The sequence below is a fragment of the Metopolophium dirhodum genome, chromosome 1, assembly GCF_019925205.1.
Source record: "Metopolophium dirhodum isolate CAU chromosome 1, ASM1992520v1, whole genome shotgun sequence".
In the NCBI taxonomy this organism is placed as follows: domain Eukaryota; kingdom Metazoa; phylum Arthropoda; class Insecta; order Hemiptera; family Aphididae; genus Metopolophium; species Metopolophium dirhodum.
In genome coordinates this window covers 34,007,469-34,079,557 of record NC_083560.1, presented here as the reverse complement: position 1 = coordinate 34,079,557, position 72,089 = coordinate 34,007,469, and the positions used below count along the sequence as shown (strand labels likewise).

At 27.7% G+C, this 72,089-nt stretch overlaps 1 protein-coding gene, 1 long non-coding RNA gene and 1 pseudogene across 2 annotated transcripts; 2 read left to right on the top strand and 1 right to left on the bottom strand.

Moving 5' to 3' along the window:
- Positions 1-29,026: 29,026 nt before the first annotated feature.
- LOC132937509 (uncharacterized) lies at positions 29,027-30,061 on the top strand. Its single transcript, XR_009663686.1, has 3 exons — positions 29,027-29,632; positions 29,753-29,965; positions 30,032-30,061. It is a non-coding gene; the product is annotated as an uncharacterized LOC132937509 (long non-coding RNA).
- Positions 30,062-52,733: 22,672 nt separating this feature from the next.
- LOC132935956 (uncharacterized) lies at positions 52,734-58,515 on the top strand. The gene is made up of 3 exons (XM_061002600.1): positions 52,734-52,966; positions 57,710-57,975; positions 58,043-58,515. The coding sequence occupies exons 2-3, from the start codon at positions 57,728-57,730 to the stop codon at positions 58,239-58,241; spliced, it is 447 nt and encodes a 148-aa protein (XP_060858583.1). The 5' UTR covers positions 52,734-52,966; positions 57,710-57,727; the 3' UTR covers positions 58,242-58,515.
- Positions 58,516-65,809: 7,294 nt separating this feature from the next.
- LOC132936948 (zinc finger BED domain-containing protein 5-like) overlaps positions 65,810-72,089 on the bottom strand; it is a 9,200-nt pseudogene continuing 2,920 nt past the window's right edge.

Here is a 72,089-nt window from a genome sequence, read left to right as displayed (position 1 = left end):
CATATTATTATGTGTATAGTCTATCAGTGTTTGGGTAAAATTTCACTTAAGTTTCCTCCATTTTTTTTTTTTGAAAGTTAAGTTAATTGACGTTTTGAAAACTATCATAACAAAAAAATTCAAAAGAAATTATTAAATTATTAAATATTCAAACTGGTACAGTTTTAATAAATAAAAAATAAATATGAACAAAGGCTAAAAAATATGTGTTTAGAAGCAACGAAAGAATCAGTAATCGAATGTTTTTTACAAAATGTATCATTTTTATGTCAGAATTTATAGCCATTTTTATTGACTACTAATTATATTTTATTTTATACTTATTTTTTTAAAATTTGTATTGTTTCAATTAGTTCAGTTGATCAAACATATTCATTTATAGGTAATCTATTATATTTATGAAAATAAAAAAAATGTTTATATATTTTATATTTTATTTAAAAAAAAAATAATTTCATATTAAATAATAAATAATATTGTATTATTAAATTATATTAGTTATAATAATAAACTTTTTAAAAAAATGGGGGGAAAAGTCCGTATAAAAAATTTATCGGTGGGGGGGGGGGGGGGAATGTCCTACTAGACCGAAAACAGTCGGCTGGAAAATGTCCATTTATTATTCGTATATACTATATGTACAATACTACTACATATAATATATTATGTACTAACATTCGATAGTACAAACTATTCGGTAGTGCCCATCACTATAAAATGGTACTTAATTGGAAAAAAAATCCCCGACCATAGGAAAAAAAATCCCCATATTACCCACAACTACATGCAAATGGTTGAACAAATATTTTTAGACGTTTATTAGTATCTCTAGTTAATATTTAATTACAAATACGTATATTATATTATATTGTTAAAATAAATTATGTATCATAAATTTTGTTTTCAATTACGATAATATATTATGTGTAATTCAACTTAACTAACTTAACAACTTCACAAATAGGTATAGTATATAAAAATATTTCGAATGATCGATACGTCAAATAATACAGTTAAAAACATAGTATATAAAAATATTATACAAAATATAGGTAATAATAATAATTATTATCAAATAATAATTTATTGAATGTAGGCACGAGGCACCTACTTACAGTAAAAACACTTATTTAATTGGTCAACACGAATGTTTTAATTTTTTTTTATATGTTAATATATACTCACCAGGTACAACATGTATTTGTTAAATTCAGACAATTGTCTAGTATTTTTTAAAATTAGTTCAAGTAATAGATAAAATAGGTTTTTCATAAAAACCTATTAAAAATCAGAAAAATCTTAGAAGGAATAATATAATATAATATGCGTATCTGTAATTAAATATTAATTATAGATACTAATTACTCTGTGTGCATAAAGTTGATTTCGATATCTCAGAGACTGTATTTTTAAGTCTCAAATGGGACATCGCATAACTACTACTATGTAATTTTAAATAGATGTTATAAGAAGTGTTTATAATTATATTCTCTGAGATGTCACAAAGTGATTTCTATGCGATTTAAATTTGAAATAACAAATAACAATTACTATTCGACTACTATGGGTGTTATTGTATGCGGAGTCATATCGGTCTATCAACTAGATATAATGCAATTGTCGAATGCGATATCCCAGAGATATAAAAATAGAAACTATAAAAAAAACACAACCTATTAGGGAGCTCGTTGTGTAATCATCGAGACATCCCAAAATTTAATATAAATAAAAATACATAAATATAAATACATCTTATTGTAACTCCATTAAATTATTGTATTATGTATCAAGATCCCATTCCATCTTGCTTAATTAAATAATTTTAAATTAACAATAATAATCATATTTCTTCAAAATTAATTGACTTGGACTGTTTAAAAAATAAATGTTTATATAATATACCAACAGGTAGCAAATCCATTGCTATTACTCTACTTCATGAATTATAAAAAAAGATACGAGTACCTGCCTTATATCTATAATTACCTAACTTACTATTCTTATGTTAGCACTTAAGTTATACCTACTAAGGTATAACTACTAAATAATAAATAATCTGGTTTCTTAATGCTTATAATAATTAATCATTTCTGTAATTTTTAAGTTTTAATAATACCTAAATATTAATAAAGAATTTCATTTTGTTAAAAATTGAAATTAATACTTGTTTTATTTTGTTTATGTATGATTGTATGAACTTGCATGAATTTAGTTTTATAAGTGATAACCAAATAATTATAACAACATAACGAACTAACAAATTAAGTTGATTGGATTAATTACTTACTGCATGTTACTTGGTAATAATTAGTACTTAGTAGGTAGGACTTAGGTGGCAGATAAGTTTTATAAGTTAATACCTATCTACTTTATTGAGCAATGTATAAACTAGAAGTCTATAAATCATAAGTATACCTATACCAATATTGTTGTTTGTAATACTTATATATTTCATTATAATACTTATACCACTTACCAAACACCCGACTATTACCTAATACCTATACGAGTCTAAATACACTATGTTATTTCTATTGAGTTATCTTATTAGTGTGTCCCTGTATGTAAGGGGTAGGTAATTTAAGTTAGGGGTGAGGGTTCGATCCCGACTCACAGGTCATTGGTATGATTTGATAAGACTTGAATATTTTTTTCCTATTTTTCCGGACACCACTTTGTGTACTCTCAGCGAAGTCGGTGCGCTTAAATAGGGAAGTCTCGTGTTACACTATATGATTGTTATGAAAGTTACAATGTGACGAAACATACAACATTATTTTGGGATATCGCATTCAGTAACTTCACAGGTAGTGGCGCCGAACTCAACATTTTTTTGTGAAGTGAAATCTAGAATTGTTTACCCAACCCAACATTTTCAGCCATCTAATATAATATAAAAATACACACTACACACAATTTTAGATTCTGAGCGGAGCGACGAATGTATTGATTTTACAATGATGTGTGTTTTTTATTTTTTTTTATTTATGTGTCTGTGTACACGATTAGTAGTCGAAAGAATGCTTCGATTTTCAACTTCAGTATCTTGTTCGACGGGAAAGTGAATCTAGTTGGTACTTTTGGGAGGTCAAAATTTTAAATTCCCAATAGTTTTCAAAAGCGACTGGAAAAACAAAATGAAAATTAAGAAAAAACGGGAATTTTTACGCAAAATCGGGTTTTGACAAAATCGAATTTTAGTTTTTGGTATAACTTTAAAACATATGTACGTATACAAGTTGTCGCCCTAGGCTCGAGCCTCACTGGTATTGCGTGTATTGCATGTATATACGACTCAACGAGTGCGATTGTTTAGTGCATTTCGTGTATCCAGCGCGACGGTATTATAATATTATTATGCTAAAAACTCGGAACAATTTTAATAAGAAAATAAACAATCTGGTGATTAATTCATTACCCGTGGCAACAATTTATTAAGGTCGATGGTAAATCATATGCTCTTAATTCTGTGATTTGCCATCATGGTCCATCTATGACTCAAGTCGCAAGCCATCAACTATTAAACATGAATACATGATAATAAAATATGGGTTAGATGTAACGATATGTCTATAAGTATGGAACGCTGGCCTCGTGGTGGAAAAGATGTTTACGCGTTATAGTTTTAGAAAAAAAGATATAACACCAGGAGGCCAACGATGCATGCTATATGGATTATTATTATTATTATTATTATATACAGTCAAATAACATCGCGACTAATTTCATAAAAAAATAGCTTATACCACACCAAAAACACTTCGTTATAACTCTGTGTCAAATAAATCTAAATAAAAAAAAATAATAATATTAGTAACGATTAAATCTTTACAAGACATGATATAATATGGAAACTAAGTAAAATGCCATTTTATAATATTACAAATACCTATTATGACGAATAGGATCAATTTTTTAACTATTTGGCAGGACGTAGAAGTATAATACACTTGAATAAATACAATTAAGTAACCACTATAGTATTTTTTGTAATTAATAATGTATAAACAATATGTTGACTAAGTATTTAACATTAACATAATTGATCCTATTCGTCATCATAGGTATATAATATTCCACCAGGGAAAGGCCACAAGAAAAAAACAAGAAAACACAATCTTTTTTTCCGCCCCGGTACCAGGATGTCATACTGCGGTATGCGGTGGCTAGTATACGCAGTACCATCGTCGGTCGACCGTTGTTGTTTCCATTATTTATAATATTATTATAGTGAAGTTTCTCCGTTTCTCCTGCAATTTTACGATTTGAATATTAGTTAGAAACATTTTATTTTAATTTGTAATTTTATGGAAATATGTTCGTTTTTTTAATTTATCTTAGTCGTGATTTGTGTTTCAAGCAAAATATCCTAACGACTTATTTTTTGATTATTTTGTGCACGAATAACCGTATTAGGGTATTTGTATTTGTCATTTAGTATTTTCGATTTTTAAAAAAAAATTGTTTATATAAATGTCAATAAATACGTACCGGTAAGTATAAACGCTGGGATATTCGCGTTTATACCATAATAATATTTTTATTATTTATTATATTTATCATACTAAAAATTATTACAATATTATCGATAGGCAGGTAAGTACTAAAGTTCTATAAGTAGTAGTGTAGTTCCCACGTATTATATTTGAATTTTGACATATACACTAAAAAGTATTGGTAAAAATAAATCAGTATAATATAATTAATAACTTTATAACAAAATTATTTTAGTTTTTCTGACTTATATTTGTCATATACCCTTTGCAGTTGGCGGATATCATGCTTTTGCTTCTAATATAATACAAATTATTAGATAAACAGATACATATTATATTAATAATAATAATATTTATAGAAGACAATGTTTTTAAGTGTATCAACGTGTTTAGAAAACGTCTACTAGAAAAGTTGAGAAGTTGAAGTTATACAAACGTTTTCAAATATAACTCACCTAAACGTCTGAAATTATTAGATTGGACAAAATAAATTGGATAAATTATTTTCCCCCCACCAATAAAAATGTGGCTATCGAACAATTGTGAACGTTATACCTTGAAATATTCATGCCCGTAAATATTCTTGAAAAAAGTCATATATTAATAATTATAACCTAATACCAATATATGTGCACCTAATAATATGTAATACAAATATATGAATAAAAAACGTAAAATAATATGTATAACTTATAAAAATACGTAATAGGTACATAGAACAATTTTTTAAACATGCTCAACTCCATTTATCCCTTTAATAATACTTTTATTAAAATTCTGATTTTAAAAGACCATATTTTCAAATTCCTGATCATTTTGTACTACTCAAGGAATTTTCTGTGGCGATAAAAACTTAAATTTTTCAAATGAAAATCTTCCTTTTTTACTGTAAATTTTTTTGTGGGTGATTCTCTTGAAAATGTTGAAGTATCTAAATCAAAATTCTAATAAGTTGTTTCTGAGTTATTAAAATATTCATACCAAGGATAATAATCCTTAAATATGGTTTTACAAAAATATAAACTATATGTAATATTATATGTAGGTAGTATTTGTTATACTTCAATTATTTATATTGGTAGATCGTTAGTAATTAATAGGCTTAAGGAATTCTAGCTCTAAAAAACACCAAAATATGCACCAAAATATGGCCAAATATGCACTTAAAAATAACCGTATATGCACGAAGATATGCCCAAAAAAATTTAATTTAACAATTATGTGGTAAAATTAAATATTTGTTTTATTAAAATGTATATTATATATTACTATATTAGAATATTATATTATTTTTAATTATATTATATTATTATATTTAAAATGATTTAATAAATTGAATTTTTAAAAGGTAATTGGTTTACATTTTAGTTTTCTTCCGTATCTACCGATCCTAAAGTAAAAACTAAACAATGTTTAAATATTTAAATGTTTTAATTCTTATTTTTTTTCTTAATTTCTTTACGTTAAAAATAACACTGCGCAAAGAGATATTTCCTGATGTTTTTAACGTGAATCTACGACGATTACTTGACAATAAATTTGTATACACGGAAATACTTCTTTCGACATCTACAGACGACATTTGAGCATATACATAAAATAAACCAAATCATTATACTTATGAAATCCTCAGGCAATCCTTCTATATCTTATACTTTGCCGCTCAAAATTTTTGAAAATTTTCATAAAGCTTTGTAACCATGGTTTTTGTTTAAAACATCGTTTAACTTCTGTCCAACTGCTTTGCATTTTGTACATTTTAAGTCAATGATTTTATTTTTCACATCTTCGACAGTTTTTAATGAATCAGATAATTTTATTTCTTTCTTTTCCAAATATGTTATGGATTTAGGTAAAAATCCGAAATTTGATTTAATAAATGCAAAGTTACACATTTTTAGATCATCTAAGCCACCAAACTTGCCTAAACCTATGACATACAAATACAAATTATTCTTAGTACCTGGACTCTAACTTTCGTAGTAATTTTCAATATAGTTTCTGATCGAGTTTCAATTTGAATTTTAATAACAACATAGTATATTTCTGGATTATTTCAATAGGTATACCAACCAATTATGGTGCTCAAATTATAATTCGATTAAATTTGGCAACGTTGGAAAAAAAATGAAATATCGAGCGCTCTCAATCGTGTTACCAAAAATGCCGTTCTCAATCGTTATATACCGAAAAATGTTGCGTATGCCACTGTCAACGTGTATAAATAGGTGGGTACTAATAATTAATAAAACAATTTTTAGACGTATAGATACTTACGAGATACATTTGTTCCAGTCATTTCGCTATATAATATATAAAGCATTTAATTATAATTTAATACGGGTAATATAATAATTATTATATCATAATGTTCATGGCTACATCTCCGATGCTAAGGACCAAGTTAATTTTTTCTTGGTATTTAGGGAAGCGGATCACTTACAAAGCCCCCTTTAGACGTAAGCGATTTCGGGCGCGCTTGGAATGGACACGTCCAAGACCGCGTGATAAAACCTTGCGTTTAAAAATAAAATCGTGTGCCGACTTAGCACTAGTCCAGCCCAGCACAAACTTGTCGCCCGTACCAAAACCGTCGTGTCATCTTTACGACACACCTGCTTGACCACGCGCGCTTAACCTGCACGAAATTTTTAATTACGGTTTGTCGAGTACCTGTTGGTGAATAAATTATTTTCCACCTAGGTAAAATGTTGATCTCCTCGGTATTAAACAAAAGCAACAGTTTTACATTTTTCCAAAATATTAAAGTTTAAGGTATTTGGTTTCAGAAGATTGATGAACCAAAAATTATGTAATACAATTTAGAATTTCGTCTTTTTGTAAACAAAAGTTTGATTTTAAATTAGGTTTTTATAGTATATTAGGTTTATATTATGTTTTGTACGAAACATAATATAATCACATAGAATAATCATAAAATTCTGTTATAGCTTTTGTATTTTTAGGTTTGTCTGCCATGAAATATTCTGTACAGCATTCTGCCACATCCTCTGGATTGAAAAAAGTCTTAAAATATGTACCAACCATTTTCCTACATCGTCATTTGCAGAATTAAATTGTGGTGCGTAAACTAAAATTTTGAATTTTTGCGATGCCAAGCTTGGCCCAAATGAAAACGACAATCAAACACCTCTGTTACCGGAAAAATTTCAATAAGATATTTTATCTTTCACCCTACGTCAAGTCGGGATACTATTATCAGCTTGTAGCTTGTAGTATTTTCCCGTAATTTCGTGGGTATATGTTTGGCTTTAAATGAAGTATATTTGAGTGTATATTATAGCTAGCTACAGCTGGACCGAGTATTATTAAAACGATACGCCTGTTGGTGCTGTGGCTTAAATGAAAAAAATGCAGACTATATAACAAACAAAATGAATCAAATACGATTATGTTAAATTTTTAAGTTATAGAAATAAACCTTATAAAATATAAAATTTTGCAATATGCAATTTTTATTATATTTTTTAATCATCATATTATATTTATTTTTATTAATTCGTAGGTATATATACATATTTAACCTTTTCCGCCGTGTAGGAACTTACATATATGTACCTTTTCCCGTCGTGTAGGAACTAACGTATGTAATTGTTTACCTGCTACTCTCGTGCAGGAACTTACTATTCCCCGCCTTTCCACATCTAATAAATGCAGTTATGTTTTTAAAAGCATCTCGTTCCGTTCCCTGTTCATTTGTTAAAATATGAACTCGTTCCAAATATAGTTCCTCTAAAAAATGAACTCGTTCCCATGTTCGTTCCATTGTTAACCTAGTGTCCTGGTTTTCTCTCGGCTTTAAAGTCATACCTTGTTATTTATAATGCAAAAACTTTCTTAACGGCACGGAACTTGAACGAGTTTCCTCCATTAAGGACTTTGGTATAATTTACTCGCCTAATCTATGTTTTAGCACTCACATAAATTCGATGGTTAATAGAGCACTTAAAGTCCTCGGGTTCATCATACGTAATACTAAATTATTTAAGTCGGTTGGATGCCTTTGTACTTTATACTATGCCCTTGTCCGCTCTCTTCTTGAATTTGGATCTGTGATCTAGCAACCGTATTTAGTCAAAGACCAGCTACGACTTGAACGCGTCCAAAATAAATTTCTTAACTTTATTGCCTTCAAAATGAACATTTATCACGAAAATCATGATTATTCCAACATAAGGCAAGTTTTGAACATCCCAACTCTTACCTCTCGCCGTGCAAAAGCAGACTTAGACTTTCTAAATTCAATTCTAAGTGGTTCTTTGGACGTTCCTGATCTCCTTGCAGCCATACCATTCAGAGTTCCTTCTCATTCTTCCAGAAACCAATCACAATTTTATGTCCCAACCCACAAGACCTCGTATGGGCACAACCACACTCTACACCGCATGCTCAGAGCTGCGAACAACCAATAATCCTTAGGCCACTAATTATACTTCTACCTTTATAACTATACTATTTATCTATATTATAACATGTATACTCTGAAATATTTATACTTTTATCTAAATTATTTATGTATTCTACCTTACTGTACTTATACCATACCTATTTGTAATAATATGTAAAATTGCCGTTTCGGCGTTTAGAAAAAAAAAAAAAAAACAACAATGATCATTGAATTAGAACTTAAAAGATGAAACTAAACAGGAGCTGAATAGTCAATAGGTACCTACTGAACAATTTAATCAATAGGTATACAAAAAATTAAAAATGTAAAATAATTAATAATATAGATTCAGCTTGTATTTTTCTTATACTTTTTTTTTCCTATAAGTACTTTCAACTTTTAAGTATAATATATTATATAAATAAAAAAATAAATATAAATATAATATAAATAACATATTAGTATATAATTATTAATAAGTATAAAGTATACTAAATAATATGAAATATTAAGAAAAATAAATGAACTGTGTTTTTCGTTCACGTTCCTCAAAATAAAGAATTCGTTCATTTTCTTTTTCCTTTATTTTTAAAGGAAGCAGTGCCAAGCTTCGTTCCTACAAACAGAACTCGTCCCAGGAATCCGTACTTTTTGGAACGAGTTCCTTCCCAACACTGAATAAATGTATTATTTATATTATTGACTATTGTATATTTCATTAATTCTAGTACCTTCTATCTATACAAATATATGACATTAGACGTTTCTGAATATTCCAAGAACTCGTATCCAGAAACCGGATTGATAATAATTTTAACAATAATATTATATGTTTAATTATACTATCTGCACGGGTTTTCAACAACACTGTGGTTATGACCACGACTAAAGATATTATGGTTGTGAATTATTACAATATTTGATAAAACTGTTTGATTACAATTTACATTACGATATTCTAAGGTAAGACTATTTTGTTCGCGCCGCTACACACACACACCGACCGACGAACACACGCACACGATCTTAACAATTATATCGTTTTTATATTTTATTTAATTGTTATGTAGGTAATAAACATAAAATATGTAGTCAATGTTGCCCGCCGGTGTCGCAGCCAGTTTGGTCGTGAATGTCAAGGCGAAAAATAACTATTAATTACGTGCCGCGGCGTCGCTGTGTAGTTAGGTTATTGTAATATTATTACTGTGGGTGCTAATCGCCGAGTTTTTTTTTTTGTAGATAGTAAGCCCCGGGGGCCCGAAGTGTAATTTATTACTAAATAATATTATGATTCGTGTGAGGCGCAAATCACCATGTTATATTATTTGTCGATTTTAGAATTATTTTATACGGACACAGGTAGCGGCTGGCCGGCAGAGCACCGACAATCTGTGAATTTTTTTTTTATTACTATTATATTTTCCACCCATTAGGCATGTTATTATACTTATACGAGTTACAGCTCAAAGAGCTACCTATAAATTATTATTCTGTCGGGCCAAAAGTGCCGCTCATTATCATTTATCAACTATCACTATTGACACCATTGTGTTGCTGTAAATAATCATATTTTGTGCTATTATTATTTAAATTGTGTATTAAAACAGCAACTCAATAAACTAAATCTTCTTGGTATACCATTTATGCTAGAGTTACATACCTAGTTTCATTCATTCCTAAGTACACATACACACCTACGCACCCACCGCATACTAGCACTCGGGAGTCTTGATCGGCGAAGCCGTCCACTTCTCCTGAGTCGCTGTACCTGACCCACAATTCGGTCAGTGTGTGAGTATCACGCATAAATATATGCTGACCGGGCGCACGGTCTATTATTGTACCGTACCCGACGCGAACACTATATTGTTATCTATTATTTTTGGTCGTGCGATACTGTGATAAATCTAACCTAACCGGAAAGTAACATGAAGTTATGTTTAGTATGTCGATTATTATATTTTAGACTAACACTGATAAAGACATACACAAACGTTCTGTGGAAGATGGCGAAGATGTAACCACTAAAATTGCTAAAACTGTAAGTAATTATTATTTAATTACATTTAATTTAAAAAATGACCTATTTGCATAACAGTTAGCAAAAACTGCAAAATCATTAAGTCATATTATATTATATTAGTTGAATTAATGATTTTATTAGTGCAATTAAAAGCTCGTATAGCAATGGGACTATATGGGACTAACAAATGTTTTTTTGTCCTAAACTTGAAAAATACTGAAAACAGCCATGACACTGATATTACTGATTCTATGGATATTGGATTCAGTAGTTAGAAAAGGTTTGCATGAAAAATTATTTAAATATGTTTTGATGTGGTTCTAAATTATTTAATGTATAAAAACCAGAAGAATATGTTTGATATAGATAAATAGTAAATATTATACCTAGTTATGTTCATAATATTATTAGGATTTGATTTGTTATGCATAATTTTATAACCTGTACAAATAAAAATGTATTAATTTTCATATTGAGGTGTTTACAATATATAATTATAAAACATTGTACATTCACAAGTTCACAGCTGAACTTTGATTTTGAATAGTTCAATATTGGTCAACAAATATAACGAAAACTGTAAAAAACTAAGTTTAATTTATACTTAACCCACTCCCCCCATTGAAAAATCATGGCTACGCCACTGCGTCCAGTCCTTTTAAACGTCGTCGATAATGAAACCCATTCATAAGGTCGTAGCTTGAACAAATTTTCGGTAGTGGTTTAAAACCAAATTATTGTGGAAAAAATTTAGAATTTAAATGTGAATTGTTATATTAATCGTTATAAACGTTATACCTAAGGACGCGTGTACATTGGCGAGCGTCGAGCGGCAGCGTCGGTGGTGGCGACGCTCGGCTAGCGGTGAGCGCCAATGTGTGTACATTGAGGAGCGTTTTTTTTCAGCAGCATGCTGTTTTACATTCAACCACAAATAGACATTTGTCCAATTTTTTCAGTTGCAGTTCATCTGTTCAGTGAGGATGTCGTTCATCACAGTGGAACGTCTCTCTTTAATCTTAGACAATCCGTTTTTACGAAATAAAATATTAAAAAAAAGAGTTAGCGTTCACCCAATTAATCGCACCAGGAAAGTGTACGGAGAGTTCCATCATTTATATGCTGATTTAAAAAAATCACCAACTAGATTTTTCGAATACCTCCGAATGTCGATTGGGACTTACGACTTTATTTTAAAGAGAATCGGTACCTAAACGAGTTCAAAAAAAAAATGACTAATTTTAAGAAGCCAATTTCAGCTGCTAAAAGGTTGTACGTAACTTTAAGGTAAGTTACACTATAATTAATTTCGTAATTTATTATTATTTTTTTAAATATATTAATAGTTTAAACTAACAATTAAACTGTAGTTTTTTTAACAACAAAATAAATACGTTTTAAATAAAAGATTTATAAAAAAAAATACTCACCTATAACTCAGGTGATTATAAAAAAATTAAACATAATGTTCTCCTTTTATATGTTAAAATTAATAATACATTATATTATACAATATATTTATACAATTTAAAATAGTAAATACTCCATTGCCTATGAATATAATCTATGATAAAATATTTGTATAGTTATGTTTTTTTATACACAATTGAAAACTATAACGTTTTATTAATAACAATTATAATATCATTAAATTTACTTTATAATAAATAATAAATGTCATAATTTTTATGTTGGTAATGTTATTTATTAGTACACAGAAAACTTGATGTCTAACTGAATCTCGTATTCAATTTATTCCTAATATATTTTTAACACGAAATTTGATGTGTTTGAATAATATATTATTGGACGTATTCAAATAATTGTGCATGAGATTAACTAAATTTTGTTTGTCTGTATCATTTAAAACGAATCTATATTAGTGTCTTTACTGAAAAAAAAAAATCACTACCAAAAATCTCTTCGTAAAATCTGAATTTATACTATGTTTGTTTTGTTTAGATAATTATTTAATTTTTGTAAACTACAAAACATCAAAAATATGGTGAAGAACGTGATTTTGTAAAAATCATCAAAACCGTACGTGCTAAAATATTCCTAAAATATCTTATAAAATATTTACATTATATTATTTCATTAGAAATTTAAAAAATTGCAACAACAATCAATATATTATTATGCTTTAATATGTAATTTTTTAAATTTTTTTTTTAAACCTCTAATTAATTAGTGTGGACGTGAGGTATATACGCTTCCGTTTTTAAAATTAACTGATTGGACGCAATCGATATTAAATGCTTAATATTGCTGTGATCGTGATTGCCGTTGAGTGAGTGGCTACAGGCTCCTGATATATCGTTCTAATGGCAGATGAAAAATATTAATAATACATAGGCACAATTTTTTGTATAAGCATTTAAAGTCCAAATGTTGACAAAATTTATCAAATTTAAAATTTAATAATTATTTTGTAGTTAAAAATTTATAAAATGTTCAACTTTTATAGCTAAGGATTGAAAATTGAAAACAAGGCTCTTAGGCTCCACATATATAGGTTATATATAGATTACTTTTTTTGTAATTTTTAATAATTTTTTTTGTACAACATATTAAAAACCTCTAATTAATTAGTGAGGACGTGAGGTATATACACTTCCGTTTTTAAAATTAACTGGTTCATTCATTTTGTTAATTGAAAAAAATTAAAAATCACGCAATCGTTATTAAATGCTTAATGCTGGGATCGTTATTACCGTTGAGTGGGTCGCAACAGTCGCTGAGTCACCGCCGCTGCTGCCGAAACTGAAGAAAAGAACGATTAGACCATGAGTCCCTGATACTTCAACTCCCTATTTTTCGATTTAGTTCGTACGTTTTAGTAGCGTTTTGATCAACCTCACAAACCAACCATAATTATTATTATTATATTTGTGGTGCGAGCTAAGTAAAAAAAAAAATAACTGAATGTGTTTCGTATATCGAAGCAGGAGTTGCCTATATAAACTGTGTAAAATACAAATACGTAAATTTGTTATACGTCACAACTGATTTTCTAATGCATCAATCAACTTTAAGTAAACTCCAAAACAACAGAAATATTGTGAAGAACGTAGTTTTGTAAAAATCATCAAAACCGTACGTTTAGAAATTAAGATATAAATGAAAAAGTGCGAACTTTTTAATGGAAATTTATACTAAATTCAGAATCGCGGTAGTCGTCGTCGTCGTCGCACCAGCGTTGCCAATGTTTGATATCTAGTCATCGGGGAAAATATGACAAAATTACCATACAATTACCGTTATAACAACATTACCGTTCTTATAGATTATTGTGTAAATACTCAATATTTACTCAGTATTTATACAAACAATTGTATGTCCGTACTTTATACAATGTATACAATGTACCATCTTTATATAAACAATTCTATTGTACTTGTGTATGTCACTGAACTCCTCCTAAACGTCTGGACCGATTTTAATGAAATTTGTTGTGTGTGCTTGAGTGGGTCCTTGAATGTTTTAGATTCACAATTGGACTCATTAAGCCTGACCCGGAGATGTGCTCAAACAGGGATTTTGAGATTTACGATGGTAATTGTTCTTTATATATAGTTGCTATATTGGTTATAGGAGAAATAATTAGTAGAAATTACTAATTAGTATTTATTTATTGTTGGTGGCCATAAGTTATTCGGACAAGGACGTATCAAATCGAATTTTATATCGAATTGTCTACCAAGGTGGTTGCACTTATATCGGGTTGATTGCCTACTTGATATGTTGTCGCAAATCGTCCGCGATTATAATGTACGACTTTGTTTTATTATGCCGATATTCTCATTAACAATACCATGCCACGATCAAATACTTCACGTCAAAGCCGTAATGCAACTAGGATTCGAAACATTACGAATGAAAGGACTGATATATATATATAAATTAATTTTCGTGTGTAAATTAGACCTCTGGGAAGAATATAGGCTATAATTTAAAATTTGTTTTTTTTTATTCATCAGATTTTATTACGGTTTTTAGGTTAGGTTAGGATTTTGTATTAATTGATTATATTAATCCATCTTAGGTGGAATTAAGTAAAAACGACAAACTTGGTATCACTTTTATTTAAATAATACACTTACTCGTACAAACAGCATTGGGTAATTTTTTTTTAGCAGTTCCCGGTAGTTTTAACATATATTTTTATTTTTTTTTTATCAAAAATAATAATCATATATTAAAAATGCATCATTATTTAATGTTTTTTTTGATTTCCCTCATTCAAACATACAAATGTTTAGAAGCTTTTAAAATTATGCAAACCAACACCATCATATTGATAACAAGTCTAGAAAAAGTTCGAAAACTATAATGAGAAAGAATACTATTTATAGAAAATTAATAAAACAGCTAAATCGTATTTAAATCACAATAATTATACTATTGTTGAAGAAAACAAATTAGCTAATAAAATATGTTTATAAATACAGAATAAATTAAAATTTTGTATAGTTAACTTTTTACAATAATATGATTTATGCTTGATATTATTATGTTTCTACGATTACAATTTTTTTTTTATAAATATTTGACTATGATTTATGAGTTATATAATGATATTATATTTTTCCTAACCCACCTATATTATTATGGCAGTATCACATTAGGAACTTTGTTTAAAAAGGTTCGTTTACCTGACATGTTACGCAATTCGTGTGCGCCGACATAAACACATAAATAGGGCAGTGAAGTTGTTGCATTTGCATGTTTTTTGTAAATGATTATATTTATTGCTGAGTGAGATTAAAATATGTTTCGTAAAGAGGATGTCAGCGCACTATTTGGTTTCTCTCTCTCTGACCCACCCGCAACATAGACAATACGCATTTGCGCAGATTCGTTTTTTCCATATTCTTAAGATATTTCAGAGTAAAACCACCCATTACAAAGAAGATAGAGAATAATATTTTAGAGGGAATGACTTATCGATTTTATATTTTATTTTTATTTGACTTTCGACATAAACAAAAAAATGTTGTTAATTTAAATTATGTTTAAATTGTTTTGAAACAATATTTAGAGATATGTCATTCCCTTAAAAATATTATTTTCTATCTTTTTTGTAATGAGTGATTTTACTCTAAGATTACTTCAAAACATAGAAAAAACGATTCTGCACAAATGTATTTTGTCTATGTTGCGCGTGGGCTGGAGAGAGAAAACAAATAGTCCGCTTGACATCCTCTTAAACTCTTAATTTCAACAAAAAATAATAATATTGCAATAAATGCAATTTTAGTGACTTTTTTAATTTTACTGCAATTTCAACTACTTTTCATGATTTTCGTTTACATTTAAGATTATATAACTTAATATATTAAATAAAAGCAAGTAGCAGTACACAAATTTCTATTTTTGTTGGAATACTTATTATTTTATTAATATTTCTATAAAGCGATTACCGCATTAGGGTCGCTAAGAAAACTTAAAAAAATCATTTGTTATGTAATGCAATAATGTAAGCAATATTCATATTTAATTTTTATTATCATTATTTATTAATATGTTTGATTTTATTGATTATAATTAAATTTTTCGATGTAATTTTTAAATTATTCAGTGCAATTTTTAATATATTTTAATGCAATAATGCAATCAATTTAGTGAGTTTTTTAATGTAATAAATTCACTGCCCTACACATAAGTATTGGCATTGATTATGAATATTAGTAATCTAAAGTACTCTAATACTAGTATCAGTGGTATTAGGTGTATAATATATTATATAATTACCTAATGGCTAGCTTATAGGCACGGTGTCTAGTCTATGACATAGGTACGGAGATGTTTTGGTGATGATTTAAATTTTTGTCCTTGTCTGGCCTGTTTTATTTCAAAGATGGATACCATGGATATTACTGTTTAATGTTTAGTATTAGTGAACCAGACACGTATGGATGGACCGTGACTCAGACAGACCTAATTTTCCACTTTCTACTGATCTTACCATGACATTTTGTAAAAGGTCGATTCAATCTAAATGTTTGTTGATTTGTATTCTTATTTTTCGTCAATATATATATGAATTTTCATGGGTAGATTAGACCTCTGGGAAGAAGATAGGCTAATTTAAAAAGAGTTAAATTTGGTTTTTTTATTCATCGGATTTTAGTACGGTTATTATATTAGGTTAGGATTTTGTATTTATTCATCATATTAATCCACCGTAGGTGGAATTAAGTAAAAATGACAAACTTGGTATAACTTTGATACTTAAGAGTTTAATCAACTTACGTACAAATAGCATGGGGTCCGCGATTTACCGCAGGTAGATCGCCTACCTGATAATATACTGCTCCGAATAAGAATTTTTATTCCAAGCAAAAAAAAGTTAAGATAAATCTAGAACATCACACACCGAATATTAAATAAGGCATTGATCAAAGTTTGAGTCATATTATAGAGTTTGTACATTTGATGGGTAACGAAAGTTACAAAGGTGACTTACGCCCGGGCAACGCCGGGTGGGATAGCTATTACATATATATAATTATATATTATATTATATAGATAATATACTCTAAATATTCTTATAGTTTAATTATCACTGGTCATTGAAGACAGCTGGTCTCACACACACATACCACCTTATTTGTATTGTTTTATTTTCGTATTGAATGTGTCTTGTGAGTTATATAATATGTAGATTAAACGTTATCGCACGCCGCCGCGCCGTCTATGCGAATATTATTTAGCACGGCCGCCGTGAATCTGTCCTGTTTAGTACGTCTTACCGAGAACACCGACGTATGTCAACTATTTTTTATTGTATACTACTCTAAAGGTAAAGGGTCAGTATTATAATTAACGTGACAGTGACCAGGCTCGAGCCTATATGCGTATTAATTGTATTATTTTTTTTCTTTATCATTGTGAGCCATAAGGGCAATACTCATTTATTATTTTTACTGAGTGTGTGTTAATCGTCGAGTATATGTCGCCGTATCGGCACAACCGCATCCTTTATTATTGTGAGCCATAAAGGCATTATTATTATATTTGTCCAGATCTTACGTGTGTGAATCGTCACCTTTTATCATTATATTATTGTTAATTTATTGTAGCATTGCCTTGTATTATTTTATATAATCTTTCAGCACAGGACCAGCTAGCTAGACTGCGCTCCACAAACTGTGAGTTTTATTATTATATTATTATTTATTTATAATATATTGAATCTGTTGAACCATAAGGGCCGCAGATATCTTCTAATTATTATAGTATCGTGTGCCAGAAGGGCCACGTGTTCTTTTTATACTTCATACTTACCTCTACACGAGCTAACAGCTTAAATAGCTGGTCAATTTATATATATTCTGTTAGGCCATAAGGGTCGTGCATTATTATTTTGTTAATTATTATATTATTTATGCTGCTGCGGCTTTAAGAGCCGTGCGTTAATTATTATATTATTTATGCTGCTGGCTATAAGAGCCGTGCGCTAATTATTATATTATTTATGCTGCTGGCTATAAGAGCCGTGCACTAATTATTTATTACTATCATATTTTTATACAATTGTGTTGCTGTGATTTTATTATATATCTGTGTCATTATTATTATTATTGTGAATTATACAACAACAGCAACTTATTACCAGAAACCGTGTTACCATTTTATTATTATTTGTTTTATTGTACACACACCCACATACATACACAAATACACATAATCCACAACAAGCGCTACATAGCCGACAGTATTTGCTAGGCGATCCCGACCACTACTGTTCGAGCCATTACAACACTACACACCAGCTAGTCCTCCATTTTATATTTTTTAGACCTAGGTGTTAGTGTCGTAAAAAAAAGGAGTTTGGTGTCCGGACTCGTATATTATTATTATTTACTCCAGCCCGTACAATACTGATACATTATCATTATCAAAAACCCTTCGTAAACTACGTGTAAAAATGGCTAAGTAAAAAAATATATAATATTTTTAAGCACTATTAAGTTGCAGGTGGTGACATTTAGACATTAAGAGCCCTGGGCAACATTTTACTAACTTCCCTCAACCCAAAAAGAAATATACATTTAATATTGAAATTTTCTGTAAACAGCTCAAAACAAATCGAAATATTTTGAAAGTTTAATCAAGTATAGGAATAGATAAAATAAACATATGATATAAATCTCAATTGTCTGAGGTTATTCCTTTTTGAATTACAACAAAATAAGAAAATCACTACATGAGAAATCGGGGAATATCCAATGTTGCACAAATTTGAACTTCAAACGCTCATTAAAATGTAATTTAACTTTTTTATAAAGATAGAGAACATTATAAGGAATTTTGTATTACGTTTTAAAATCTTAGATTAGAAAATAGTTTGCACATTTTCATGATTTTGAATCTTTTGGTCAAAATTCTAACTTTAAAAGCTTATGAACAAAATTGTGCGTATGAATTTTTAATATTTTTCAAATATCATTGTAAAAATATTTTAAGAGTCTAGTATTAAATTTGGAAGCCCAACAAATAAAATTATATTGACATTGATAGAAAAAAAACTAAAAAAAATTAAAATTGAGAATGTTCGTAAACAGTTCAAAACATGTCAAAATATTTTGAATATTTTATGGTGTACTTATACCAAATGTTAATATAAATGTTCAGGGAAAATTGCATATACGGTCATTTGTTTTAGAGTTACGCAAAAATCAAAATCGATTTTGTCAAAAACCAATTTTGCGTAAAAATTCCTATTTTTCCTTAATTTTGATGTCGTTTTTGAAAACTATTGAGAATTTTAAATATTGACCTCCCAAATCGAAGAAAATCGAAGAAGTTTTTCTGCCTCAACCCATAATGACAGATATAAAAATAAAGAAAAAACATTATTGTAAAATCAATACATTCATCGCTCCGCTCAGATTCTAAAAACCGTATGAGGTTCACTACTTCACTAGACAATAATCTTAATTCTAAATTTTATAAGTAGTAAATGCACTCTAATTTTTAAACTAAAAGAGCTAAATGTGATCTGTTGGACGTACCTGCAATTTGCTATGTTATGCATTTGTAAGACGTAGAGATCGTATGCTGGTGTACCTCCCAAGTTAACCTCTTAAGTTAAAATATTGTTTTTTCTTATAAACACTAACATGCCTTGTATACTTAGAGGAGAATTGGAAATGGTTTTTAAATAACATCCAAAATGACTACTTTCATTGATAGGCGTGCGCAGCCTTCTTGTTCAGGGTATGCAGAAGCAGTGGCAGATCCAGGAGGGGGGAGGGTCAAAAGGGGCATTCCCCTCCCCTCATTTGCCTTAGTTTCCCATTGTCTACTCTGTGTTTAGCTAATTTTGTACTTTTGCCTTCCCCCCCCCCCAAATTAAGCACTGGATTACCACAGGCACCCCCTGAAAGTTATTTTAAGAACGTAAAATTCTGATAAAATATATACACAATACACAGATATTCAAATGTCTTACTTTTTAATTCAAAAAAATTTACTTAAAACTCAAATTCAAATAAAAATAAAAGTGATAAAACTTAAAATATTTATGTCATACAACTTGTACGATTAAAAAACAAACAAAAAAACATTATCATATTAATCCAAGTCTTCTTTTATACTTGGGTTTGTGGAAACCGCATTATTCTATCAATATGATGTAATATTAAATATAATTGAAACACTTATATTTTATGTTATAAAATAGTATCCAATTCTAAATTCTATTATAACCTACCTGTTTAGAAAAGTATGAATATAAAGTTCTTTTCTTTTAACTAGGTTATTGACTGATTGATCAACTATGAAATCCGAAATCAACGCACAGATATATAAAAAATGTATTTTTAACTATGGTTTAACGGGCAAACGTCAAATTATTTTTAAAAAAACTATTATAAAATAAACGTAAATTTTGTACGCTAATCAAACGTTATCACTGCCGTAACGTTGACCTGACTTGCATAATTATATACTATTACTATATACTATTTTTTACTGAGTGTGTGTTAATCGTCGAGTATATGTCGCCGTATCGGCACAACCGCATCCTTTATTATTGTGAGCCATAAAGGCATTATTATTATATTTGTCCAGATTTTACGTGTGTGAATCGTCACCTTTTATCATTATATTATTGTTAATTTATTGTAGCATTGCCTTGTATTATTTTATATCATCTTTCAGCACAGGACCAGCTAGCTAGACTGCGCTCCACAAACTGTGAGTTTTATTATTATATTATTATGTATTTATAATATATTGAATCTGTTGAACCATAAGGGCCGCAGATATCTTCTAATTATTATAGTATCGTGTGCTAGAAGGGTCACGTGTTCTTTTTATATTTCATACTTACCTCTACAAGAGCTTACAGCTTAAATAGCTGGTCAATTTATATATTATATTCTGTTAGGCCATAAGGGTCGTGCATTATTATTTTGTTAATTATTATATTATTTATGCTGCTGGCTTTAAGAGCCGTGCACTAATTATTATATTATTTATGCTGCTGGCTATAAGAGCCGTGCACTAATTATTTATTACTATCATATTTTTATACAATTGTGTTGCTGTGATTTTATTATATATCTGTGTCATTATTATTATTATTGTAAATTATACAACAACAGCAACTTATTACCAGAAACCGTGTTACCATTTTATTATTATTTGTTTTATTGTACACACACCCACATACATACACAAATACACATAATCCACAACAAGCACTACATAGCCGACAGTATTGGCTAGGCGATCCCGACCACTACTGTTCGAGCCATTACAACACTACACACCAGCTAGTCCTCCATTTTATATTTTTAGACCTAGGTGTTAGTGTCGTAAAAAAAAGGAGTTTGGTGTCCGGACTCGTATATTATTATTATTTACTCCGGCCCGTACAATACTGATACATTATCATTATCAAAAACCCTTCGTAAACTACGTGTAAAAATGGCTAAGTAAAAAATATATAATATTTTTAAGCACTATTAAGTTGCAGGTGGTGACATTTAGACATTAAGAGCCCTGGGCAACATTTTACTAACGCCCTCAACCCACCTAGAAATATACATTTAATATTGAAATTTTCTGTAAACAGCTCAAAACAAATCGAAATATTTTGAAAATTTAATCAAGTATAGGAATTAATAAAATAAACATATGATATAAATCTCAAGTGTCTACGGTCATTCCTTTTTGAATTACAACAAAATAAGAAAATCACTACATGAGAAATCGGGGAATATCAGATGTTGCACAAATTTGAACTTCAAACGCTCATTAAAATGTAATTTAACTTTTTTATAGGAAGATATTTTTTTTTATAAAGATAGAGAACATTATAAGGAATTTTGTATTACGTTTTAAAATCTTAGATTAGAAAATAATTTGCACATTTTCGTGATTTTGAATCTTTTGGTCAAAATTCTAACTTTAAATGCGTATGAACAAAATTGTGCGTATGAATTTTTAATATTTTTCAAATATCATTGTAAAAATATTTTAAGAGTCTAGCATTAAATTTGGAAGCCCAACAAATAAAATTATATTGACATTGATAGAAAAAAAACTAAAAAAAATTGAAATTGAGAATGTTCGTAAACAGTTCAAAACATGTCAAAATATTTTGAATATATTATGGTTTATTTCTATTGAGAATTTTAAATATTAACCTCCCAAATTGAAGAAAATCGAAGATGTTTTTCTGCCTCATCCCATAATGACAGATATAAAAATAAAGAAAAAACATTATTGTAAAATCAATACATTCATCGCTCCGCTCATATTCTAAAAACCGTATGAGATTCACTACTTCACTAGATAATAGTCTTAATTCTAAATTTTATAAGTAGTCAATTCACTCTAATTTTTAAACTAATAGAGCTAAATGTAATCTGCTGGACGTACCTGCAATTTGCTATGTTATGCATTTGTAAGACGTGGAGATCGTATGCTGGTGTACCTCCCAAGTTAACCTCTTAATTTAAGATATTATTTTTTCTTATAAACACTAACATGCCTTGTATACTTGGAGGAGAATTGGAAATGGTTTTTAAATAACATCCAAAATGACTACTTTCATTCATAGGCGTGCGCAGCCTTCTTGTTCAGGGTATGCAGAAGCAGTGGCGGATCAAGGAGGGGGGTGGGTCAAAAGGGGCATTCCCCCTCCCCTCATTCACCTTAGTTTCCCGTTGTCTTGTTTAGCTAATTTTGTACTTTTGCCTCCCCCAAAATTAAGCACTGGATTACCACAGGCACCCCTTGAAAGTTATTTTAAGAATGTAAAATTCTGATAAACTAGAAAAGTATGAATATAAAGTTATTTTCTTTTAACTAGGTTCCATATTGACTGATCGATTAACTATGAAATCCGAAATCAACGCACAGATATATAAAAAATGTATTTTTAACTATGGTTTAACTGGCAAACGTCAAAATATTTTAAAAAAATTATTATAAAATAAACGTAAATTTTATACGCTAATCAAACGTTATCACTGCCGTAACGTTGACCTTACTTGCATAATTATTTATTGAAAAAAAAAATATAAACTATCCAAGATGAAAATGTTGAATGACAATGAAAACAATATGGTAATTTTTTTAAATCTTTCTAATTTAAAATTTTGGGGGGCTATAATAATCCGGAAAGTATATGTCCGGACCGTATAATTCCGGAACGTATTTATCCGGACCGTATTTCGACGGAATCCAATAAGTATAAACCGTATTCTTCCGGAACGTATATGACCGGAACGTATTTGCCCGGACTCTTAAAAGGTAAAAACCGTATTCATCCGGACCGTATTTGCCCGGAACGTATTTGTCCGGAAAGTGTTGTAAATTGCCTATATTAAACCCCTTGCATAACACCAGATTACAATTAATAATCAGTTGGTGTATTTTTATGTTAAAAAAATTGTTTGTTTTGAACTGTTTTTTTCTGTTCAAAATGGTTTTTTAAACAAAAAAAATTGTTTGAGTTTCGAGCAGTTCAAACAGTATATATTTTTAAACGGTTCAAAACAAAAAAAACTCAATATTACTTGGAGTTACACTGTTTTAAACATATTACGTTTTATTCGTTTTAAACAATTAACGAAATATTCAAAATAAATGTTTTGAATTTATGTTTTAAACATGTTTAAAACAAGTTGTTTAAAACTTGTTTTGTAAACATATTTGTAATTACGTAATTAAGTATTGTCGTATACTCCGATTGCTTTCGACGTACATAATAATTAAACTCACACCATGTCACACACGAATCGCGGACATTCTCCCCCCCCCCCCCCCCCCCGGTACTGTTTCGGTGTAGTAGGACATTCCCCCCTTTTTTAAAAGTTTACTATTTAAAAATATAATATTATTATTTAGTATAAATATATTTATGCCTAATTTCAAATATTTTCATAAATATAATAAATTATTAATTAATAAATTACTTATTATTTTTTAAATTTTTATTGTTTCAAGTAAGTAGTTCAGTTAATCAAACATATATATTTATAATCTATTACATTTATGAAAATAAAAACTATTTTATATATTTTATATTTTATTTAAAAAAAAAATTTCATATTAAATAATAAATAATATTATATTGTTAAATTCAATATTATTAGTCAATAATTAATTAAAAAAAATTGGAGAAAAATGTCCGCATCAAAAATATAGGGGGGGATGTCCTACTAAACCGAAAACAGTCGGGGGGGGGGGGGGAAATGTCCATTTACCGTCACACACACCGCGGCCCAATGTATTGATTTTACAACGATTTGTGCTTTTATATTTTATTTTTATTTTGTGTCTACCATCACCTATTAGGACAGCAAAAATTATGTGATTGTATACTTCAGCATTTTTTCTAATAGGAAAGTGAATCTAGTCATTACTTTGTTGGCTCAAAACTCAAAAGTAAAAAATTCCCAGTAGTTTCCAAGCGCCATGAAAACGAAAAAAAATTAAGAAAAAAAGGTAGTTTCTACACAAAACCAGTTATCGACAAAATCATTTTTCTGTCGTACTCAAAAATGAATAACCGCTCCACCGTAGAAACTTTTAATTTTAACAACATTTTTATATGATATAATATGTGCATTAACACAACAAGAAAACCAACTGAACATAGATAGGTACTTAAAATTGTCACCAAATAATTAAAATAAAATATTATAATTTATAATCGTCTGTACCCAGTGTCGGCTGGCTAATATTGGACTCCCACGACAATAATTTTCAATAGGCCCCCTTTACACAAAAAAAAAAAAAATTAAAAAATGTTTTTTACATAATATGTAGTTTTACTTTTCGTGTAAGTGCGAATAAAATTAATTCATAACTATAACAATACTAGAATCCAAAGTCAAACTTATGAACATGGTGTTATAATTATGAGATAAATAAATAAATAAATAAATAAATGGTTTGACAATGGTTTTGGTAAAAAATATATTGGTACTTTTTATGTTTAAATAGATACAAAATAAAAATAAAAATAGTTAGGTATACAATTATTATACATCTACGGTATATTTAATAATTGGAAAGTCAGTTACTCTAATTCGATAATATATAGATATTCTAGTACAGTTTTTTTTGTATGTGTATCGTATGAATAATAGCCTCCTTTTCCCAATGTCTAAAAAAAATATATTTTTAAAACGTTTAAAATCTGTTATGTAGATTTAAATATGGATAACACACAATTTTAAAATCGGTTTAATTTTGATCGAACTAAAGCAACTTATATTTTCAAAAATACTATATAATAATATAACTAGTATTGTAAGATTGTATATGGTTTAGACACTTTTATAAGTAATGCTAATCAAATAGGTAAATATTAATAAAGAACACATACAACTTGAATTCAATGATATAATATTATCATTGTATAAGAAAAAACGATTCTGAGCGGAGATGATTTGTCAGTCTGGATATTTTATATTGAAATATATTTATTTTTTTATTCGTTTTTATGGTGATAAACAAAGCGTTAGAAATTAAAATCCCAATTTTAGCGGTTTTTTGTAATTTGTCGGTGGTTTTTCCGTGTCATTAAATAACTATTGAGAAAATCAAAAAATGACGTCCCTAAAGTACCGCCTTGATCCAATTTGCTAAAAGATAAGATACTACATATTGAAATCAAAGCACTCCTTCTAGTAGAAATTTTGTATACAGGATAAAAAAAATAAAATAAATAAACATCATTGTAAAACCACTAGCTTCATAGCTCCGCTCAGAGAATTTGATATAGTTATGTTATAACTTATAACTTTTATAAAAATATTTCCTAAAATACATTACTTCATTCATTGTTGATCTTAGATAACTTTTCAACTTTTAACTTTTTAAGGTTGAAAAAAATCGCCCTGGCAATGTACAAAACTACAAAATATTTGATTTAAAAAAATAAACTCGGTATTTTTCAACCATTTTCGGTACCAAACTGATAACGGGCCGGGAGAGGCTGTCTATACCTACTACCTACATGATAAAATGTTCATAATAGGCAATTTAAATGTTGAAAACTTTTTTTTCTTATTATTGATCAATGAAATCTAAAATCTTGAACAATTAATACAAGGTTCTTCATAATAGTTGTTATGAAGATAAACAATGAAGATTTTAAGTTCAGATTTCTACAAAATTAGTCAATCTCAATATCACGAACATTTGCAAATCATTTTTCGGTTCAAAATGTATAAGATGTTTAATTTTTAATGCTTGGAAATTTAAAACGAGATATCTCATAAGTGGGTAATATTGTAACTAAAAAATCTAAAAAAATATATAAGCACAGATTTTTTTATAGTTATTTTAAGTTGAAACTTGGAGAAAATTAGATGTTTAAATGAATATTAATGATATTTTTTATTTCATTATAACTCAAAAACATTATTTTTGGTGACTATTATAACTTTTACCTATAATATTATATTTTATACACACAATGAAATTGTATAATGCAATGTTTTCTGCAAAATGTAATGGCACATGGCGTGTACCCTACAAACTCCTGTTTTTTTATGAATGTACATATAATCATACATAAATCATGCATGAATCATGATATTACCATTGTATGTAGGTACACAGACCTGCTCAGGACGTGTTAACGTTGGAACAATATTCTAGTTTACAGCCTTTGCTTGTAAGTTAACGGCGAAAAATTTCAAAAAATATTGTTTTCCCAAAACGCGATTTTGTTAAAAGAGCACTTAGAATTAAATTTGAGATGAATTTGAACTAAAAATGAGATGCAAGTACTTATTGCCTATAAGAAAAAAAATTGTCTTGTTTCAGGTCTAATAACACCCTAAGATCCCAAAGTAACGTAACTTTTTGTTATATATTATTATATAAATGTTTTATGATCTTCATTCTTAAATTTATTTTATTTAGTTAAAATACATATATTATGTCAACTAAAAAAATAACAAGAAGTACATATAGTAAAGTAAATGTGTTTAAAAAATTAAATAAATTAAAACAGATAATTATTTTTAGGTTCTATTTAATACTTGACGATACCAGTTACATTGGTAAAAAAAAAAACTTTTATACTGTAGGTACCATGGTCGTTTATTTTTATTAAAAACTATAATTTAGAACAATGCAAATATGTAGCATAAATTATAAATTTTTTTGTCGATCGCAACGTAGTGTTGTCGAAATAAACCAAGAAGACAAGATCGTGATAGCGCAAGGCAAAACGTATTAGGTACCTTTAGACAAGGTAAAAATTAAAACTAATAATTTGTGTTAAGTTATATTATTTTATTTTATTTATTATTATTAATTAGTCTAGACACATTTAATGTAACAGTTACCTAGAATGGGTATCATTTATTAATTTGAAATAGCGGATCCTTGGAAATAATAATATAATATTTAATTCCACGTAACCCGTACAATTGTAGGTCTATAAAGGTAAGTAAGCATAATGTCTAGACTCTTTTGTTTTGTTTTTATAACAATTTTAAATCAGTTATAATATTTACTTATACCTCTTATATATATAATTAATTTATATATATCAATACGGGTATATAGTTATTTATTATATTTCTTATTTTTGAGTTTTGAAATTTGTCATTCTTCAACAAGACTTCAAGGAGGATTAATGTTGGTAGTTTAAAATTTTGAATATTATAAATTATAATATTCAAAATTTATAATATTATATTTATTATATCTGCTCAAATATATACACACTTTTACAATGAACCATGATGGATACCGATATGACAATAATGGTAAAAAAAATGGAATCACGTAAGTACCTAATCACACATCATATTATAATAAAAATATACTATATATATAATATATACCGATTTTTTTTTAACCATAGTTCATTAAGCTAATACACATTATAACTATTACATTTTTTTATAAATAATTTTATGTATACATTATATATTATTTTATATTAGATTCTGAGCGGATGTGTTTTTTTTATAAAATTTGTTTCCGTGTACACGATAAGTAGGTAGTTGAAATAATGCTTCGTTTTCCAACTTTGAAAGTTTTACACTAGAGTGAATCTATATTGTATAAATCAAAAAAAAAACCCTTCGTAAACTTCTTGTAAAAATGGCTAAGAAAAAAAATATTAGATCATTAAGCACTATAAAGATGTGATATAATGAATTAATGCTAAGTATATTGAATTTAAGTAAACGTATTTTGTTTCAATAATTTATTTACTTGGCGAGGAATTAACAAAGTGTGATGAACAAAATAATTAAATGGCCAGTGCCGTATTTCCCAGTAAACACTTTAAGCTAGTGCTTTGGGCGGTAAATTATTTTTAATATTACATTTTTATTATTATATGTTACTAGAACTGAAAGCAATGCAACTAATTATAAAATGTTTTTAGAGCAACGAGATTGTGGTAATTTTTATTGTAAGGTGATTTTTAATTTCAAATTTGTAGAGTTTATCACCTTATAATAGCATTGCTGCGTTAGATATTTATGATTATTTTAATAATATTATTATTAATATTTATATTAATCAAAATTTTTTTTTAAGAAATAATTCCTCGCCAAGTAAATAAATTATTGAAACAAAATACGTTTACTTAAATTCAATATACTTAGCATTAATTGATATCACATCTTTATAGTGCTTAATGATCTAATATTTTTTTTTTACTTAGCCATTTTTGCACGAAGTTTACGAAGGGTTTTTGTTGTGATTTATACAATATAGATGGTTATGACCCGCCGACCGCAGACACTCGTCGTCATTTGCTCCCACCTAGGCCTCGAGCTGCATACACGAAATTGAGTGGGGGAACCGGCCGATGCGACGACGACGGCTAGCGTGATTCTGAATTTAATATAAATTTCCTTTAAAAATGCCGCACTTTTTCATGAATAACGTAAGCGCCGCCCCTAATCGAATCTATTTTTCTACTACAGATTATCCAAACAAACACAAAAAAATTAAATAAATATCACTCCATTGTAAAATCAATACATTCATTGTTCCGCTTAGAATCTAAAATCTAATTATTATATAATTAAATAATTTTAAATATAACAAAATATATTGTGTATAATATGATATTATAAAATTGATATTTTAAATTAAATTATCCTTTGGTGTGCTTAAATGTGTGTGGATTGACTGTTAATACTTTTATTTTTTAACTCTCGATCCTTTTTATTATTTTGAAATACATAATAGGTACCTAATACTATATTATATTTTACAAATTTTTTTTTTGCTTTAAATTTTTAATTATTAGAAAATATAGCTTATATGAATTCTTGTAGTTCATAAATATTGTATATTGTTATTCAATAGTTATTACAAATGTAGCAAAAGTACCATGCACTTTAGTCCTGGAACCATGAAAAAGATGGCCGACGGAACAATTATAGTGATGAGGTCTCACTCTAATCATGAGCGTGAAGATGATACCCCTCAGTTAATAGATGCTTTAAAAGCAGTACTAAAAAGAAGAGCTGCTGCTGAAAATATTTTATTAAAAGAAATTTACGACGAAGAGTGCTTAAGGTAAATTTTAGAAGTTTTATTATTGAAAAATTAATTATAATTGCTTATACTTATTTATTGATTTAGGCATCCAATAGCAGCTAGCTTATATCCATAGCCTACAGCTGAATCTTTAATGTGTTTGGCCCGTAGGTCAGTAATGCCTAGATTGCCTGGGAACCTTCAGGAACTAGCATCCTTATTTGATAATGGGCATCTTCAAAGATTCAATTGTTATGACATTACGATATTTAGGAGCTGTATTCGTGACCTTGATGGTAAAACTAGCCTGATATTTGCATGTCCAGTTTTGTCACAAAGTTTTTGTGGTACTGGAATTGAGGAGCTTCATGTAGACGCTACTTTTAAAGTGGTTCCAGTAAACATGGGCTATCAATTATTGAGCGTACATGCTATGATACAAAATTATGTAAGTATATTATACCTAAAACAAAAATTTAACTTACAATTGTTTTTATTATATTGATGTTCATTCATTTATTTATTTATCTATAGTCAATACCAATTATATTCGCACTAATGGAATCAAAGTCTAGGAATTCATATGACAGTGTATTTCGATATGTTAAAGATAATCTTTTAGCAAACATTTCTCATAACATAAAATGTTTATAACATTATAACACCTTTATTCGTGCAATAAAATGCATTTTTGGAAAAATGTCAGTTAACACCTTTGTCCATTGACCCCTTCAATTAAGAATAGTTTATCACCTATAATATTATTTTTTTTCATATTTTTATTCAAGTTGCAGTACACAATAATAATATGACATGTCTGTGTTGCAATCAGTATTTTCGATCAGTTATTATCGGGCATATACTTTCCGGAACTATACGTTTCGTTAAAAAACGCGCGTTGTTGTCCTGTTAATTAGGTATTTAGGAATAGTGGAAAATTAAAATATAATGTATTAATTGTTATTATACGAATATTAACATGATAAGACGTTATAATAATAATAATATGTACCTAAGTATTAGCCATTAAGGCTTTAAAAATTTAAAGTCCCAAGCTAATAATACATAGTTAGCTATTATACATGTTTAATATTTTAAAATATATTACAATTTTCTACTATTTTTTGAACCATCAAAATAACTAAACTGGATTGTTTTTATTTAATGCAATACCTATCAATAAGAATTTATTTATACCTATTTAAGATACAATTAAAATGAATATAAAACCCTTTTGGTTATTAATAAATAATAATATAAATATACAATTGTTGTAGGTACTTATGATACTATGCATTTTTTGACTACATCATCCTATTTTATTATAACATCATATAATATATTATATATTATATTATATCAATGTAATGGTTAATGGTTATGATGATTTAATAAATAAATAATATATATTGTTGGAAAAATTAACTGCATGTGCCAATTAAACAGGAACTTCATAAATTAATGAATTAAACAGATTGCCTGTTTAAACTATTTGAAAAAATATCCATCGAGCTCTCATAATATGGTATGTAATATGGTAATTTGTTAATGTATCTGCATCTTATTTTTAAGCTCCAAATTATATAGTTCTGAAGCGTACTGAATGGTCCACAATGTTCGAAAGTTTACTTTCTTAAAAACAAATTACGCGTTCATCCTGGAGTGATCATACGACATACGTTTTAATTATTATTTAATTCAACTCTGTGAAGGTACTAAATGTTTTAAAAAAAGTTGTTTTTTTAAATATCCAATGATTATAAAAATTCGTCAAGTATTTAACAGCTTTACTGTAATGGATGTGTTAAATTTAAAGCACACGACAAGAAATTATTCTGAGTGAAGACTGTCTAACTTTTTGGTAGATACCTAACCTAAGTTACAGAGAAATAATTTTAATTACAAACAGATTTAAATAAAAAACTGACATTTTTGTAAAGTAAATTCATATTCATCGCTCCATTGACCACTAATAGAATAATAAAAAATATATTGTATTATGGGTATTATTTATTTTTATTTATACAAAATTTATTATAATATAATATGACCAAATTATGATCACATATTATCTTTGTAATAAATAAAAATGAACACTGGCAATAAAGATCTAGCAATAAAGTTCTCAACTTTCTTTTTCAGGGGTTTCAAATAGGCAATTTACAATACTTTCCGTAAATATACGGTCCGGATAAATACGTTCCGGTTAAATACGGTTTATTAGATTTTTTTAATTCCGGAGGTATACGTTCCGGCCAAATACGGTTTTTAACTTTTGGATTCCGGCGATATAAGTTCCGGATTTATACGGTCCGGAGTTTATACGTTCCGCCCATTTATTTTCCGGATTAATACGGCCTCCCAAAATTTTTAGTGAAGTTGATTCCATATTAATTGTTGACAGAACTTATAAAAGTTGTCCAAAACTGTTTTTACGTAACACAATTTTTTACAATCTATGGCTTGAAAAATAAAAATTATATACCTGGCACCTCTGTTATTTTTTCTATTTCCTAGTTTATGCTCAAGTCAAAATATTATTTTTGGTAATCTCCACCGCACATTCAAGTTAAATTATTTGAATTTATCTGATAAATTAACCGATCCCGCATCAGTTATAAGTTATAACACATACAATGTGAATCAATAAGATGCACATTAAAATTAAATTGATTGATGAGTAAAATACATATGATAAAGTTTAAATCAGGGCTTGCATTTGAAAAAATATTTCGTTTTATGTTTTTTACAATTAAAACGTTATCCAAGTTTTGCGTTTATCGTTATTTAGAACTAAAACGTTATACAAGTTTTGCGTTAATAGTTATTTATAATAGTGTTGGTACCTATTAAAATTAAAAATAATAACTAATGCAGGCAGTTATTTCCGGATACGGAATATTATAATATAATCAATTCTTAGATTTTTTGCATGAAATAAATGTTTCTACGAAACCAATAGACCTTTTAAATAAATCAATTTTAAAATATTTCGTTCGCGTTATTTTTCGGTCAATGATATTTTTATAAATTATGTTTGCGTTATTTTTCGTTTAATGATAATCTATAAATTACGTTTGGCAGTATGTTTTGTTTAATAATATATAATATATTTTGTTTTGTGGTATTTAATTATTATTTTTGATTATCGCTTTCCGGCCGTTAATATTACATTTAAAAATTTCAATCGTTTTTTGTAAAATATAAAGTTATAATCATAACGTTATTATAACGTTTTCAAGCCCTGGTTTAAATACAACTATTATAATGAATTATTTTAAATTGGCACAAATTACAACGTTTATTGATACAAGATTGCGCATATCTCATAATGGCCTAATATACTTTTTAAAAAAAAACTAAAAAAAATTAAAATTGAGAATGTTCGTAAACAGTTCAAAACATGTCAAAATATTTTGAATATTTTATGGTGTACTTATACCAAATGTTAATATAAATGTTCAGAGAAAATTGCATATACGGTCATTTGTTTTAGAGTTACGCAAAAATCAAAATCGATTTTGTCAAAAACCAATTTTGCGTAAAAATTCCTATTTTTCCTTAATTTTGATGTCGTTTTTGAAAACTATTGAGAATTTTAAATATTGACCTCCCAAATCGAAGAAAATCGAAGAAGTTTTTCTGCCTCAACCCATAATGACAGATATAAAAATAAAGAAAAAACATTATTGTAAAATCAATACATTCATCGCTCCGCTCAGATTCTAAAAACCGTATGAGGTTCACTACTTCACTAGACAATAATCTTAATTCTAAATTTTATAAGTAGTAAATGCACTCTAATTTTTAAACTAAAAGAGCTAAATGTGATCTGTTGGACGTACCTGCAATTTGCTATGTTATGCATTTGTAAGACGTAGAGATCGTATGCTGGTGTACCTCCCAAGTTAACCTCTTAAGTTAAAATATTGTTTTTTCTTATAAACACTAACATGCCTTGTATACTTAGAGGAGAATTGGAAATGGTTTTTAAATAACATCCAAAATGACTACTTTCATTGATAGGCGTGCGCAGCCTTCTTGTTCAGGGTATGCAGAAGCAGTGGCAGATCCAGGAGGGGGGAGGATCAAAAGGGGCATTCCCCTCCCCTCATTTGCCTTAGTTTCCCATTGTCTACTCTGTGTTTAGCTAATTTTGTACTTTTGCCTTCCCCCCCCCCCCAAATTAAGCACTGGATTACCACAGGCACCCCCTGAAAGTTATTTTAAGAATGTAAAATTCTGATAAAATATATACACAATACACAAATATTCAAATGTCTTACTTTTTAATTCAAAAAAATTTACTTAAAACTCAAATTCAAATAAAAATAAAAGTGATAAAACTTAAAATATTTATGTCATACAACTTGTACGATTAAAAAACAAACAAAAAAACATTATCATATTAATCCAAGTCTTCTTTTATACTTGGGTTTGTGGAAACCGCATTATTCTATCAATATGATGTAATATTAAATATAATTGAAACACTTATATTTTATGTTATAAAATAGTATCCAATTCTAAATTCTATTATAACCTACCTGTTTAGAAAAGTATGAATATAAAGTTCTTTTCTTTTAACTAGGTTCCATATTGACTGATTGATCAACTATGAAATCCGAAATCAACGCACAGATATATAAAAAATGTATTTTTAACTATGGTTTAACGGGCAAACGTCAAATTATTTTTAAAAAATTATTATAAAATAAACGTAAATTTTGTACGCTAATCAAACGTTATCACTGCCGTAACGTTGACCTGACTTGCATAATTATTTATTGAAAAAAAAAATATAAACTATGCAAGATGAAAATGTTGAATGACAATGAAAACAATATGGTAATTTTTTTAAATCTTTCTAATTGGCACCTCTGTTATTTTTTCTATTTCCTAGTTTATGCTCAAGTCAAAATATTATTTTTGGTAATCTCCACCGCACATTCAAGTTAAATTATTTGAATTTATCTGATAAATTAACCGATCCCGCATCAGTTATAAGTTATAACACATACAATGTGAATCAATAAGATGCACATTAAAATTAAATTGATTGATGAGTAAAATACATATGATAAAGTTTAAATCAGGGCTTGCATTTGAAAAAATATTTCGTTTTATGTTTTTTACAATTAAAACGTTATCCAAGTTTTGCGTTTATCGTTATTTAGAACTAAAACGTTATACAAGTTTTGCGTTAATAGTTATTTATAATAGTGTTGGTACCTATTAAAATTAAAAATAATAACTAATGCAGGCAGTTATTTCCGGATACGGAATATTATAATATAATCAATTCTTAGATTTTTTGCATGAAATAAATGTTTCTACGAAACCAATAGACCTTTTAAATAAATCAATTTTAAAATATTTCGTTCGCGTTATTTTTCGGTCAATGATATTTTTATAAATTATGTTTGCGTTATTTTTCGTTTAATGATAATCTATAAATTACGTTTGGCAGTATGTTTTGTTTAATAATATATAATATATTTTGTTTTGTGGTATTTAATTATTATTTTTGATTATCGCTTTCCGTTAATATTACATTTAAAAATTTCAATCGTTTTTTGTAAAATATAAAGTTATAATCATAACGTTATTATAACGTTTTCAAGCCCTGGTTTAAATACAACTATTATAATGAATTATTTTAAATTGGCACAAATTACAACGTTTATTGATACAAGATTGCGCATATCTCATAATGGCCTAATATACTTTTTTCCAGGGTTTTGTTGTGCAAATTACAACCATTAAAAAAGCCGCTCGATTTTGTTTTTTGTTTTTGATGCAAATTACACGGGACGCCCCTTAATAGTATTAAAGTAAATTAAATCTATTTTATAACTTCTATTGTATATTATCAATATATTATGTAGCCGCACGTAGGTTTCGCTGTTACTGATTCATACTCCATATATGTCCATTCATTCTACCATCGAGTCAAACGTCTAAAAGATTAAAAAGGGCCCCACGGTGAAGGCCAACCGGAAAATTCCCAGTTTTTCTGTAGGTCTATCCACCCGTGGATCTACAGTAGGCTTTTGCAAATGTCATCACGTGTATAAAATATAACAATTTACTATAAAAGTTTCAAATACCAACAAATAATATTTTTAATTACAAAAAAATAACTAAAATATTGTTATTCATTGTTTAAATATCTAATTTTACAAAATTTTAAATTAAAAGTCTGTACACAACACCGTTTATATTTTTCGGTACTCGTACGCGGTACTGATTTGATCCATGGTATCGATTAGCTCACTAGGTGCCTACTCGATTTGTCGACATCTTATATAGTTCCAAATAAATTATACTTATTGACCATTAGTCTTTACTTTTAAGTTATTTAGATGATACAAAATGTTATGAATATCAGAAATATCAGAACATATTTTAAGTAAATCGGGTACTAACTTAAAATCACGAAAATTATTCAAGTCATATTTCAATAGTATATAAATTGTTATTATCTTCTGTCGAACTACTGCTACCTATCAAGATTGATCTGGTTTTACAAAAGAAATCTTTGTTATTGTTAATAATACAATTTTGAATACAAATAGTTTATAATTTCTAAGGTTTTGTGGAAATTGGTAACACGGCGATTTGAATAGGCAATTAAGCTGCATTTCTGTAACGTATGAGGCAATCTAATCATCACGAAAAAACCATTCCACATTTTATTGGATCATATTGACATTACAGATGGACGAACCGATGTTTGATTATTCAAAACTTTCTATTCCGATATTGCAAATCCAATAGGTACATAAATTGAATTACCTATGTGATAGTTTTAAATGTTTGTTAATTATTATTCTTTACAATTTATTATTATTATATATTTTAATATTTTACTTTGTTTATTTGTATTAGTTATGACTACATTTTCCGCTGGAGTTTCCACATTCAACAGGGGTGTAATGCAATATTTTTTGAGATGATATCTATTATCTGCCATGAGAATATTATCCCTAAATTCCCCATTCTCAAAACAAGAGTATATTTTTGAATGTTGAAAAATTCGGGAATCATGGACTGACCCCTTCCACCGTGAAACTGTGTCAATAAATTTTAAATTTGAATCACAAATTGCCTGAAGATTTAATGAAAAAAACTGCTTCTTTCTGTTTCTATATACCTCTGCATTTGATCCACCTGTTATACAAACTTATTTTTCATAATTTTAGAAAGTCTAATTATTATTCATTCAAATGATACCAGGTGATTGGATCTTTACACGTGCACAATCCAATGGTAATGTACCAACAACTTTTATAAATTTCAACAATAGAATACATTTTTTTTAATACCTCTAGGTTAGTCGTACTAACCTAAATATAGACTACTATAACCTAACCTAGCCTAATCTAACCTACTTTGAAGAACTACTAGATCATTATAAAATATAAAGAACTTTTTTTTCAATTGAGCTATTGCTTGTAATACTTTCCATATATATTTTCCTGCAAAATCTCCTGCAGTGATGAACCAGTCGAAAAATTCTTGGTTTTCTTGTCCATCCAAGTCTACTTACAAATTAAAGTTTGCCCCAGTTGCCCCCCCCCCCCTAAATGACGCCACTGAGTTGGGCTAAAGAGAATACGTTTATGAGTATATTATCATAGATATGGCTAATATAATAATTAAAATTATTAATATTACTTTTTGATGTATCCGATAATGATCAGATTTAGCGAAAGATATTATATAGATTATAGAACATTCAAAATTGCATCTATAGAATATAATAATTATAATGTATATAATATAATATATATATATATATATATATATATCAGTGTTTAGAAGGGACTAGTTACAAAAGGAACGGATTCCTGAAACGAATTCCTTTTTATAAAAAAAACAACGAGGAAATGAACTAGTTCTTTTTTTCAAGGAAAAATAACAAAATTGTTCGTTCCTTTCTAGTTCCAATAATTTACACAGATAATTATGTAAATAATTGAAATAAAGATTTTTTTTAATGTGTATTGCTAATTAGTGATTGTTATCAAGTATCGACGTTAAGACAATCGACATACGTTGGCCAATAATTTAATTTTGAAGAAAATCTCAAAATAGAATTATAAAATGTGTACCTATACTTGTAGTCATATATTATAATTAAAAATTAAATAAGTATGCATATAAAAAAAAAACATAAATGATTAAACGATTCTCTTATTATGTTGTATTGAAAAAAGAACAATCGTAGATACTTAACATTTAGACCAAATGTTAATTTTATAATTTTCTATACTTGATTGATTTCATTTTCAATTTCACGTGTCTAAGGTCCTTTAAAATTAAAATTTTTTTGTTCGGCCAAAAAGCGCCAAAATGTAATACAAGTCTCCTGAAATATTGTTAAAATATCAGTTGAAAATATTAAAAATACATAGTCACAATTTTTTGTGTAAGCATTTAAAGTTCGAAATTTAATATTTAAAAATTATTTTGTAGTTGAAATTAAAAACAAGGTTTCACGTAAATAAATTATAAATACTTAGAATATATAAATTACGTTATTCATAATAATATCATCAAATATAGTTGCTTAGTAATATCATAGGTTGACTAACCTATACTATACTTATAACTATGTTATACATTGATATTATATCATTGAATTCAAATTTAACACAATCTATTAGAGTAACCCACTTGTAACCTACTATACAGCAGAGCGACACACACTGCCAACCTTTTTTTCCCCCCAGTGCTTAAGTAAACTACTGAGTACTTTTGACTTATGATTCCCTCAAAATACCAACTAGATTCACATTCCTACAAGAAAAAAAGGCTACCCCAAAAGGTGACAGATGCAAAAAAAACTCATCATTGTAAAATCAATACATACATTGCTCCGTTCCGAATTTACAAATTTTAAGAACCTAAAAATCCACTCTTTATGAAGTGCAATGGTTCATTAGTTGATAGTTGGTTCAGTACTAGATAGGTATTGACGACCAAATAACTGTTAGAAATGAAAAAAATTAATAATTATAGGTGCCTACCTCCAATAACCTGATCAAGAAATAATTAACCAGCAATATTGAATTGATTCATAGGTCCTGTAAGTAAAGATTTAAAATTTTAGGGAATCAAACGTCCTCTTAATCAATATACCTACTGAATAGAAAAACATCCTACTGCCATTGATTATAAATACTGTAGTATTTATAATCAATGCTACTGCTAATAACTCATTGGGGCCTAAATAGGTCCTATCTTAATATATTTATCTTATATCTTAAAGTATAAAGTGTGTTTTATACAGTTCTATCAATTCTATAAATAAATATTAAAAATATATATCACCAGTAGCTATAATTGGTCACCGCTTTTAATAAGTTACCTATTATTCTCGAATAAGTCGATAGTCTCATAGATTAAGTACAAAAATAAATTTCTTGAGAATACTGTATTTAATCTTACAACATGTTACTTAAACTAATTAAAATATTTTAATTATTAAAAAGTACATTTTGTAAATTATTTGTAGTTCTGTAGGTACCATTGACATCACAAATAGAGTAATTTTAAGAGACACTATTCAATAGCTGTAAAAATATTTAAATTAAAAGTCGTTCATGAAGTATGACGGCTATCAGCCAATTATTGTCAGCTACAACCACAGAATTCTACACTATTTGCTATGTGCATTAAAAATAGTCATGGTAGGTACATTACAAAAAGAGCCAATAATAACAACAAAGTATAGGATGTGCAACACAAAAAGTACGTTAACCAAAATATGAAACAACTCTATACTAATGTGGTATTATAATACAATATTACTTAACTCTTGCTATTTACTTAACTATTGTGCAACAAAATCATCATTTTAACATTTGTCGATTAATTCAAAACGAACAATACGAGAGGGACAATAATTATAACAAAAATGCAAATCAAAGCTACTCACAACTAATCTAAACCAAATTAATATTACATAGATGCTATCAATGTTCAAATTCCAAACATGATTTTAAATTATCCCGAGACAAGAATAAATTATTAATATAAATTAATATAAATACAATAATATAATATATATATTCATATTTCATACAATTATTATAAGAAGAATATGTTATCGCCTCAAAATAAATTACTCTGAAAATTATAGAAAACATCAGTTATAAAAATACTTAAAAAATTGTTTTCAGATATATATAATATATAATTGTGGTTCACTGTATTGTTAATTAGTTAAACAAACATTTTACAAGTAAAACACTTCTCATATAAATATTTTAACCTGTTAAAACTATATTTAATGGTAATTATTGACCTACTATTTATAGATCAAAAACAGTAGACATCAATACTGCATACAATTAAGAGGATCCCACACCCGTATTAGTTGTTTCCATTTAAAAGCAAATAAATACATAAAATAGAAAATGTATGTTCATTCTATGCATTGATTTTAGAATATACAAATAGACCGTGGTTAATGAATATTTGATTTTATAAAATCAATAGTGTAATTAACAAAATATTACAATATTTGAAAATGCTCATAACTTGTATTAAAAATGAAATATGGAAAAAAATATCGATAACTCACAGACATTGTTATTCCGTTTTAATTTGATAATGCAACCTCTATTTATTCAATCTAAGATTAAACTTACAAAACTGAATAAATACTATTGAAAATAAATCATTGTAAAATAGAGACGGGTTGAACACTAATTAAGTAATGTTAACACATTAATATACAATCTATTCAAAGAATAAAATTTGTTTTTATTTTTTCATAAATGTTAATGATAACAAACAAGACTAGAATGAGAATGTCTAGTATTTTTCATGTATATTTTATTATATACCTTGTAAAAAATAACAAGGTCAGTACAATAATTTATGGATAAAAATAATTATTTTATATACATAAACAGTTTTAATGCACTAACATAATAATTTCTATTATTTTATTGAAAAACTACAAACTACCAATTAATAAATACAAGTGTTATTTACTTTTGAGTTAAAACTGTTTAATTATATTTACTATTAAATTTGATATTAGAATCAGAATAAAAAATATACTAAGAAATTATTATAAAAATTATATGTTTCATTAAAAATTTCATTAATTTTACAGTGAATTCCGCTAAAGAGAAAGTCAGCTCACTATTCATTTTCCCTCTCTGACCCACCCCCAACATAGCAAATTTAGCAGAACCAACCCTGTGTCAATAATTCTAATATGAGTGTGAATTCACCTATTACCAAACTTTAAGTTAAGAACATTCTATTAAAAGGTCAATTTAACATTCATAACATAAGATTTGGTTTGGGTTTATCTTTTTTGATTCCAGTAAACGATTAATTCTATAAACCAGTGATCACATAAGCAGAACTCACTATAGTTATATTATTTTTGATATCATTGTTATTTTGACCCTTTTGACATTCATTTATGTATCATATTTTATACACCCTTAGTTCATATAATTCTTGGTCTCTAGTTCTACGTATTATCTTATACAAATTTTAAATTTACCCAAGTTCAACATTATAAACAACAAGTATCTGTTCTATTTTTAATTTGGTTTATGAAAAAAAACACTTAAAATTGTAACAAGTTAAATTTTAATAATATTCTATATCACATTTCATTGTTGATTGATTGTCCATTTATTGTCGATTAAAACCACTTTTCCGTCCTTCTCTAATTTAGCAAGATGATTTTTCACAATATACGATGCTACTTTCTTGTAATCATTGGGAATAACCTGAATAAAATAAAAATATTATATGAGCAAATTAAAAGTATGATTCATGTAATAGCAAAATTAAACATAACAATACAAATGTAAACTTGTCTTTACATTACCTTTACAATTTCTTCTTCAGACAATGATCCGGATGGACTTTTATTAATCAAGTTATACAATTCCATTTCTCTTTCTAATCTTTGTTTAATATAATTATTTACTCGAACAATTCGATCCTAAAAATGAAACATTATTATGTCATTAAATTTACATTTTTATAAAATAACTATTAAAATAAAAAATGCACTGAACAGGGTATATTTTTTAAGGCTGGGCAGCAAGTTAATGCAATTTCTTAAATCAGTTAATTAGTTTTTTTTTCAATTAACTTAACAAATATCATAAACTTAACTTGACTTAAATTATTTTGCATATTTAAACATATTTTGATCATTATATTTAGCCTATTTTTCATATTTAAGAATATCTTCTATTATTGTTAATTAATTAAAATTTTGTTAGTTTTTCGAGTTGTGATTTTTTAATGAAAAAAAATAATTGGATTTAAGAATGATAAAAATTAAAAATCATTCAATTATCTACTTGTTTTTATTAAAATTGGTAACGCTGATCATTTTGTTACTCTCAGTCCGTGATTGTACCATAGATTATAGTATTTTATACCTGATAACATGATGAGAATGTTTGGTAGTAATAAATTTGTTTTTACTTTTTATTTAAATAATTTATCTGTTATAAAAGAAAATAAATCATATTATCGGCATATTTAGAAAATATTTTAGGGTCTTTTTAGAACATATTATCATCATATTTTAAGCTTTTAAGAACCTAAACATCCGCCCTTTAATAATAACTAGGAAACGAAATTTTTACCACAAAAAATGAGGAACCTTGTTCAATAGTTTTTATTTTTCTATATCGGAACTTCAAAAAAAGTTATTAATTTGAAAAACGCAAATAATAATAGAATTTGAAAAAATAAGAACTTTTTTTGTATTAGTGATAAAAAAAAGTAAAAACGATATTCCACAGCCAAAGTTCTCCTATTTTACGTGTTGAAAATGTTGTTTCTTAGTTTTTGCTATGTTGTACGTTTGTAAGACGGAGACAACACATGCGGGTAAAACGTTCTCTTAAGAAAAAAAAATCCAAGACAAACTTGGATAACTATTCTCCATATTTATGTCCAATAAGATATATGTAAAAAGTACCAATTCGCATATCATACTTATTAAGTAAAGTTGGATTTGAAGGTAAATGTATTTTTTTTTTTTTGATAACTATAGAAAAATAATTTTTAAATGAAAATGTGTATCATTTAATTTTTAAAATAGATGAACAATATTATTGCTTATTTTGACTTTTTTCCATTACATTTTGCCTTATCTATTTTGCTTTTTTTCTCTTTTAATTTGTATGTGTTTAAATATCAACTGACCAGATAGTTCTCTATACAAGTCAATGAAACAAATCGATAAGAGCTTGTGAAGATGAAGCATTGTCAATGTTTAGTTTTATTGGGATTTATTATCGAAGATATCGATTAAGTATAAATTACGGCAAGTTAATCTATCATTTTTATAATACTTAATAACTAATTTTTTTCAACACAAACTAGTTAGGTAAATCAACTGATATCTATTACATTTTTTAGTAAATTTTGTAATATTGTTTTTAAATATAAATTAAATGCTTTTTTATATTGATTGTATTGAATTCAAATTCAAACTTTACTAATAAATAAATAATGGTAACGAAATAAAAGTTTGTGGTAACAGGCAAGTAGTAAATAGTGAAAATTAACATTGAATAATACTGACTAATTAACAGAGCTCAGAACTTCATCTCTATTGATTTGTTAAATGTTTAGTGATTGTTCATGCAACCATACATATTAAGCATATTAATGTATATTAATATTAATACTAATTATTAATACTAAATATACTAAAACAACAACAAATACATTTTCAATAATTTAAAAAAAGAACTACCACACTGTAACTTTGTCTATATTTTGAATTATATTTATTATAAACCGAATATTAGTTGTAAAAATTTGTTATGATCAACCAGTCTTATTTAACATTTTTTCAATACCGAATAAATTATATTTTATTTTTAAATAAATATAAATAAAGTTTTTTCATGTAACTCATGTCATGTTTATCTTAGCACATAAACATATTGTAAATAAAGTTTTACAAATTGTATATATTAAAAAATAAAATAAAAATAAATAAATATAATATCTTGATTTAATATTTGGTGTATTTGATACATTTAACTTTTTTAAATAAAACTGGGAATAATGCTTAAAGATCTACAAACAAAAAATATACACAAAAAATTATTATTGAAAAATAAAATTTGTTTTAAATAATTATGCTTTTTCCAAGTATTTATATATAAATACATATATTGTAAAAAAAAAAAATATTCAGTATAATATGAATATTTTTTTAGTACATACATGTACACTATACACTTAAATACTGCTATTTAGTGCTTGAAACTTAAAGGCCCTGGTAAATGGCAATAAATATGATTACACTTGTCATAAGTGAAATTAAAGTTAAATTATTTAAAAGATTAAACTGGTAAGTTAAGTTAATGCTTTAAAATTAGCTTTACTTTTCAGTTATTAACTCGTTTATGTGCAGCCTCAAATTATTTTTTAATGAAATAAAATATATTACACAGTACAAACAAAAGTTCAATCTAATAATCAGGGCTTTTAACTTATTCTACAAAAGTATCTTAAATATGCAATTATTTTTTTTATAAAAATGTATTTTTATGGAATAGATTTTTAAAAATTAAAAATATTATCAATAAGTGTATATTCGTGAATACCTATGTATTATAATTTCTATTAAAATGCATGATCATGCTTTTTATGATTATAAAATATTTTTAATTTAACTTTTAATATACAAAGTTAAAAATAATTATTAAATCTATAGTATGATTTAAAGATTAGATAACTACAAGATGCATAAAGAATCATGTTTTAAAAAAGAAAATTATTTCTTTTACGTTTGAAAATATTATATTTTTTTTTTTTGTTGACATTCTGTAATATAATTTAAAAGTATGTATTAATTTATACTCATATTAAAAATATATTATTTTTTTCGATAAAATATACCAGGGGAGAACAAAGTAATAAGAAAAAATGAGTTGGTAAGAAATATTAAATTTTAAATTTATTTAACTTAAATGATATCTATTGTGTATATATTTTTTTATGAAATATTTTATTATAATCAATCATACTCATCTGTAATTAATTTTAATAGTACAATTTTTTTTATTTTTTGCAAAAAATTCTTTTACTGCCCCAAATAATTGTCATATTACCCCCAGTGGGGTAATTAGAAATAAATATTTGTTTTTTTCTACATAAAGCCTTATGAAGTTTTCAAGGATAAGAACAGAACGTTTATAATAAGTTTAATATGTACCTATAGTTTCATTTTTTTTTTTATCTAATGTATTGTATTTTTAATATACTGGAGAATTTTAAAAACTACAATTGATTAATATAGTTCATAAAAGTGCATTTCAACTATAGTTAGGTATACTAGTAATAAGCAACTGAAGTTGTTACTTTATATTATTAAGTAGCTAACAAACAACTTTTAGATTTATGATCAATTTTAATTAAAAATACCTTCATATACCAAGGTTTATATAATTTGACTATTTAATATCACTTTTGTATTTCTTTAGTTGATATATAAATTGAGGAATTCATATTGCCTTATATATATATTATATAAAAATAAAAATGAATTTTCAGATGAATTTTGATACCAAACGTTTTCAATAATTAATTTCATTGCAAACTATTCTGGGATACAGTTCAATACTCCTACTACCTATTTGTGCCTAAAATATTACATATTGATAAGCAACGTGATTTGCTTGGAATTAATTCTCCTAATACCCTAATTTCCTACTACCCCGCTCTCCACCATACATAGTTTAAGAAAAGTTACTTTTATAAAATAGTCATCTTTTAGCACAGTCCTTTATTAGTAGGTATGTAGTATAAAAAAATGTACAAAATAATGATCTATCTTAGTTATAATAGTAGCTATTTAATATAAAAACAAAAAATACTAATAATAATGAATAAAATACATATTTACTGCTTTAGATATATAAGATTTTTCAAAAATATTTAAATATTATAAGATTCGTTTCCAATAATAATATATAACATAATTTTAGAAGCTCAAATACTGTAATTAATAACTCTAAGAAATTAATTCAAATCATATCAAGATTGTTTTCCATTTGCTACCATATTAATTTAACCCTATTTATTGTAATATATTTTATTTTTTATAAAATTTTGACTGCAATTTAATTGGTTTAAATACCATAATGGTTTCTTTTTAAATACCTACAGAGTATAACTTAATAGATTAGGATGAGTAGTTAAAAGTCAGTTATATTATGCTAATCTTCTGATAAAATATGAGTTGTCAAAATACGATATAAGTACTTAATGTATATTATACTATTTTTTATTGACAAAATGTTAATAATACGCAGAAATAATCATACCACAATACAATACCTACTCAAATGTTTCATGGTTATTTAGCTTAAAATATTTTACTATAACATTACATTTCTAAAAGTTGACAAACTATAACTTGTTACGGATTCATTAAAATGCAATTTATTCTACTGTAATCAAATCACATACATAAATACATATTTAATATCTTACCATTTTTATAAGTGATCCAACACATTTTTTTTACCCTGCCAATATGATCCGAGTGCCAATGTGATATTATATGATCAAGTTGAAAATTATACTTTATCATCATTTACTGAAGATTTTTTATATATTCTGGAAAATTCGGCTCTCCAGCATCAATTAAAATACGTCTGTAACAAAATGTTGGATTAGCAAATCAGGTAAATATATAATTTTAAATTAAAACAATTATAATTTTACATACAAGGATAATATAATTAAACTAAGTTAAACTATTTGTTTTTAGTAGGTATATATAGTAATATTAGATTATTACCATAGCACAACCTGGATTTAGCTGATTACGCCTCTGGAATATTATACCTACCTATTTATAATTAGAAGTTTATGTTACAAAAGTTTGTAAGCAGAATGTACCTCAAATATATATGTTTTAGATAAGAATGTAAACCTTAATACATTTTAAATTATGAGTCTCGAATATGGTTTATGAAATTTTTGCTGTCATTTGCATAACGAAAATGTGTGTACAAAATCTGTCCTGTAAATGATGATAATAACATAAATATGCATTGTAATTTTTGGTATATAATGTCCCAACTAATGCAGTGTTATTGTACAAAATATTTCACATTTTTACGCCAACAATATTGATAATTCAAATTGGCTACAAACATTAAACAATGTACCCGAGCAATCTAAATTTGAGCTAGTTGTCCTCATACATAACTTCTTAATTGTGTAAATAATTATAAATGGAATACAGATTATTTGGATACTATGGACAGGGACAGATATACTCACAATCAAATTAAGCGCTTTGCTTAAGACCCTAAAAAAAAATGCAGACAGCTGGTATTAAAAAATATATATAATATAATAGTTTGCTTAACAAAGAAACAGAGAATTATCTAGTTTTCCAGATAATTTTTAGTAAAGAATTTAAACGATTATTGAATTTTTCATCAACACTGTAATTGTTAATTTTTAGTACTTAACGGAAATAACCGAGTTTTCCAAATGTCAAAAGATTATTACTGTTTAAAGGTATCTTTCTCTTTTGCTTAGGTACTAACTGAACTATGGAGTGAAATATATATTCTGCTCAAGACGCTTCCAACGGCGGGCAGACGGGGCAACGACATCCTGGAACGGGATCGGCGTTTGGTCAAGCAGAGTCTACTGACGAACGACCGACAACGCGGACAACCGCCATCCGCCAGACGATCGTGGAGCGATGAACATTGACCTCGCCGAGTGCCGATTACGAGGGCTACAATAACATCGAGAACACCCGTTATCGCCGTCACAACAATAAAATCATAACAGTAATCGAATTAAATTCGGCACAACAATCAATCATAATCCAAAACATTTTACCTGGTGCAGCTGCAGCTGTCGGCGTAATGCGAGTCGACGACTTACGACTGGCGACCGTCGGCCGACACGGTTGGACGGCGGCAGCGATCGTAGTCGCAGCCATGGCTTAAATATACGATCGGTGAGAAATGAGTATACCTATGACTTTAGGGCGTAATAATTATTATAACGGCGCAGTACTCATTAATTACTATATAGCTACAATTACCTTCGTATTTTTTAACTAAGTTATTATAAATTATTATTATGATTTGAGAATTTGAAGGTGAAAAGACGTGAAATCATTAAACTGAGATAACGTTATCTCGAATCGTGGTGATAACAATAATAATTATATTAAAACAAATTACGCTGTCGACGCCTATCGTACTTGTTACGTCCCAACCGACGTCGATATATACATCAACGCAGAAATAAATACTTGATGTACTAGGTTGTGAACAGTGTTTATTTAACGAAGTACAAAATTACAAAATCATAATCTATGGTGGAGAAGAGAGTGGTGTTACGACTCTAATATAGAATTTAAGACTGTGAGTGGTGTTACGACCCGACCTGACCTGTCCCTAACCGTCTAATCGTTTGTTCAACCCATACTGTATAACCGTCTGACGAGCTCTTGTCATGGTCTACTATATATATGATCGAGTCCTTTGGAGTGGGTGGTCGTAGTAGTGGCCAAATTCGGTCATGAGACAGAGTTCAAATATCGTACTTGGTGTTCTGGTCGACTAGTATCCTCTCCCGTACTTCCCCGAGGAGAGACGTCTGACGACATTTTTATAGCTTTTTTGTTTTCTACTACGCTTTTACAATGGCCTTAGCATGTTATAATATAGTAATTGCCTTATAAATTATATAGTCATTACTACTGGAATCGTGTGCTATGTGGTACATATATAATACTTAATAGGTACGTAACATACTGATGGTTAGGCGGGTTCCTCCCTACGTCGAGTCGGGAGATTGTATTTATTTTCCCGACATTTCGCATACAATTTGTCTTAAGTGAAGTGTACTTAAATGTATTTGATGATATTAGTATAAATTGTACTTACCAACGTAAACAGTTAGCTATAAAAGCGTGTAAAGTTTCAATACCAAAATTAATTTATTATAAAAGGTAAAATAACCAATATAAAATTATATCTAAACATTCCGAAAGTGCGAGTTGAAGATTATGCCATTAGCTTGTTTTTATATTATTTTAGTAACGCTATAAACTATAGATTTTTGCATTTTAGATTCTGATTTTACACAAATGTAAAAATAGGACTTTAATTTCTAAAACTTTGTATACCGCTATAGAAACAAATAAAAAATAATAACATTATAATATCAATTCAACTTACAGGCTATAATAAATAATAATATGAAATATCCAAACTGACAAACCGTCTCCGCTCAGAATCGTTTTTCTTATATTATGATATTATATAGCATTGAATTCACGTTTATACAATCCATTATACATTGAACCACTTGTAACCTACTGTACAGCAGACCGACACCCACTTACCCACTTTCAAAATGTTATTTTGTTCTAGTAAAATAATATAGGTACAGGGTGATTTTTTTAAACATGTTCGCCTTCATTTTACCCCTGATAATTACATTTAGTAAAATTCTGGCTTTTTAAAATTTAAAAGTATTCCTAAACACCATATTTTCAAATCCATAGTATTTTTTTTACTACCTACTTGAGGAGCGTCCTGTGGCGTTACAAATATTTATTATTCAAATGAGAACCCCCCCTTTTTACTGTAAATTATTTAGAGGGTAATTTTCTTGACAATTTTGATAAATCTAAATCAAAATTCTAATAAGTAGTTTCTGAGTTCCTTATTAAAATGTCTGTACTTCAAGGATGATAAATCCTCAAATTTGGTTTTATAAGTTATACGTAATATTATATTATATAGGTAGTGTTAATTATATTTAGATCATTACAAATTATTTACATCGATAGATACAGTGGCGGTTATCCTATACTCAAGGTGTATCCGTCGATACACCTTATAGTTGGATGGGTGGTCATGGACCACGGTGTGTATAGTGGGTGATGATTAATGACACTAAATGAATAAAAACAACATAATATTTAATAATCCAACCGGTGGTTAAATACGAATACAAATTCTAGATAGTAAATTATAAATAGTTAATATATTGGAATATTGAATGTAGAAATTGTTGCATTTTCAATGTTTCAAATAAACAGTACAATAAAATTAGCTCAGAACATTATATTATGAATTATAAATATTATATATTAATATAAGTAATCATTAATTAATGTTTATACCTATCTAGTGGAGCTTAGATAATTTTTATATTTTATTCGTTTCATTTATTCTGTAGCTATACAATAGGCCGTTTTACAATATAGCTGAGTATTGACTGAAAAAAAAAATAATCACTAAAATAAAAAAATACAAAGTTATGTCTGATTGACCATTTTTACATGCAAATAAAGTATAAAATAGGTAGTAAATTGAATAAAAAAATCTTAATTCATTTTAGATTCTGAGTGAAACGATGAATGTATTGATTTTACAATGATATGTGTTTTTTTTTAATTTTTAATTTTAATTTTAATTTTTGTGTCCTTTTACACGATAAGTAGTCGAAATAATGATTGGATTTTTAACTTCAGTATATTGTTCAATGGGAAAGTGAATATCATTGGTGCATTGAAGAGGTCAAAATTTAAAATTTCCAATAGTTTTCAAAAGCGCCGAGAAAAACAACATAAAATTTAAGGAAAAACGGGAATTTTTACGCAAAATCGGTTTTCCACAAAATCGATTTTGGTTTTTGGTGTAACTCTATATCAAATGAACGTATGCACATGACATTTTCACTGATCATTTATATTAGCATTTTCTAGACACGATAAAATTTACAAAATATTTTGATTTGTTTTGAACTATTTAAGGACATTTTCAGTTTCCAATTTTGTTAGTCTTTTTTCCTAAGGATGTCTCTTACGTCCCAACCGACGTCGATATATTCATAAACGCAGAAATGAAATACGTGATGTACTAGGTATGATGAATGTTTATTAACGTACCTAGTATAAAATTACAATGTTATAATATATGGTGTAAAAGAGTGGTGTTACGACTCTTTAAGATACAATTTAAACTGTGAGTGGTGTTACGACCTGACTCTGAATGTATCTAACCGTCTGAAGAGCTCTTGGCCTGGGCTTCTATATATATCATTGTGTCCTTTCGAGTGGGTGGTAGTAGACTTGTAGTAGTGGCTAAGCTCGGTCATGAGACAGAGTTCGGGTCTCGTATTTGGTATGCTGGTCGACTCGTATCCTGCGTATGGGTGTTGGCTTTCCAGGAAAGATACGTGTGACGACACCTTCATTAGTTTAATTGTTTTCTCTACGCTTTTGCAACGACCTCCGCATGTTATACTATACAAATTGACTTATTAGTTATTAGTTATAATGTCAAATATTATTAGAGAGGTGCGGCGGCGCGCTGCACATAGTTAATATATGACTACTAAATACGTGGGTACGTAACATGTCAATAAAACTTTATTTGTTGGGTAAAAAAGTTTGAAAATTTAATACAAGGCTCCTACTATATTGTTACAATGAAATTTGAAAAATATTATCAATCCTTAGTCACAGTTTTTTTATAAGCATTTAAAGTTAGTCGGTAGTCACAAAATGACCCATGTATATTATCAGATTGATTTGTGTTTTTCTGAAATGTTCCCGTAACGTATTGGAAAACATTACATAGTTTTTATAAAGCAATATGTTTTTATAAAATCATTAATGTGGGTTTGTAAAGAACGTTTCATTGTAAAGATTACACTGGAACATTAAATGTTCATAACTCATGTTTTTGTGGAACATTACAGAAACGTTTCGGTAACGTTTATATTCTTAATAATATGTTAACATTGGTACTTAAATGTATATTTCTGGAGTGTTTGTAACAGTTTCTTGTATCAAATGTATGTTTTTGTAAAATTCGTGTAGTGAAATTTATATGGTTATCGAGAAATTTATATGTGCATGCGCGTACGAGACAGGACACCGGCATTTAATTTCACTCATACTAATAATCATTTACAACTAACACATAGAGCCCGGGCGGCTATGACATGATTAGGAATTGCCGAAATGTTGCTCCTGTAATTTATGAATTTACCTAATTCTGCACAAACTCATTCATATACAATAAACGAAATTTCTAAGAATTATTGTTGTAAAAATTATACTATTTTTAGTCAATAGTTAATACATATTACAGCAATAGCCATTTAGGTATATATTATATTATAATATATACGTGTATCGTATGTGTAAAAATTAAAGATATACCATACCATACTGCGGCATACGGGCATATTGTAATAATAATAATTAATAAATACTAATAACAAATAAGTAAAATTATATGATATTATTATATTGATATAATTACAAATCACAAATGTACATATTTTCTCATTATAAAATATTTTCGCCATAAATAAGTTATTTATTCATTTATAAATCAAAAGATTATATTTATTTCGGAATTTTCAATGTCGTATGTTTTTGATACCTACTACATAATTCTGTCAATTCAGTACCTAATAATTTAATTCTATGTATAGAAAAGCTATTGGCTATTTCCTGTGTTCAATAATATTTATGATTTTTATTATTTTAAACCATATTACTGTTGCGTATTTATATAGATATTAAATAATAATAATAATAATAGCTCTACGGCTATTACTTAGCTCCACGGCCCGTCGTACGCGGCGGCAACCGGCACAGAGTACAGCTGCCGCGGCGACCGGTATACGCAATTGTCGACAACCACCACAGCGACACCGTCGCTCTCCCACCATGCCGCGTTGGCACCTGGCGGGACGGGAAGGCAACTCGCGCAAACCGAGCACGGCGGTCGGCGTCCCTTCTCTAGTTATCCAGCCGTCCGACCGGTCACCCCGCCAAAATATTGTATAACGTCTTTTGTGTTTGCCATTGACTATTCTCCTCGAGTAAACGTCCATTACGGACCTAAACCGTTTACCATCGAGTTTGTGTTGAGTTCATTTTCGTGAGCGTCACCTTCTCCCGCGACCGCCGCACAGCACCAGCCACGCTGTACTACCCGTGTCAAGGTAAGAACTACACGGTCATCTACTATAATATAACCGCCATAAGAACTGGAATTCATTTTGTCGAGTCCAATTCGATATTTTAATATTTCTGGACATTTTCTGCGAGTCACGAACTGTGTTGCAAGTTATACCTACTTAAAATAATAAAAATAATAACGCCGTGACGCCCATGGTATTGAATTCTCATTTCTCGACTCTTAGACAGTAGTCGTATGCCTATTTCATACTGGTTTACTGAAATCGATTACGATTTCAAATTTATTTAATGGTTAACGTTGATCTTATCGCCCATGTCATTTTAGATAGTCGTTGTTCATAAATTTTCTCTGTTACAGTCAACTGTCATCAGCATAGGCGTAGCATGATGATTTTTTTTTTGGGGGGGGGGGGGGTATAGCTTTTTTTTTGTGGTATCAACGACGCCGCCGCAACTGCTTGCGAATTACTTTGTATAAGGACTTTAGTGGTCCAGGTACAGAACATATTATATTCTACACATATAACTATAGAAAAATATAAAGGAACAAAATATAAAAAAGACTAAAGAAGCACATTATTAAGTAAAATATAAATAAATAATATACCATACATCATATTATTATCAAATACATATTTTGTATTTTAATTAAATATTTAAAAAAAAAAACATTTTAAATAGGAAATTATTACTATAATTATAAGGTTATAGTTATATTATTATTATATTATTATATTTTTATAATTACTATATTATAAGGTTTAAACGTCAGCTTTTTTGCGCAAATATATTAAGAACCTCTTCAGATGTAATATTATTAGATAAGTCCCTTTCAATATGAAGTAACGATATATTTGAAAATCTATCGTTAGACATTGAATTTCGTAGCCATGTTTTAATTTGTGTCGCATTACCGAAAACGATATTTTCCAAGAAGCAGAACTTACTGGAATTGTAAGTGCTACTTGCAAAAGCTTATACAAATTTGGAAAAAATTTTTTGTTGATTTCTGATACAATAGCATCTATGTCAAAATCATCTTTATTAATACAATTCTTCATAATTAGCATTTCAGCTTTAAGTTGGTCTTTATCAATGCATAAAGCATTCTAAAAACAAAAACCTTATATTAACATTAATATAATAATATATTTTCATGTATTTTACTAACCTCGTAATGTTCAATAAAATGTAAACTTTCATCATATTTTCACTTCATAAAGTTATCAATACTTTGTCCAATTTTCAAGCTTTCTGTTGAAAATCTGCTTCTCAAACCTGATAAAACACAGTCAAGTATCCTAAAATAACCATTAATTTTCCAGTATTCAAACTGGGTATCTTCATCATTCATTCCTTTATTGAGATTGAGTTCATCTACATTAACATAAGAACATTCAGCACCAGTAGTATTACTAACATAATAGTTTCGTAAATGTGTTGTTTCTTTTCTTTTACGTTTGGAACCTGTGAAGTATTAAATTAAATATATAAAGATATATTATAACATAAAATACTTCAACATAAATTCTCTATTACGGTTAAAAACTATCTTTTCGTTCTAAAATAAAATATGATTTATAAATATTTTTAAATAACCTTTAGCTGGAATTTCTAATGAAATGTTGAACTCTTTAGCTAATGCTATAATTCCTGGCCACACATTTTTAAATTTTTCTGAGGAACGGTCATTTTCAAATGTTTTTATAATACTATTGATTAAATTTACTGATTTTCCCAAAGTTGCTTTTTTCTCTTGCATTAGGTTACTAAGAATATTGATTTTTGTTAAAATATCTTCAAGTATAATTAAAAATACTATAAAATGTCCTTTTTTTATCATAGCTTCAATTCCTTTTTAATTAAAAATAAAATATAATGTTAATAACATTTTATAATTAATTCATACAAAATTACAATGAAATATCAAACAGATCATATTGCTTGTGCTACATCTAGATTACTGTTAGCATCAATTTCTTCTCTTAAAACCTGAAGTATCACTTCAAAATTATCTTTAACAGCTTTACAGTTGTTATACCTGCAAACCCAGCGAGTATCAGAAATTTGAGTAATAGAAGATGCTTTAATGTCCATTTTTAATTGCATATCTTTTAGTTTTTTATTTGTAGATGGTCGTGAGAAATATACGTATAATATTTCTAGACTGTTAAAAACATTTTTTGCATACTAAAAACAAAACAAAGAATTTTACAGGAAATAATTAATTTATATTTTATATATTTCAACAAAATTACCTCAACATTCTTGCATATGTCTACTACAACTAAATTTATTCTATGGGCCATGCAATGCGTATAAATACCGCATGGGTATCGTTCAAGAAGTTTACTCTGGACACCATTTCTTTTAGCACTCTTTACACTCGCTCCATCGTAGGACTGTGCAAATATTGGTATATTTTCCAAATTTGATTGCTCAAGAAATTGAAAAATAGTATTAACAAGTGTCTGTGCATCTTGTTTTTCAGACACATCCATAAAACCAAGGAACCTTTCATAGACTTCTAAATCTTTTACATAACGTACACATATAGACATATATTCTACTTTATGACACCTGTTAAAATGGTAATAGTATAATACATGATTTAATAATATATGAACAAGTAGTGTCATGTACCTGGCATCGTCAACCATAATAGCAAAAAAACCAACTGATTTTATTTGAGAAATAATATTAGTTTTTAAAACATCACTGCAAACATTTATCAACTCATTTTGAATGTCAGGACTTGTAAAATTAAACTTACTATCTTGTTTAATTTTAAATTGTATATCATGCTTAGCCATTAACTGGCAGGCTTCTTTAAAATTACCTAATATTGAATAAAACAAATTATTAAATAAAACTTTTATAATAGCGCTAATAACAAAATAATAACAAGCAGACGGTCAAATATAAAATACTACAATCCACACTTAGGTTTAATAGCTTATTACCTTGGTTTAAAGAATCTTTTGTTTCATTGTGGCCTCTAAATGAAATCACTTGACGAGTCAAGTATAAAACAATATCAATAATTTGTTTAAGATAGTTTCGGTTTTCTATAATTTCTTTTTTATTTTGTGCTGAAACTTGTGTTAGTACCAATAGATTTCACACTTAAATATCCAGACCAACTTGCCATGCATTTTAAATGACATTTTGATTTTTCATGACTCATTAACTTGGAATCCTTACCACTTAACTAAACATGAGAAATAAAAATGTATGAAATAAAAATTAATATTGTGTTACTTAAGTTAAATACAATATTACTTTTTTCCAATTTCTGAATCCTGTTTTTGTAAAAGTATCATCAGCTATATAAATATTATTTGTATTGAAAATTCGGCAACAAAAACAAAACACAGCATCAATTTTAATGCTATACTCTAACCATGAATACTGATTAAAATAGTCGTCTGAAAATGACCGATTTTGCTTTCCAAAAAGAGTTTTTGGATAGTTCTGAAAAATAGTAATTGTAAAAAAAAAATAAATGTGAAAACTGAGTAGTTTTATTAATTAAGTACCTATAGTACCTTATAGTTATTACATTTATGTAATTAAATTTAGTATTAATTTACCAATTAATTTTTTAAACGTAATACTAAATTATAGATACTATAATATGTTCTATGAATAATTTTTATATTTTTCAGACAATTAAATAAACATTTTAGATAACCCAATTAAAAAGTATAATATCTTTAATATCTTGTATTATCGTATCTATGATTAATAAAAACTATAATATAATATTTACTTTTAAAATCGGTTGTTTTGGTCCAGAGTCTAAAATTCCAAGATCTAATTTTAAAGTTTTTACATCACCTGAGTCTATACAAGTGGATACAATTAGTTTTTCTCAACTGGATTCTTTCTCTGGATTTTTAACGAGTGGATTATTAATCGTGGTCTTTACTTTATTAAATATACTAAACATCGTTTAATCGTTGAAAATTGAGGGTATTTAAAAAAAAAAATTTGATTTTTAAATGCACTTTAACAAAAACGAGAACACGGTGAAAACTTATTTTGCCATAAAATAATCTGCATATTTAGTGTAGATTGTAGACTGTAGTTAATAGTTATACCATTATACTGGATAGTGTTTACAAGTTTGGCGGATTTACCATTAACGAATACTCTCGTATCGTCAACGACGTCAACGCTGTGTTATTGCCGTCTATTTTTAACCTAAACAGTAAACATGATAATTGATAAGTATTTATCCAGAAACACCGATGGACAGCGATAGCGTCATTATAGTCTTCTGATGATTATGATTTATTAATTTATAATATAGAAGATAGAACTAGGTATATAACAAAATATTATTATTGTTATTGATGTCGAATGCCTATATGAAATTGTAATGTATAAATAAAAGAATAATTTAAAATTTGAATTATCAAATATAATATTCTTCGGATATCAAAATAAATAATAGAAAATGTTTTCAGTTCCCACATATGGATGTATAAGACAGTAAACTATTACACAAGAATTTCTTGGGGGGCTTTGTAGAATTCTGGGGGGGCTATAGCCCCCTTAGCCACCACCATTCTACGCAAAACTTATACTTGATTAACATGCCCATTAGCTTGAGTTGTAGCTTATCGACACCTACTATATAGCAGAGCTATTACCTAGTTTATAATATTGTTTTATTTGTTTAGATACTATTCCATAAAAATATTGATTTTAAGCTATTATTTTATTCCAAATACTTTTAAAGTTTTAACTTTTGTCAACAGAATTCCTGTACTATAAAGATGGCAAAAAATCCATTTATGACCTGTAAGTCACGTAAACGAAGAAAGAACAGAGTCCCACCCACTGCACCAGTAGAAAAGCTCTTTTGTCCCCGGACAATGGTGAGGTACGACGGATCCCACAGTGATTATCCTACTAAGTGGATTTGTAAAATGTGCCTTAAGGTACTTTTGAGTGAAGCAGCTGTTAACAATCATTTGACCAATTGCCTTGGACAAACTAGACAATCTAACCCAGCTCCACCTAAGTAATTGTTCAGCTAGTCTTATTTTTTCTATTAATTATAATAGTTAACTTATTTTTATTTTGTTCAGTAACGAAAGTACTCCTTACATATGCAAGTATTGCGAAAAGGTATTTTCAAGGGGTGTTACGCTAAAGAGGCATTTGGAAGACCATGAACAATCATCAAGCCGTCTTGACTCAGAACTATCTGACAACGAATTTGAATACAAAGTGAAGAATATAAAAACAGAAAAAACATATGATGTTAACCACCAATCTGAGAATTAAAATCCATGCAATAAAATTGATTTGATTTAATTTAATTGTATTCGTATTATTTTTGATTTTGTAATAGATATTATTATTATTTGACAATTCTAACACTAAGTTAGAGTACTTGTCAGGGATATTAATACAGCAGTCCCTAAAGTATCCAATTTTCTGTACTCGTAAATAACCTTAAATCGGTAAAAACTAAATAAAAAACCAATGCTGTAAAAATTAGCACTAATTCAATAACACATAATATAAATTAAATACCTATAAATATATTGTTTCATTACTGTGAATAAAATAAAATTATTATTAATTAATTTATATAATAATTTACTCAACACTTATAGCTACATTTTTCACAATATTTTTACTAAAATTAGTTGAAGTTATCAAAAAAAAATATATAAATATAAATATACCATGTACTTTAATGTTGTAAATATATTATACCAGTGATATTTTTTCATTTATACAAGTCATTTTTAGTATACAAAATGCATATAAATAAATAAATAAAAATAAAAAAATACATTTAAATTATGTAGATACTGTTAAATTAAGTACGTCAATATATTAAAATATATATAATATACAATATATAATATTTCGTTGTAATATAAAGTTTCGTCAAATAGAAGTTTGTTAAAGAGACTAGAGAGGTAGGTACCACTATATTTGAGCCCACAATAATCCATAAGTAGTACTTACCATTTACTTTCATTAAACATATTATATTCATTGTGAAGTTTGTGGTATAAACATAGAAATAAAATAAACTATTACTAAACACTAAACTAGTAAACTATTAGGAAATAGTAAATACTTAGGTACTTAATACACAGTGATAGAGTGGTGGTATAGTCATACAAATACCCAGTGACTAAGATATCTGTCTACCTATAAGTGTCTGGATGGAACTTATGTTAAGTATAAAAAAATACTATTAATGACAGCTATAGCAATGTTATAAAATAACTACTCTCAATAACAATGAAATACGAATAATAATAACTAACTATAAGTAACAACACAAAAATATTGTTTAATGCGTTGTTAGGTACTGAGTGTCTGTGTAGAATGTAGACAATCATTAAAATATAAAAAGAAATATGGAGCTATAGAATTATAAACAATATTATAATTGATTTGAGCGAATAAATAATTAAATTGCTTAATGTACCTACCTACCTAATTTTATCATTTTAATTATATTGCAGATTGAGACTCCATTATAATTTATAACCCCGCTAATACTATAACTATAATAAGTAATATCACATCTCACACCATCGTTGACACGTCTTAAAAAACATTAAAAGAAAATTACAAATTTAATTTGGTGGCAATTGGCAATTGAAATTGATAACATATACTAAATAGTTTTTAAATTCAATTTTTAATAATAAGATAATAATATTAAGTCTATATTATATTATGACTACTTTTACAAAAAAAATTGTACAATATTATTATAATTTTTGTTTTTATTGTATATCATCGACATGTATTATTTATAATACCTTTTAATACTAACCAACATTGAATGACATGACAATATAATCTTTTCATACTTACGTAAACTGGTAAACTTATCAGAATAAAATAGTTCTATCGAACTATTCGAACTACAACTATAATAACGATTCAGTAATTTTTCATGACATAGAACCGCGCGCGCGTTCTTATAGACTATTGTGTGAATACTCAATATTTTCTCAGTATTTACATAACAAATTATTTAGAATAGTATATAAATATTAATGATAATATTTTTAAAATAATAATAAGTTGTATTGATGTATTGTTTCTTTTAAGAATTAACTCCTCGCCAAGTAAATAAATTATTGAAACAAAATAAGTTTACTTAAATTCAATATACTTAACATTTATTCATGATATCACATCTTTACAGCGCTTAAAGATATTTGTTTTTACTTAGCAATTTTTACACGTAGTTTACGAAGGTTTTTGTTGTGATCTAAATCAGGGCCGGCTCTAGACAAATTGTGTTGGATAATGCACTTTTAAATTTCGTACTACACACTTCAATTTTCATACTATACACAATTTTAAGGACTGTCATACTGAATAAAAAACCTATAGGTATATAAATTATTATCGGTGTAACTTAATATTTTGAGCTATAGCTTTTAAAAGTTCTTTTAATAAATACAAAACAGATATTAAACAAAAACAATAGCTAATAATAAATTATAAAATAATAAAACAAATTGAATCGTAGTCAATAATATTATTAAAAATAATATATCTCACTAAGTTAGATGACTTGTCCGGAACGTTCATACAGAATAGAAAAAAAAATTACATAATTTATTATAAAAAAACCCTACAGTTAATATAATAATATAATTCGTTATAATTCAGCAGTTAAGTCATCTATACGGTTGTAACAAAAATACAAAATACATAACATCAATAGAAAAACAATGGCGCGAAATAACGCGCCGGCGTTTTACGTAAAAAGAGACGCGAGGAAAAAGTGGTTTGTGCGTCGTTACATTTCAGAGGTGGTACAATCGATATAATATGTATATGTGGTTCGCCCGGGAAAAAATAAGAAGCGTGAGTGCAGCAAAAACCATATATTCAAGTAAGTCTTTGAATTAGGTTTTCAAATAATAGTAAAATAAGCAAGTAGGTAATTATTAATTTTTAAAATTTAACAGTTAACTCTTCATTCATTTCTTAAACAAATTAAAACAAAAAAATATGATAACAAAAACAGGTAACTTAATTTTAAGTGTTTTTTGTTTTTTGGTGCACCATTATTATAGGTACTGGACCATAACATACCTTGGTCATAACATTTATTAGACATTTGAAAAATCAATATTATTATTATATTAATACAAATATAAAACAATCAGAATACTTTTATAACTTATAAACATAAAAATTAACTTATTAACATAAAAATCTTAAACAATACAATAAAATGAGTTACCTACCTCCTGAAATAATTCTTTATGCAAATCTATATCACTTGTATACATTTAAACAGAGACATGACAACTTTTTTTTTTCTGTTAAAAACAATTTAGAACCAGTAGCAACTGCTGGTATTTGTTAAATATTAATATCAGGAGATTTTGGTAAGACAATGTTTATCAAGTATTGACAATTCAAATGGATTTTTTAAATTCACTTAAGATAACGCTGAATATAAAGCTAATGCAGACCGGATATCCATTTTTTTTCAAGAATTTCGCTGTTTGAGAATGGGCGTTATCATTCTATATTAATGTTTATGAACAAATTCAAACTTCAATTTTTTATTTTTCTTTTTTATATAAATACCACTAAAATGTTATTTGTTTTAGAAAGAAGCGTGAAAATTTAATACAAGGCTTCTGATATATTTTTACAAAAGCAGTTGAAACTTATTAAAAATACATTGTCACAATTTTTTTTATCAACGTTTATCAAGTTTAAAATTTAAAAATGATTTTGTAGTTATAAATGTATAAAATGTTTAACTTTTATATCTAAGGATTGAAAACTTACAAGAAGGTTTCAAGTAAGTAGGTTATTCTGTAACCAAAAAATCTCAAAAATATAAAAACACAATTTATTTTTATAGTTATTTTATGTTCAAATTTGGACGATAAAAACAACAAAATATGCAAAAAAAAGGAAATTTATTAATTTATAATTTTTTAGTCACTTACAAATTATTATAAGTAGTTACTAAAATTTTAGGGACGGGAAAAGACATAATGATATTTGCCGAGCTTTTAATAAATGAACACAATACAGATTTGGGAACTTAATTTTCCAATGAAAGTATTCATTTTGGATGTTATTTAAAAACCATTTCCAATTCTCCTCTAAGTATACAAGACATGTTAGTGTTTATAAGAAAAAATAATATCTTACCTTAATAGGTTAACTTATACCAGCATACGATCTCTACGTCTTACAAGTGCATAACATAGCAAATTGCAGGTACGTCCAACAGATCACATTTAGCTCTTTTAGTTTAAAAATTAGAGTGCATTTACTACTTATAAAATTTAGAATTAAGATTATTGTCTAGTGAAGTAGTGAACCTCATACGGTTTTTAGAATCTGAGTGGAGCGATGAATGTATTGATTTTACAATAATGTTTTTTCTTTATTTTTATATCTGTCATTATGGGTTGAGGCAGAAAAACTTCTTCGATTTTCTTCGATTTGGGAGGTCAATATTTAAAATTCTCAATAGTTTTCAAAAACGACATCAAAATTAAGAAAAAATGGGAATTTTTACGCAAAATTGGTTTTTGACAAAATCGATTTTGATTTTTGCGTAACTCTAAAACAAATTACCGTACCTACATGAAATTTTCCCTGAACATTTATATTAACATTTGGTTTAAGTAAACTATAATATATTCAAAATATTTTGACATGTTTTGAACTGTTTACGAACATTCTCAATTTCAATTTTTTTTAGTTTTTTTTCTATCAATGTCAATATAATTTTATTTGTTGGGCTTCCAAATTTAATACTAGACTCTTAAAATATTTTTACAATGATATTTGAAAAATATTAAAAATTCATATGCACAATTTTGTTCATAAGCATTTAAAGTTAGAATTTTGACCAAAAGATTCAAAATCATGAAAATGTGCAAACTATTTTCTAATCTAAGATTTTAAAACGTAATACAAAATTCCTTATAATGTTCTCTATCTTTATAAAAAAGTTAAATTACATTTTAATGAGCGTTTGAAGTTCAAATTTGTGCAACATTGGATATTCCCCGATTTCTCATGTAGTGATTTTCTTATTTTGTTGTAATTCAAAAAGGAATAACCTCAGACAATTGAGATTTATATCATATGTTTATTTTATCTATTCCTATACTTGATTAAACTTTCAAACTATTTCGATTTGTTTTGAGCTGTTTACAGAAAATTTCAATATTAAATGTATATTTCTTTTTGGGTTGAGGGGCGTTAGTAAAATGTTGCCCAGGGCTCTTAATGTCTAAATGTCGCCACCTGCCACTTAATAGTGCTTAAAAATATTATAATTTCTTTAACTTAGCCATTTTTACACGAAGTTTACGAAGGGTTTTTGATAATGATAATGCATCAGTATATTTATTGGGTGGAACTCTTTTCGTCCAAAAATTACCTTTCGCTTTTCGCCCACGTCTCTTTTCGCCCAAATATTTTAAAACTACTTTCCCTTTTTGCCCAAGAATATTATATAGCACTTTTCAACCACATTTTTATAATACACACTTTGGGAAACACTATATCTACATCATATATCTATAATGGGCCGCTCAATATTTTAATCCTATCTTTATAATATTTGGAAACTATATAAGTATAGTATATAAGTATATATATATAAAATTGATTTTGAATTAGCTATTCATAAAGCTATAGAAAATGTCAGGCCAAATACAACAATAATTGGATGACGGTTTCACTTAACTCAATCATGGTGGAGAAAAAATCAAAAGTGTAATTTAACTTCTTTCTATAAAGACGAATCTTCAGAAATTGGTAAGTGGATACGGTATACATTTGGTTTAGTTTTTTTAAATCCAGATGAAATGTCAAATTGTTTCGTTGAAGACCTACTATCTGACTGTCCAGTAAATGACAAATTAACAAATAACTGTGACTATTTAACCTAATTGGATTAAACTTACATATCTGAAGATTTATTTCCATCGAGTATTTGGGCATCTAACACGTCGGAATTAATAAGAACAACCAACAAGTGTGAATCTTTTCATTATTTTTTTAACAAAAGTTTTAATCATATTTCTCCACCAATAAGTGCCTGGTTAAGTGTTATAAATGAAATTCAACTCGGGAAAGACCTCGGGTCTACATAAAATTAAATAATATTAATTTACAAATGTGTCCCAAAGATAAAAATATTATAGATCGACAGCTAAAAAATGAGGAAATAATACAGCAATATAAAGCAGGAACAATTAATCGGTATGATTTGATTAAATCTGCAGTTTCATTTAACTATTCTATCTAATACTACAATACTAACAAATAGGTTATAATATTTTGACGATTTATATTTTTGATAAAAACTTACTTACATTATATAAAAATTATATAAGTGTGCAATTAACAAACACACTACATTTTTGGAGGGTAATAAAAGCCGCCTTCCCGTGGTACTCTCTGGGTAATGCTAAATGGCTTTATAAAACTAATTTACCTAAATAAATAATTTAAATATAACAAATTTATTATTATGTTAGATATAATTTAGTAAGTGTTTTCCAAAGTGTGTGTTATAAAAATGTGGCTGAAAAGTGCTATATAATATTCTTGGGCAAAAAGTTAAAGTAGTTTTAAAATATTTGGGCGAAAAGAGGCCAAAAGCGAAAGGTCATTTTTGGACGAACGGAGTCTTGCCCTATTTATCTATATAATATTATATATATATATACTGGCTTTCCTTCCCGGCGTTACTTTTGTAACTTTCGTTACCCGTCAAATGTACAAACTCTATATAACTCAAACTTTGTTAAATGCCTTATTTAATATTCGGTGTGTGATGTTCTAGATTTATCTTAACTTTTATTTATTAATAAATTTATTTATTTATTTATTATTTAATTCTTATTCTCAGCAGTATATTATCAGGTAGGCAATCTATCTGCGGTAGACCCTGTGCTGTTTGTACGTAAGTGTATGATTAAACTCTAAAGTTTTAAAGTTATACCAAGTTTATCGTTTTTACTTAATTCCACCTACGGTGCCACGGTGGATTAATATAATCAATAAATACAAAATCCTAACCCAACCTAATAACCGTACTAAAATCCGATGAATAAAATAACCAAATTTAACTCTTTTTAAATTAGCCATTCTTCTTCCCAGAGGTCTAATCTACCCACGAAAATTCATAATATTATATATATTGACGAAAAATAAGAATACAAATCAACAAACATTTAGATTGAATCGACCTTTATAAAATGTCATGGTAAGGTCAGTAGAAAGGGGAAAATTAGGTCTGTCTGAGTCACGGTACCACCTTTGAAATAAAACAGGTCAGACAAGGACAAAAATTAAAATCATCACCAAAACATCTCCGTACCTACGCCATAGACTAGACACTGTGCCGATAAGCTAGCCGTTTGGTAATTACATTATACACCTAATACCATTGATACTAGTATTAAAGTACTTTAGATTACTAATATTCATAATCAATGCCAAGGGCAGTGGAGTTATTGCATTAAAAAACTCACTAAATTGATTTCATTATTGCATTAAAATATATTAAAAATTGCACTGATAAATTTAAAAATTACATCGAAAAATTTAATTATAATCAATAAAATTAAACATATTAATAGCGACCCTAATGCGATAATCGCTCTATAGCAGAGGTTCCCAAACTTTTTATTGTACGACCCATTTTGAAATTTTTTTAAAATATGGTGACCTATAATATCAATGAATAACCTTTTTTTTTTTTTTACCATACAACAGAAAATTAAACTATTTTATTAAATTTTATGTAATTACGAAAAAAAAGTATAACAAGTATAATATATTAGTAATTTAATAAGTATTTAATTTTAATGTGAAGGATGTAATTGTTTCCTATTTTTTTTCATCACATCATCGATATCCACTTTAACATGGGTAAGCTTGAGACGCAGTGAGTTTGAAAGTTTCAATTTGCTCCGTAATTTGGTTTTAATAGCAACCATTGCCGAAAAACCAACCTCACAATTATATGATGAAATGAATGGGAGTAGCATCTTTACAGCTTCATTGGAAACAGTTGGATAACTTTCTTAAACTGATAACCAGAAACTCATTAATTTTTTTCGATTGAAATTCATTTTAAACACACTATTTTCGATTAATTCTTCTTTAGCTCTTATTGATAACCCACTTGTCATGTCATGTTCTTGAAAATGATTTGAAATCCATTTCAATTGTTGATAGTTCTCCATTTCACTCAGAAAATATGAATCGAAATTATCTTTTAGTGTTTGTAAATGATCAGAAATAGATGTAATAATGCTATCATCAACTTCTATTTGATTTCCAATAATGAAATTAGAAAATGATTCACATTTGTTTTCAATATTATTTTTCCACCACAAAATTTTTTTCATAAATGCTCGAATTTTGTCGTGAACTGAAAATATATCTCCGCCTATACCTTGCAAATATAAATTAAGTTCATTTAATTTAGAAAATATATCTGCTAAGTATGTAAGCTTTAAAATAAACTTCACATCACGTAAGAATTTTACGAAATAATTTTTTTCGTCCAAATAATAAGCGACTTCTTCGCGAAGTTCGACAAGTCTTGTAAGAACTTTCCCCCTCGATAGCTAACGTACCTCAGTGTGAAGGAGAAGTGATTTGTGAATACTACCCATTTCTTCGCAAAGCTTCTCAAATAAACGGGACTGTAACGGCCTTGCCTTAATAAAATTTACTATTTTTACAGACTTGTTTAATACACTTCTAAAATCATCTGACAAAGATTTTGATACTAATGCCTCCCTATGTATATTGCAGTGCATCCATGGCACATTAGGGTTAATTTCACGAATTTTAGTAATAACACTACTGTTCTTACCACACATTGCTTGGGCGCCGTCCATACATAACCTGACACATTTCGTCCATTCAATTCCTTTCGCTGTTATATAGGTATTAAGAGTATTAAAAATGTCATCACTTGTACCTCGAATAATCGGTTCACAGCACAAAAAATCCTCGTGAGATTCATTCATCCATATGTAACGTACGAAAACAATCATCTGAGATAAGCCTTTTAAAACAAAAAGTACTATTTAATATAAAACTGCATGTATCGTATTCGATGTGCCGCGTGTTACTGAAAATAATCAAAAGTTTTGAACGTCAAGCGACATTCTCGTATCTACTAATTTGTTTCAGATAGGTAAATCGTTATATTTACAATAACTATTCTTTATTAATCTGATTGTGTCGATTTAACACAGCCGCTGGTAAACTCGTAATTGTCACACTCACAGATAAGGATTGACGATTAAACTGAATTTGAACATTGAACATCAACGAAAAGTAATAAATGATTATATTTTTGTATTGTTTACAAAAAAAAACGCAACCCACCAAAAGTATAATCGCGACCCACAGTTTGGGAACCTCTGCTCTATAGAAATATTAATAAAATAATAAGTATTACAACAAAAATAGAAGTTTGTGTACTGCTACTTGCTTTTATTTAATATATTAAGTTATTTAATCTTAAATGTAAACGAAAATCATAAAAAATAATTAAAATTGCAGTAAAATAAAAAGCCACTAAAATTGCATTTATTGCAATATTATTATTTTTTGTTTAAATTAAGAGTTTAAGAGGATGTCAGCGCACTATTTGTTTTCTCTCTCTAGCCCACGCGCAACATAGACAAAATGCATTTACGCAGAATCGTTTTTTCTATGTTTTTAAGTAATCTTAGAGTAAAATCACTCAATACAAAAAAGATAGAGAATAATATTTTGAGGGAATGACATATCTCTAAATATTGTTTTAAAACAATTTAAACATAATTTAAATTTACAACATTTTTTTGTTTATTTCGAAAGTTAAATAACAATAAAATATAAAATCGATATGTCATTCCCTTTAAAATATTATTCTCTATCTTTTTTGTAATGGGTGGTTTTACTCTGAAATTTCTTGTGTAAAAAAGTAAAAAACTTGTGTAAATACTCGATATTTACTCTGTATTTATACAAATAATTGTATGTCCGTACTTTATACAATATACTATCTTTATATAAATAATTCTATTGTACTTATGTATGTCACTGAACTCCTCCTAAATGGCTGGACCGATTTGAATGAAATTTGTTGTGTGTGCTTGAATGAGTCCTTGAATGGTTTAGATTCACAATTAGACTCATTAAGCCCGACACGGAGAGGTGCTCAAACAGGGATTTGTTCTTTATAAATGGTTGCTATATTGGTTATAGGAGAAATAATTAGTAGAAATTACTTATTAGTATTTATTTATTGTTGGTGGCCATAAGTTATTCGGACAAGGACGTATCAAATCGAATTTTCTATCGAATTGTCTACCAAGGTGGTTGCACTTATATCGGGTTGATTGCCTACTTGATATGTTGTCGCAAATTGTCCACGATTATAATGTACGACTTTGTTTTATTATGCCAATATTCTCATTAACAATACCATGCCACGATCAAATACTTCACGTCAAAGCCGTAATGCAACAAGGATTCGAAACTTTACGAATGAAAGGACTGATATATATATATATATATATATAAAGGGAATGACATATCGATTTTATATTTTATTGTTATTTGACTTTCGAAAAAAACAAAAAAATGTTTAAATTTAAATTATGTTTAAATTGTTTTAAAACAATATTTAGAGATATGTCATTCCTTCAAAAATATTATTCTCTATCTTTTTTGTATTGAGTGATTTTACTCTAAGATTACTTAAAAACATAGAAAAAACGATTCTGCGTAAATGCATTTTGTCTATGTTGCGGGGGGGTCAGAGAGAGAAACCAAATAGTGCACTGACATCCTTTTTACGAAACATATTTTAATTTCTCTCAGCAATAAATATAATCATTTACAAAAAACATGCAAATGCAACAAATTCACTGCCCTATATATGTGTTTATGTCGGCGCACACGAATTGCGTAACATGTCAGGTAAACGAACCTTTTTAAACAAAGTTCCTAATGTGATACTGCCATAATAATATAGGTGGGTTAGGAAAAATATAGTATCATTATATAACTCATAAATCGTAATCAAATATTTATAAAAAAAAATTATAATTGTAGAAACATAATAATATCAAGCATAAATCATATTATTGTAAAAAGTTAACTATACTAAATTTTAATTTATTCTGTATTTATAAACATATTTTATTATCTAAATTGATTTCTTCAACAATAGTTTAATTATTATGATTTAAATACGATTTAGCTGATTTATTAATTTTCTATAAATAGTAGTCTTTCTCATTATAGTTTACGAACTTTTTCTAGACTTCTTATCAATATTATAGTATTGGTTTGCATAATTTTAAAAGCTTCTAAACATTTGTATGTTTGAGTGAGGGGAATCAAAAAAAAAACATTAAATAATGATGCATTTTTAATTTATGATTATTATTTTTGATAAAAAAAAAAATTAAATATGTTGAAATCACAGGGAACCGCTAAAAAAAAATTACCCCGTGCTGTTTGTACGAGTAAGTGTATTATTTAAATAAAAGTGATACCAAGTTTGTCGTTTTTACTTAATTCCACCTAAGATAGATTAATATTATCAATTAATACAAAATCCTAACCTAACCTAAAAACCGTAATAAAATCTGATGAATAAAAAAAAAACAAATTTAAACCTTTTTAAATTATAGCCTATATTCTTCCCAGAGGTCTAATTTACACACGAAAATTAATTTATAAATATATATATATATATATATCAGTCCTTTCATTCGTAATGTTTCGAATCCTAGTTGCATTACGGCTTTGACGTGAAGTATTTGATCGTGGCATGGTATTGTTAATGAGAATATCGGCATAATAAAACAAAGTCGTACATTATAATCGCGGACGATTTGCGACAACATATCAAGTAGGCAATCAACCCGATATAAGTGCAACCACCTTGGTAGACAATTCTATAGAAAATTCGATTTGATACGTCCTTGTCCGAATAACTTATGGCCACCAACAACAAATAAATACTAATTAGTAATTTCTACTAATTATTTCTCCTATAACCAATATAGCAACTATATATAAAGAACAATTACCATCGTAAATCTCAAAATCCCTGTTTGAGCACATCTCCGGGTCAGGCTTAATGAGTCCAATTGTGAATCTAAAACATTCAAGGACCCACTCAAGCACACACAACAAATTTCATTCAAATCGGTCCAGACGTTTAGGAGGAGTTCAGTGACATACACAAGCACAATAGAATTGTTTATATAAAGATGGTACATTGTATACATTGTATAAAGTACGGACATACAATTGTTTGTATAAATACTGAGTAAATATTGAGTATTTACACAATAATCTATAAGAACGGTAATGTTGTTATTACGGTAATTGTACGGTAATTTTGTCATATTTTCCCCGATGACTAGATATCAAACATTGGCAACGCTGGTGCGACGACGACGACGACTACCGTGATTCTGAATTTAGTATAAATTTCCATTAAAAAGTTCGCACTTTTTCATTTATAGCTTAATTTCTAAACGTACGGTTTTGATGATTTTTACAAAACTACGTTCTTCACAATATTTCTGTTGTTTTGGAGTTTACTTAAAGTTGATTGATGCATTAGAAAATCAGTTGTGACGTATAACAAATTTACGTATTTGTAATTTACACAGTTTATATAGGCAACTCCTGCTTCGATATACGAAACACATTCAGTTATTTTTTTTTTTTACTTAGCTCGCGCCACAAATATAATAATAATAATAATAATAATAATAATTATGGTTGGTCTGTGAGGTTGATCAAAACGCTACTAAAACGTACGAACTAAATCGAAAAATAGGGAGTTGAAGTATCAGGGACTCATGGTCTAATCGTTCTTTTCTTCTGTTTCGGCAGCAGCGGCGGTGACTCGGCGTCTGTTGCGACCCACTCAACGGTAATAACGATCACAGCAATATTAAGCATTTAATAACGATTGCGTGATTTTTAATTTTTTTCAATTAACAAAATGAATGAACCAGTTAATTTTAAAAACGGAAGTGTATATACCTCACGTCCTCACTAATTAATTAGAGGTTTTTAATATGTTGTACAAAAAAAATTATTAAAAATTACATATTAAAGCATAATAATATATTGATTGTTGTTGCAATTTTTTTAATTTCTAATGGAATAATATAATGTAAATATTTTAGGAATATTTTAGCACGTACGGTTTTGATGATTTTTACAAAAGCACGTTCTTCACAATATTTTTGATGTTTTTTAGTTTGCAAAAATTAAATAATTATCTAAACAAAACAAACATAATATAAATTTAGATTTTACGAAGTAATTTTTGGCAGTGATTTTTTTTTTTCAGTAAAGACACTAATATTATAGATCCGTTTTAAAATTATATGATACAGACAAACAAAATTTAGTGCAAATACTCAACGAAATTATAAGGTTCGCGTTGCGGCGCCGTCAAAGTAACAACACTCAGTGGCGACGATATTGGCGGTCGAGGCATTTGCTGTCGGCACCTTTTACGTGGCGTTTGCGATCAATTTTCTATCATCTACCAAATATTATTAAATTGAACAAATGTATTCAACATTATATTAGATTATAATATTTACTATCTCATATAATATATATTATAAAAATGTGTTGCCGTATTCTGGGGAGTTTAAAATTGTATTATTATCAGATACTACCGATTTATAAACGAAAACGTATTTGAGGGGGGTTCAAGCTCCCCGAAACTTTTTTTAGTCAATAATTTACCAGACGTCCCTAATAATATGATAACTGTACCTATATTATGTATGTATTGTTATATACGCTTATGCCTTATATGCATACTATATATAAATATATTATAATCGTGGGAATACAAATTTTGTTGGTATTTGCAATTTATTATAATTATGTAACAATAATTAGGTCGCGTGCGAAGGTCATTGCAAAAGCGTAGTATAGAACAATTAAACTAAAAAGGTGTCGTCACACGTCTCTCCTCGGGAAATTTAACACTCATATACGGAAAGACGTTGGACAGTTGGGACAATCTCATGCACAATTATTTGAATACGTCCAATAATATATTATTCAAACACATCAAATTTC

Bases quoted from the DNA above. Each gene is read 5' to 3' on its own strand.
- LOC132935956 (XM_061002600.1), top strand. From the start codon at position 57,728: ATGGCAAAAAATCCATTTATGACCTGTAAGTCACGTAAACGAAGAAAG. The intron at 57,976-58,042 runs GTAATTGTTCAG...TATTTTGTTCAG, and splicing joins TCTAACCCAGCTCCACCTAA to TAACGAAAGTACTCCTTACA.